Here is a 72,089-nt window from a genome sequence, read left to right on the forward strand (position 1 = left end):
TCTTTGTTGACTGCAACATCCCTACGTCATTCCCAATGAGTAGGATGTCATCAACATAAAGTACTAAGAATGTTACCGCATCCTTAACTACTTTCTTGTACACGCATGGTTCCTCCGGGTTCTTGATGAAACCAAAATCCTTTATTGTTTCATCAAATTTCTGGTTCCAACTTCTTGATGCTTGTTTGAGACCATAGATTGATCTCTGAAGCTTGCATACCTTATGCTCGCTTCCTATGAATGTGTATCCCTCAGGTTGCATCATATAGATCTCTTCCTTAATGTTTCCATTAAGAAATGCAGTCTTTACATCCATTTGCCATATCTCATAGTCATACCAAGCTGCTATGGCAATAAGGATTCTTATGGACTTGAACATTGCGACTAGTGAAAAGGTTTCATCATAGTCAACTCCTTGTCTTTGAGTATAACCTTTTGCCACCAATCGTGCCTTGTAGGTCAATACCTTACCGTCAGGCCCAAGTTTTCTCTTGTAGATCCATTTACACCCAATTGGAACAATTCCATCGGGAGGATCTACTAAAGACCAAACTTGGTTCGAATGCATCGAATCTATTTCCGACCGCATAGCTTCAAGCCATAAATTAGAATCCGCATCAGAAATTGCTTCCTTGAAGTTTTTTGGATCACATCCAATTTCGGGTTCACTTTGATCCCCTTCAAGAAGAAGACCATATCGAATAGGAGGTCTAGAAGTCCTCTCGGATCTCCTAGATATAGGCGTGTCAATTAATGGTTCCTGAGGTGTAGGATCATTATTTTGTATCTCGGGTTCTTCTCGAATTTCTTCGAGTTCCATCATCTTGCCTTTCTTATCTAATAAGAACTCCTTCTCCATGAAGGTGGAATTCCTTGAAACAAACACTTTTGTTTCAGTAGGATGATAGAAATAATATTCGATTGAATTCTTCGGATATCCTACAAAATAATATAAGGTGGATCGACTATCCAACTTATCTCCCACTGTCTGCTTCACGTAAGCAGGACATCCCCAAATCCTTAAGTATGAATACTTAGGAGCTTTGCCATTCCATAACTCGTATGGAGTGTTATCTACTGCTTTAGTGTGGACATTTTTCAACAACAATACCGCCGTTTCAAGCGCATAGTCCCAAAACGAAGGTGGGAGCTCAGTGAAGCTCATCATAGATCGAACCATGTCCAAAAAAGTTCGATTGCGACGCTCCGAGACACCATTCAGCTGAGGTGTCATAGAAGGAGTCCACTGAGAGAGAATCACATTCTCTTTTAGATAGTTCAAAAACTCGGTACTTAAGTATTCTCCACCTCGATCCGATCGAAGTGCTTTAATACTTCTACCTTATTTGTTTTCTACTTCAGGCTTGAATTCTTTGAACTTTTCAAATGATTCAGACTTATATTTCATTAAATATAAATACTCATACCTCGAATAATCATAAGTAAAGGTAATGAAGTAGGTGTGACCAAATTTAGTACTGATACTAAATGGTCCGCAAACATCTGTATGGATCAAATTCAACAGATTTTGACTACGCTCAGGCTTCCATTTGAAAGGAGATTTAGTCATTTTTCCTTTTAGGCAGGACTCACAAGTAGGTAGAGAGTTAATATCAGACATATCAAACATGCCCTCTCCCACTAGCTTGTTCATCCTCCTTGAGGAAATATGACCTAGCCTAGCATGCCAAATGTTTGCCGGGTTTTGACTATCGATTTTCCTTTTGTTTGTTGTTACCGGTTTATCAACATAATCAACTGAAACGTCTTTTAATTTTAAGTTATATAGATCGTTTTTAAATTGTCCATTTCAAATCAAACATTCATTCTTGTAAATATTGCAAATCCCATTCGCAAATTTTCAAGAAATATCTTCTCTATCAAGAATAGAAAAAGAAATAATGTTTTAATGAAATCTTGGTACAAATAAAAACATCTCTCTCAAAATATAGCTTAAAATTGTTTTTGCAAAATTAAACAAATGTTTCCCATAGCTTTTGGATTCAACTCTGGAACCATTCCCGAGCCTTAACTGGGTCTCACCCATCCTAAGCTTACGACTTCTTGTCATCATCTGCAACTCATTGCAAATATGAGATTTACATCTGGTATCCAATACCCAAGAAATAGTATTAAGTGAAACATTTATAAAATATATCCTTTGTAGTTCGTAACTACTCGATATACATTCTTTGCAGTTGCGCTTCTAGTAACCGGGTTTCTTGCAGTGATGGCAAACTTGTTTAGACTTGTCCAATTTTGCATGTAACATTTGGCCTTGAGATCATGGTCCAACCATTTCTCTAGTTCGGCCAACCTTTCGGCAGTTACATCAGCCGGGGCTGTTTTCGGAGAAGCCTTTTCTAACACTTAGAAAATCTTTTTCCGAACTCTGGACAATCTTAACTTATTGAACCATTCCGTATAGTTGCGCCAGAAAGTTTGTTTTGTTCGAGAATTGAAACATGTGGATTACGAAGATTCATCATAATGATATACTGAGATGAAACAGACAATAATCGATGATTGTTTAATTAATTTACTATGACATAAAATATGGCAAATTTTAATTTTATGAATTACACTCCCACTATTTTAACGATTTCACTACCCTCTAGTGAAAACGGAAAACTCCTTTCCTTAGTGGGAACATGGAGTCCAATTGACAAATCATAGTCCCGAATAATATCAGCCAACCATAATTTTCAAAAGGTAGAGCCCAATTACTTCCAAAGTAACCCCCATATTTTTACCTCATGTCCAATAAGGGCCCAATAATATGACGCCGTTTATTGTGACATGTCAAAATAACCCATCAATATTAAGTTGTGATGGACGGTCGCCATGTGGATCCCCCAATAATATGAGCCAATCCCATGGGAGTTTCACCCAACTTACAACATGTGTCGATCCAATGTACAGCTTTCCGACGAACGGGCCCCCCCAATAATATGATTCGGACCGTGCCCGCGGGTAGCATCTCATACATTGATCGTTGATGAAAGGTAGGAACATTTAAACAATATTTAAATTTCTTTTTGTTTATCTTGATATCAATTTTAAATCATATTTAAAATGAGGGATTTTTAATTTTGAAAAATTTGTCTCATCAATCAACATTTGTATGCTTGCGAGATTCATGCAATTTAGTTCTAAACATGCATACAACAATAATATCATATATTATATTTAGGATGATCGACTCCAATACTAATCGACCCGTGGTTGCCAATCACGAGTCTAAGTCCAATCCTAGGTGATATGCAAGTATGCAATGCAATCCTATTACATTGAGCTTCCAATTTACATTTCTTCGGTCTTTATTGTCTGCTAGGCCCACCTTTGTCTTCAAATCTTTATCTCCCACTAAGTCTAATAAATTTACAATAAATTTCGATGACAAGTAGGGGATACATATTTAAGGGTAGGAACGGGCCATAAACCAGGCCCACTTTTTATTACAAATGACAATTCAAATTGGGCCATAAACCAAGCCCATTAATAAAACCCAACAACAATAAAACCAAATGTAAATAACCTAACATACACCTACAAACTTGGTCATGGAAATCGATCATCCTTTTATCCAATAATTAATTAAATAATTGGATAACATGCAATGGCATCATATTTAAAAAGATAAAATCAAATTTTATCTTATCCTTTCATAAGATCATATCTTATCATCATATTTAAAAATATAAAATCAAATTTTATTTTATCCTTTCATAAGATCATATCTTATCATCAATTGTACCAAAATAATTAATTTTATAAAATCTAATTTAACGGATAAAGTTTTTAAATTTTCAAAAAATTCAAATTTATCCAAAATCAATTTTAAAATTTTCGAACTCGAACAATTCGATCTGATGCCTCGTGAACCAATCAAAAATAATTTTCGATCGGACCAAAAACTAAAATTTCAAAATATTAAAATTTTAATTAAAATTAAAAATTAATTTTTCCGGGCTGCCCGGGACAATCCCGGGCAGCCCGCGCCCCAAAAGGGGGCCCAAGCAGGGCAGCCCGTCGCTGCCCAAGATCGCTGCCCTGGGCAGCGATCCAATCGCTGCCCGATTTGCCCATTAAATTTTAATTTTAAAAATTCGTTTTGTTTCAAAAACCGAGGCTTAAAAAATTTTATACAATCGATCAATTTAATCGTTTGATCTGAGCAACCTGGCTCTGATACCAATGTTGGAAAACGTGTTCAGATCAATCAAGAATTGATACCCGGTGCAGCGGAAGTTTAAAAATTTTATTTTATTATATGGAACGATTCCATATCAAGGGTATCAAAACTTTTACGATTAAATATGTGTAAGTAAAACAAATAATCACAATTAAATATTTTACCTTAAAATCTCGAAGCGAGATTATGGACACCAACAGAACTTAATCTGCTCTTCTTGTAAATCCCGGGAACCGATAGCGTCACGATCAATCACCGGAATTAGGTCCACGAACGAAAAACAGAAACCCTCTGATTGACTGCACTAGAAATCAATCAAAAGTTTTACGTAGAGAATAAACAGATTTGATCTGTTAATTCGGATTGCAATTTTTCACAAAAATCACAAGCCGAATTTTCTCAAAAGGGACAGAGAATTCGAAAATCCTCTTGAATAATTATGCAGTGTTTTTCGAAAATTCAAGACTGAATTGTATGGAATTTTCGAACACTGCTGCCTATTTATAGATTATTTCTAGACTAGATTAAGTTATAATTGTATTAGAACTCTAACTCCTTAAAGCCCACAATCCATAACATAAGCCCAACAAGGCAAGCTCGTTGTTCTAGAAATTAATATAAAATTCATCATGACTCCGATTGATAAACTGATTTCACCAATGTGCACAGAAACCATTTTTGCATCTTTTAGAGTCAAGATAATTTTTCTGAATCCGAATTCAGTGATTTCCAAAAATGCCCATCCCTATGTCATTTTAAGAAATCCCACTCCCTTTAGTTAAGAAGTCCAACTTCTCTTTCATTAAATTTAACTCTTTAAATTTAACTATCTCTACGGGATTTTAGTAATCCATTACTTGTGTAACCCTCAATGGTTCAGGGATACAGCTAGCCGTGGGCTCACAACTCCTTGTGACTCGGAACAACAATTTCCGACTTACCCATCGAATCATGGTAAGAGCGTCTAGCAACATCGCCCCATGATTCCCTAGGTATCACTGATAGTGCCTACAAGAACCAGTAGATTTTGGTTAGCGTACAGTACAGTCCCTTCATCCAAATATCCCGATCGAATCAACAACCATTGGTACATCGAGAGTTGTTCGAGATTCGATAACTATGCAATGCATCTTGAAGATCAAATATTGACATCGCATGTGCTACTAAGAAACCAAGTAACCTAAATCACATCGAGTACTCTGGCCAGAGATTTGTCACACTAATATCTCCTCAGATCGCATAGGATATCCACACTCGCAAGTATGTGGTGAATCCTTGACAACAAAGCATCGACTCATATATGTGTCGTAACTGTACCCAATCCCGACACCTGATGACCCCAATAGAGTCGGTAAACGAGTCAAAGTACAGTACTAGCATATAAAGTCTCAATGATGTTTCAAGTAATAAGGACTAATGGTGTACAACCAAAACCGCGGCCTTTATCCACTCGATAAGTGATAACCACTTGGAAAGTCCGAATAGGGTAGTTCGATCATTCATCATATGAATATCCATTTGCATGCTTTGAACATCTCCATGTTCATTACCAATGAAACGTGGTACTTGGCATCACAAATGCTAGTCTCAATCTCGAGCGATCCTTATCCTTATTTGCGGACGGCTCAATTGACTAGGAACTGTTTAGAATATACAGTGACTATAAGATGTGTTTCATAATAGTGATCTCTCTTTATTCACTATCTCATCTTACTTACACTATAGTATATTCAAGGTCTTTATCAAAACAGCAATAGTATATCACAATATAACAATATGAAGAAAGATAAAGAAAATGTCATTAATGAATATAAATTATATTAAACAAAGATTATTTATACATAGAGTCATAAAAGCCCTTTAGCCACAAGTTGGCTAACCGGGCACCCACTCTTTCAGTTGAGAAGTGGAAAGAAGATCGAAATTGAGTCGACCTCACCTAAGCAGACTAGTGAAGGAAAAGACATGGACAAGGAGGTTAAAAACACATCTGAGTAACACACAAAGGTAAAGCCCACATCTCCTTTATCTGGTATATCTAATGTGTTTGTTCCTCCTTTTCCTTCTAGATTGGAAAAATCCAAGAATACTGACTATGAGAATGAAGTGTTGGAGACGTTTCGGAAGGTGGAAATCAATATAACCTTGATATATGCAATCAAGCAAATCCCAAGGTATGTTAAATTTTTGAAGGATTTGTGCACTAATAAGAGGAAACTAAGAGGTGATGAAAAGGTGAGTGTGGGAGAGAATGTATCGACTGTGATAAAAAAAAAAAAAAAAAAAGTCATTACCAAATAAGTGCAAGGATCCAGGTATGTTTACTATGCCTTGTGTTATTGGGAATTTGAAAATTGAGTGTGACATGTTAGATTTAGGTGTATCCATAAATGTCATGCCATATTCTATTTATTGTGCTCTAAATCTGGGTCCTTTGAAAGAAACTAGAGTGGTGATTCAATTGGCTGATCGTTCAAATGCTTATTGAGGATGTTTTGGTGCAGGTTAAGGAATTGATATTTTCCGCAGATTTCTATATCTTGCGAATGGAAGAGGATTTCATGTCGAATTCACCTCCAATTCTGTTGGAGAGGTCATTCATGAAGACAACTAGGACAAAGATTGATGTTGATGATGGTACCCTCTCCGTCGAATTTGACGGAGAGACTGTAAAATTTAATATTTTTGATGCTATGAAGTACTCAAGTGAAAATCATTTTATATGCTCTATTGATGTTGTTGATTCAATTGTGTAGGAAGTTTTTGAGAAAGAATGTGAGACTTGAAATTTTCAAATGTATGCACAATTGGACATGGAAGAAGAATTAGCTGAAGCTTATGAAATTTCAGAAAAAGAAATTGATCAAACAAGGGTAACAAATTCAAGGGTTGAAATTCCATTCTCTCATAAAAAATTATACCTTCTGTTTTGCAGGCACCCAAACTAGAGTTGAAGAGTTTTTCAAATCATTTAAAATATATATCTGGGTGATGAAGAGACTTTACCAGTGATCATCTCAAAGAAATTAACTGAGGACCAGGAAGAGAGATTGACCACAGTACTTAAGGAGCACAAAACTGCAATCGGGTGGACTTTAGCTGATATCAAGGGCATTAGTCCATCGATTTGCATGCATAGAATTCTTTTGGAGGATGATGCCAAACCAGTAAGAGAATTCCAAAGAAAACTGAATGCGGTAATGAAGGAAGTGTTAATGAAAGAAATCATCAAGCTCCTAGATTAAGGCATAATCTATCCTATCTCGGATAGTAAATGGGTGAGCCCGATCCATGTTGTACCAAATAAAACAGGCATTACTGTGATAAGAAATCAAAAAGATGAGTTGGTACCAACATGGGTGCAGAATGGTTGGCGAATGGTTATTAATTTTTGAAGGCTTAACTTAGCTACCAGAAAAGATCACTTTCCCTTACCTTTTATTGATCAAACATTGGAAAGGCTAGCTGGAAAAACTTTTTTTTTTCTCGATGGATTTTCAAGTTACTACCAGATATTCATTGCCCAGGAAGATCTGGAGAAAACAACCTTCAAGTTCCTTTTTGGAACATTTGCTTACAGACGCATGCCATTTGGACTCTGCAATGCTCCAGGTACGTTCCAAAGGTGTATGTTAAGTATTTTTTCTGAATATATTGAGAATCTCATTGAAGTTTTCATGGACAATTTCACTGTTTATGGGAGTTCATTTGAGGATTGCTTGGATCATTTGTCCAAGATTTTGAGAAGATTCATGGAAACCAACTTGGTTTTGAATTATGAAAAATGTCACTTCATGCTGACTAAAGGTATTGTGTAGGGTCATGTTGTTTCTTCCAGGGGCATAGAAGTTGATAAGGTAAAAATTGATCTAATCACAAACTTACCATTCCCCACTAACGTTAAGGAAGTTCGAGATTTTCTTGGGCATGCAGGGTTTTATCGCAGGTTTATTAAGAAATTTTCAAAGATCGCTTTGCCAATGTCCAATTTATTTCAAAAGGACGTGCCCTTCGAATTTGGAGAGAAATGCAAGGAGGCTTTTGACAAACTCAAGAACATGATGACTACTACACCTATAATTAAGCCTCCGGACTGGACCTTTCCTTTTGAACTTATGTGTGATGCAAGTAATTATGTAGTGGGAGCTTTTCTAGGCCAACGGATTGATAAGAAGAGTCATGTCATATATTATGCATCAAAGACATTGGACCCTGCACAGTGCAACTACACAACTATTGAAAAGGAGCTTTTAGCAATTGTTTTTGCTTTAGATAAATTCAGATCATATTTACTTGGTTCTAAAGTGTTGGTGTATTCTGATCATGCAGCTCTGAAGTATCTATTGGCAAAAAAGGAGTCAAAACGGAGATTTATAAGGTGGATACTCCTACTCCAAGAGTTTGACATCGAGATAAAGGATCGAAAGGGGATCGAGAATTCGGTGGCCGATCACCTGAGAAGATTGGTGAAGGAAGAGGAGTCCATACCTATTTCTGAATTTTTTCCTGATGAGTAGTTATTCCAAGTTAAAGGTATGATTCCTTGGTATGCAGATATAGTAAATTATTTGGTCAGTGAAATTTTTCCCTCGTCCCTTAGTAAATCTCGTAAGGATAAGATTCGATGTGAGGCAAAATATTATGTGTGGGATGAACCTGATTTATGGAAATTTTGTGATGATCAAGTGATCAAGAGATGTGTACCTCAAAATGAGTATAAGTCAGTTTTGGTTTTCTGTCATAATTACGCATGTGGTGGTCATTTTGGACCGAAAAAAATTGCTAGAAAAATTCTGGATAGTGGTTTGTACTGGAAAAATTTGTTCAAAGATGTTTATTTGTTTTGTAAAAATTGTGAGAAGTGCCAAAGAATGGTTCTTTGTCTCACAGAAACCAAATGCCCCAAACTCCCATTATTGTTTGTGAAATTTTTGACATTTGGGGTATAGATTTCATGAGCCCATTTCCTTCATCCTATAGTAATGTTTATATACTGTTGGCGGTTGATTATGTATCGAAGTGGGTGGAAGCAAAACCCACCAGGACTAACGATTCGCAAGTTGTTGTAGGTTTCCTCAAGTCTAACATTTTCATTAGGTTTGGAATCCCTAGAGCATTAATCAGCGACCAAGGGACACATTTTTGCAATAGAACTGTTGAAGCTTTACTAAAAAAAATATGGAGTGTATCACAGAGTCGCCACCGCTTATCATCCGTAGACGAATGGTCAAGCAGAAGTTTCCAATAGGGAGATCAAGTCTATTCTTGCAAAAATGGTAAATCCAGGGAGGAAAGATTGGAGTGTTCATCTGGATTATGCGATTTAGGCCTACCGGACCGCATACAAAACACCTATTGGGATGTCCCCTTACAGATTAGTGTTTAGAAAGGCATGTCATCTGCCGGTTGAGATTGAGCAAAAAGCATATTGGGCGGTGAAACACTGTGATATGAATTTGGATGAGGCAGGAGAGACTAGGAAGCTGCACCTGCAAGAGTTAGAGGGACTACGTTTGAAGGCTTATGAGAACTCAAGGATTTATAAAGAGAAAACCAAGTTGTTTCATGATAACTCTATCTTGAGGAAGCAATTTACTGTTGGCCAAAAAGTACTGCTTTTTAATTCTCGGTTGAAATTCATGCTAGGTAAGCTTCGTTCTCAATGGATTGGTCCATTTATCGTTACACACGTGTTTCCTTATGGTGCAGTAGAAATTAAGAGTTTGGATACAGATAAAATTTTCAAAGTGAATGGACATCGACTGAAGGCATTCTGTGAAGATGAAAGTGTGTCATACATGGAGATTGAGTTAACAATTCCTCATTATTCCACGAATTGATGGGATTCGTGACGTCGAGCATAACGACGCTAAAAAATTGCGCTTTTGGGAGGCAACCCAAAAAAAAAATCGTTTCCTTTCCGTTTTCTTCATTTTTTTTCTTTTTTTTTTGTTTTTTTAGTAAACTTGTTTTTCATGAAATTATTTACATTTCCGTTTTCTTTCTTTTGATCTCTTCATTGTTTTTTCAGGTACGCACTATCTCAGATTCATCTGCACACCCACGCGAATTGGCCTGAAAAAAAAATGGATACAACAGTTTGTGCGTGCCCGCCCGCTTCTACTCCGGGGCGCGCCCGCGCATGGATCTTACGATACCAAGAGCAAAATGCCGAGACACGTGCACGCCCGCCCCTCTCTTTAGGGGCGCCCGTGCGTACCTTGTGCGCAAAAATAATCCAACCCTGTCTCATGTGCACGCCCGCACCTGTCCAATGCGCGCCCACCTCGTTCTTCTTTTAAGACCGATCATTTTCTCTCTTTCTTCTTTCTTTCTTACTTTCCAACCCTAAAATCCGTCGTCGTCTTCTTCTTGCTCTTTAAATTGCCTTTTACACTTAAAAAAAATCATCTTCACTACATTACCTAAATTCTCTCTCCTTTCGATATCTTATATCTCATCCCTTTCTCGGTCTCATTCTACAACAATCCTTTGTTTTCTCCCCCTTCCTCAGCCGTACAATCGGGATTCATCATAGACGAATTTTTTGGATTGTGCTGCGTTATGTGGAAGTTGAGTGGTAAGTTTCTTTATTGAAGGGTTTGCACGTTTTTAAGTTTATTGAATTTTGGCTTGTTATTCCGTCCGCCAAGTGTTTGAGTTATGGTACCTAAGAAAACGTTGAAGCATGGTTGATAAGTGTGTTTTATAAGCATATTTAAGTGATACTTTGTTATTGTTTTTCATGCATTTATATGTTATTGTTGTTGTTTTTATTTACTTTTAGCATATTTCATGCATTTGTCTGCATAATACTTCTCCTGGTTTATTTTGTAGGATAATTTCAGAAAAAATGAAGATTGGGCCATATTTACACTCGCTCGAGCGCACGTTCTGCTCGCTCGAGCAAGGCTGAAAGCAAAAGAAAAAATTTTCAGAAGTACTCTCGCTCGAGCGCACATTTTGCTCGCTCAAGCGAGAAAGACGGGTCAGAAAAGTTTCGAGACAGAGCTACGCTCGCTCGAGCGCACGTTGTTCTCGCTCGAGCAAGATGCGTGTGCAGACTTTTTAAATTTGAAAATTCTTGCTCGAGAATGATACTATCTTTTGGGGATCTTTGGACACTTTATTCATCAAATTAAGGGGAGACAGAGGGTTTTGAAGGCAAGAGGCGGCTACGAACATCATCTTCCATTCTGCTCTTCTTATTTATTTTATTTTTGATTTGTGGTTGATGTTTTGGATTAAAAACTTTGTTTGTGAATCATGTTAGACTTTGAGTAGTTCTTTCTTTTCGATCAAGGCCATGTGATTGGGCCGGACAAATTTATGTAGAAAACATGGATGTTTATTTGGGATTTTTCAGACTTGATTTTATTTTATTGATTGTTAGATTTATATTTGTCTTGTGAATAGCCTGATCAAATGTTTGCGTGCAAGTTAATCGGTCCTAAGTCGACAGAGGAGGGATTGATTTTGATCACTTTAATAATCAACACATGGTAAAACCGACTAGAAATAAAATTCGGTTTCAGTGTGCGGTTTGGGTGAAAAACTGAATTCCCACAATTCTTCATGCATTTGAATTTTATTAGAATTACGAAAAATTAATCCGTCAATATTTGAATAGGTTTGATTGTTCTAGAAATAGACCTTTGAACAAGTTAGGAGAATTCTCGTAATTTAAGATTAAATCTGAGTCCTGAATCGACTACATGTTACATGTTTTGTCAAGTACCTACGTGTGTCTTTGATCGAAATTTTCTCATATTTGAAGTTAATCCAAAATTTTTGTTGCATCTTTAATTGAACTTTAGTTGCAATTTAATTTCTTTTAGTTATAAATCTAAAATTTCATCACTTTTATTGGTCAGTCTAGATTAAGTAGGAATAATCATATACTCATACATATACAGTCTCTGTGGGTTCGATATCTGGACCTTTGTCCACTTTACTATTACTTGATCTGGTACGTTTGTCAGTAGATTTTTATCACACCGATTTAAGCGGTCAATGGTGCATCTTCTTCTGTTGCTCCTACCTTTCATGCCCATCGATTTTGGGATGCTAAGGCTGAGGAGAATTATCAAATGTTTTTATCTAAGAGCATTCTGCAAGAGCGTGGATTTGATACGTCTATTGGATTTGATCCAGCTGGAATCATTATGAGCAATGCGGGTCGTGAAGTAATAGCGAGACATTGGCACAGTTTTGTTAAACAGCCGCAAGATACCGTGGTGCCCTTGGTTAGGGAGTTTTATGCGAATTTGAAAGTTAAACACATTGAGTTCAAGGTGTTGGGGAGACTGCATTGTAGTGGGGAAGGCTGTGAATTTAGGATGATATGCCAGGAGACGATTCAGAATTCTATTTTTGGTCGTTCAAGTGGGGGGCTTGCCTTGTCATCCCTTATTACCGATTTGTGTGAAGCAGTGGGAGTTGATTACAACCTTAAAGAAGAATTGTTAAAGCCCACGACTGCCATACCATGAGCTCCTTCCTCCCGGCTACCGTCTGAAACTGAATTGAGAGAACGAGAATCAAGGCGACCATTCAATGCTCGAGCAGCAGCCCGACGCGTCTCCGACCCACAGCCGGTGGCACCTCCCTCTATGGACATTTGTGTATCTTCTATTGAAGAGGACCTTTGCCAGCACCGCCAGGAGTTCAGGACTTTTCAGCAAACGACTAGTGTCTTTATGCATTATATGATGGGCTTTACAGACGCTTTGAGCCACCAGTTTCCCCATGCTTCTAGTTCGGCTAATCTCTTTCCTCCGTATCCACAGTGGCCACCCAATTTTGGTACTTCAGACCATTCCCATGATGCTAATGGTGATGAAGGCGGCGACCACTAAAGGTCGTTGTTTGAGGTACATGTCCTTTATTCTTTATTGTTAATTCATTGAGGACAACGAATGTACCTAGTTTGGGGGTGTCAAATTTGGAAAATTTGTTGCTAAATTGTTTTTGTTTTTTCTTGTTTTACATTAGTTGTTTTGGATTTTTAGGATTTTCGGTGTTGTGTCAGTGGTTGGATGATTTTATTTGAATTGAACATTGTTGTTGTGTTGTGAAGTTGGGAATTGTTATGTGTATATGAGTGGTTATTGCGTATAAGTTCAAGAAATCAAGAAAGAGATGGAAAAATGGCCAATGATGAAAATAGTTATTTTTTTTTGGTATCTGAAATCCATGATCGTTGACCTACATAAAAAAATTTTGTATTGGTGAACCAATTAGATGAATGAATTCCTATATATTCTGTGATTTGTGCTTGAATCTAAATTTTGAAACATACAAACATAAAAATGATTGAGGCATTGTTTGGATCTTTGGGCTTGATTTTTGTTGAATTAAATGTATCCTCAGTTGCCCTTTGAGCTTTCACGAAATAAATGAGTGCATTGGGTACAAATTCTGAAATTTGTTGAAAATCATCGTTTACTGTTGATGACTGCTATTTCTGCACTGATTGAAATTCATGTGATTTAATTGTGAATTGAGATTTGTCTAGAACTAGTTCGCACATCCTTTGAGGCGAAATATGGGTAAACTGTGACTTAGGAATGATTTAGACATTTTTTCTGAAAATCATTTGTGCCTTTCAATCTACCCACTGATTTAATTATCTTTAGTACCTTGTTTGAGCTTAATTGAAAAACGAATGGCATGCGTGCAAACGTGTGATAAAATCCCTATTCGGCATTTTTTTCAAGGTCCCACATTCACTACCTAATGAATAACTTATACACTACTTTCTACCTTGAGGGAGTAAGTAATGAATGAATGTTTTGTAGGATCCTAATTTGAATTTGCGCACATGATGGAATGATGTGTTGAAAAAAATAAGGAAAAGAAGGTAGAAAAGGAAAAGAATGTGAAGCTGAAAAAAAATGATGAAAAGGATGAAAAGAGTGGTGAAGTCAGTGGTATAACGAAGTTGAATTAGATGGAGAATAAAAAGGAGTTGGAATTCATTGATTGATTATTGCTTACTCGCTCTTTTGAATTCTTAATCCTTCGTTTGTAGCCATGAGTTAGACCTTACATTACAAGCCAATTAATTCCTATTGACCGAGTCACAGTCGCCTAATATACTAGTGAAGAAGGGTTGCGAGAATCTAGCATATGGATAGTCGATTGACATTTTTAATGATTATGAATTTTTTATCAAAACATGCACACACTATTTTTCTTTCAATTAGCTTGATTGTGAGTGTTTTTCATTTAAATTTTATCTTGTTGTTGATCCCTGACTACCATGAAAGTCCTCATGATCTATGAATGTTTGAATTGACTTGGATAAGAGTATTTTGAAACGTGAGTTGCGGAATTTGTAAGTTTTTGAGGTTCACTAGCTTTTGTTTAATTTTGAAAAAGAATTAGTAGGTTCGATATGATTGGAGTGAAAATTTTTCTCCGCATTACTGAGGTCATTGATCCATATTAATTATTGATTGTTCTTGGTTGGTTGAGTGATATTCTGTGTTCGGTTTTGGGCTTTAATTGGTTTTTGCTCTGGACTAGCAAACATTTAAGTTTGGGAAAATTTGATAAGTGCATTTTGTGCATTTAATTTGCATTGATATTATTGGTTAATTGCATAGTTTCGAGCAGTTTTGTTGTTGTTTGTGTTGGATGTTAGGAAACACAATAAATAATGAATTGATGTTGGTTGGAGTCAAAGGAATCAAGAAAGAGGCTAAACGATCGAACTGATTCAAGAATTTAAAGAAAAAAATGAAGGGAAGGCCGAGCCATATGCGTGCCCGCGCAGTCTATCACGCGCGCCCGTGCTGTCTGAAGGAATTCAAGGTGAAAAATCCGAGAGGCGTGTGCGCCCACGCATACTCCTGGGCACGCCCGCGCGTGATAGAGAATTTTGAGATGTTAAGTCAGGCACTAATGCGTGCCCGCATGTCGTGTTTTTCCAGCCGAGGAGTTTTGGAATTTATGAAAACTTTGGGATATCTTTGGGCTTATCTTGGACGCTTTTTAGGGCATATAAAAGGGAGTTTTTCAGACCCTGAGAGCGATCTATCAGCCGCCATACACATAATACTTTAAGAGAGAGATTTCTGTTTTTTGCATCTACACGTTCTGCCTTGCCAAAGGCAGAGGATTATTCTTTTTCTTTTCCTCTTCATAATTTCTAGGCTTAATCTTTTATATTTATAGGGAATTATGAAGCCAACTATGCTTGACTAAGTTTTTATTTCTGATTCAAGGATATTTTTTGGTATTTCGATTCATCACTGTGAGGTTTTGAGATTAAATATATGTTCTTGTTTGTTTCTGGTATTTGTTGATTTATGATTTATTTTATGAAAGTTGTAGGTCGATTAATCTGACAAATTAATTGCTTTTACGTCTTTTGAATGCTATCCATGAATTCAGTAATCCGTAATTGTCATGAATGAATGGTATTAGAGTAGCGATAGATTAGGTGTGTTGTGCTATCATAGCATATTTAGTCTAAATAAATCAACGAAACTAGATTTAACAATTGTAGTTTTATCGATTGTTAGATTTTAGGATTAACTATTTTCGCTAATCGAAAAGCTATTTTTAATCAACATGGAATGCTATCGTGCCCAGTTGATTATTGATAAGTTTTGACTGGATTCTGGGTTTGGTCAATTAAAATAGAAAAACACAAGAATTTTAGTGGTTATCTCTGTTATTCTAAAGTTAATTATTAGAAACTGCATTAATAAATTATTTGTTAACCAATGACCAGTGAGAGAATTAGAATACGAAAATTTCTTAAATCAGAGTTTGGTAAAATATTGAATTTCTCATTTAATTATTTTCTCTCCTCATTTATTAAATTCTCACATTAATTTTAATTTGTTATTTTTATTCAAAACCAAAAACCCCCATTTTAGTTACATTCACTTGAAATAAATAAATACTCGTTCCCTGTGGATTCGACTCTGCTCACCGCTATACTCGTTTTGTTAAGGAGTAGAAATTTTAAGTTTGTTGGCTAACGACAAACCTATCAATTAGACTCGTGCGTTTTGCGTGAAGGATATGATCAACCACAGGACTGTAAACAAATGAAGTCAGTTGGCAAACTCTTTTTTCAAGTTAAACTTGAGTCAAAAATATTTTATTAGTGTGATTTGTTCATATAGATTAATATGAATATATATACATTTTGAGAGTTTTTTACGTTTGGATTGCAACCTTCATTATCAAATCTTAACACTCGAGCGATATTTCCTGGATATATAAGTTCATACATTTCGAACGGAACTTGATTAAATTTTTACTTGAATAAATTATTTTACGCCTGAATAGAATGGGAATCCAATTCTCCATCCATAGGCCCAGACGAGTTTGTGTCTCCTTTAGAGGGTAGATATTCAATTAGTAATCTGCAGCACTCGTGTCAACCACAGAAACCCATCCTACGTGTACGACCAGATAAGAATCAGATAAGGCCCAGCCTCCCACAACCCTCAGATGGATTCACTCCCTTAATCCAACGCCCCCCGTTTCTCCATCCCACCCATGTCCTGCTCTATATCCTCCCAAACCACAATTTCCTACACCCATCACAACTCCATTCCCAAAAATGGCCGCCGCCTCCACCACCGCCGCCGCGGCATCCTCCTTCATCGGCGCCCGCCTCCCCGTATCCCGCTCCGGTTCTTTCAGGGTTCAGGCCCGGTTCGGCTTCGGATCAAAGAAGAAAGCGGCCACCAAGAAACCCGCGAAGAAGTTCGCTCCCGACCGGCCGTTGTGGTATCCCGGCGCCACAGCTCCCGATTATCTCGACGGGTCCCTTATCGGAGACTACGGATTCGACCCGTTTGGCCTGGGAAAGCCCGCCGAGTACCTGCAGTTCGAGTTGGACTCGCTCGACCAGAACCTGGCCAAGAACAACGCCGGAGACATTATCGGGACCAGAACTGAGGCCGCCGACGTGAAATCGACGCCGTTCCAGCCTTACAGCGAGGTTTTTGGACTGCAGAGGTTCAGGGAATGCGAGCTTATCCATGGCCGGTGGGCCATGCTCGCTACTCTCGGCGCCATTACTGTTGAGTGGCTCACCGGTGTCACCTGGCAAGATGCCGGAAAGGTACCATTATTATTATTATACTTCTTCAAATCAAGAAATACGTGGTTGTGTATTCATCATAATGAACTGTTGTTTTCGATGACGTATAACTTATGGTATGATGTGATCGATGTTTTAGGATTCTAAAAAATTTGAGACTCAATTGTAACAAATTGATTAAATAAAAATAGCCTTATGATAATTAGTTAATTTATTTGTCAAATGATACAAATTTAAGGGCTAATAATTATGTCGTATATGTATGTGTGTTTCAAGAAAGTGTACCACAAATGTTTGTTACACATTGATATTGAAATTATACATAGAACTATATGAACTCTACTTTAATTTAAAAAAATGCATTTGAGGAAGTATTATTATAATTTCTAAGGCAATAAGTAATTAAGTTTATCATTTGCTTATCAAATAATAATGTATATAAATGATACACTGCAGGTTGAGTTGGTGGATGGATCCTCATATCTTGGGCTATCACTCCCATTCTCCATGACCACATTGATCTGGATCGAGGTGTTGGTGATCGGGTACATCGAGTTCCAGAGGAACGCCGAACTCGACCCGGAGAAGAGGTTGTACCCGGGTGGATCCTACTTCGACCCATTGGGCCTTGCGTCCGACCCGGAGAAGAAGGCCACCCTCCAGCTCGCCGAGATCAAGCACGCCCGCCTTGCCATGGTCGGCTTCTTGGGCTTCGCCGTGCAGGCCGCTGCCACTGGCAAAGGCCCACTCAACAACTGGGCTACCCATTTGAGCGACCCGCTCCACACCACCATTTTCGACACCTTCGGATTTTTCTCTTAAATTAAATTAAATTAAATTAAAGCTCTACTACTACTACTATAATCAATCAATTAATTAGTGCATGCCTCGTGTATTAAATCGCAATTGCGAGGTTATTTGTTGTCTTGTAAAGATTGTAATACTCCTACTCATGTTTTGTATCGATAACTTGATTATAATTCTGTATCTCTCTAGGCAATGTGACATGTCCTTGTAATGTGATGTCCTATTTGGGTTTGCTCCAAGTAAAAGGACTTCCGACTGAGGTGTGTTATTATTGAAAATTCTCGTAACATCATATGAGATAAAAGAGAGATTAGACCAATACCTTTCAATGACATAGGATAAACAATCTTCGGAAACTCGAATGAAATTATTTTTTCACTAATTCTTTTTCTTATTTTTCTTTTTGTTTTAAAAAAAAATGAAATTCAATCATAAATCTTCTTAACAGCCACCCGTGTACAATCCAGATGAAGCTTTCAATTGCTTCAACTCTTAGAATTCCTCAATTGTGTTGTAGAGACTTGATATTTATCATTCAAATCAATCCGATGTTATTATTAATAAAGATAAAATAATGAATTTTTTATTATTTCTATTTTATTATATTTTTAGATTTCATTTGAGAATATCTTGAATTTCCATTGAATTAATGTGGTTTTTGAGCTTCATTGATTTTCGAATTCGTTCGTTAAAATTTATGTTATCTAACACATAAATCACTTTGGGTACCGAGTAAAAAAAAATGTACATGTCATTGTGTTAATCCTATGTGCACCGGAAAAAAATATTGCTAAAAATATGGGGGAGTTGGTGAGATGGAAGCTCGATATTTCCGGTTACTTTCTCAACGTCTACTTAGGTTTATAGCTTAATTAACAAAATATTAAATGAGTTATATATATGAAATTGGAAGAAAGATGAGAGTAAGGAAGCAAATGTTATAACCAACCCTAAATTTACATCACATATTTTTCTCTCTATTTTCTTCGAGTAATTATTATTTTATTTCATATTTTTTCGTTCATCGTGACACACGTTACGCATGCGTTTCATAAGAAGTATTTTTTTTTCAATTTTAAATAAAAATTATTAACTTTTGAGACTTAATTTATAGGAGATAAAAATAAATAAAAATAATAATAATATAGTAAAACTATATAACTAGTTTGATAAGATGATAATGGCATGGGCAATTTGGCAAGAGATTTACTGCAGAAAACATGAGGATTCTGCTTCTACTCATCCGATAAGAGTAAACTGGGTATGTTCTTTTCTTAGGTACCGTTTGGTATATGAGATGAAAGTAGGATGAGACACAAATTTTTACTCATCTCATGTTTTTCTCATTTTTTGTTAACTCAATGATATCTCATGGCCCGGTATGACATTAGATGTAGGCTTGATGACAAATACCTCTCAACTCATAGTATTAGTGGATGATCAGTGTCATATAAGTGAAATTATGTCAAATTGACAATGGTAATTAAGATAATAAACACAATAATCCTACAAAATCAAAAATATACAAAACAACATATTATCCATATTTATGTTTTGTTTATCCATATCTAATCATGTTTTTATTCATCTATCGTACATCCTATCCATGATAACAAATGATATCTTAATGAATTTAGAAGGTCCCAATCCACGTTGTTGATACCTGCTCTGTCAATATTGAAATAGTGGTGAATTCAAAGTGGGAGGCTCAGGCTCCCGATATGAGACAGTATAGAGTGGATGTTGACGTGGGGAATGACGAGGTGAGAGGGAAATTCTCGACTGGAATTTTTATTCGAGATCATTATGGAAATGTGGTGACTGCTTCGGCTAATATAATTCGAAGACCACTGTTGTAAAAAATGTTCGCAAGCGTACGAGTGTTAAGTTTTAATATAGTGATAAAATCAGATATCGATCCCACACGAAGTAAAATAAAAATATTCAGTGTTTGTAATTAAAATAGTCCAAACTTTATCTAAAAAATCAAACTTTCAGAATTTTTGCAAAAAAATAAAATAACAATGAAGTTTTTATAAGCACACACACAATTTTCAGATAAAAATCAATCAGAGAATAATGGTCTAGAGGTATAGATTTCACCTGATTTCAACAACAATCAATCCTAATTAATTAATCTTCATGAATTTCAATCAATTAATAGCCAAGAACACTTAAGTTTATTATTTCCCTCTTTCGAGCAACAAATAATTTTTATCAACTATAATTCAATTTCAATATCCCTATTAAGAATCTACTTGCAGTGATCTATCACAAAACAATGTTCTTTTTTTAAAAGCTCTGTTAAAATTATACACTCTTTCGAGCTATATAAATAATTAACAGTGTATTTTATAATGGTCTTTTTCAAAATCTCCTCTCCCGAGTGCCAGATTTCAAATAAATATTACAAATCAATTATTGATCACATAATTGAAAAGACAATCAATTCTAGAAAAAACAATTAATCTAGAAGAAATTCAATTCAATAAAATCAAAAATTCATGAAAGCGTCTACACCAGGTTCCGTTGGCTCTAGACTCTAAAAAAATTAGTTCATAATAAAATTCTGAATAAAACAATAATTCATAAATCTAAACATATTCAGAAATAAATAAAAGATAGAAAAAAAATCCGTCGATGCGATGCCGTGTCCGGTCTCTCGATCTCCGTCTTCGTTCTTCAAGTTAAGCTCCAGATATTCCATAAATCACCCAGAAAATTCACGATCAATCTATGTTCTCTAATCTGTACGTGTGTTGTGGCGGCTGGCTTTTTTCTTTGACAAAGAATCTCTTTTATATCGTGCACAAAATCCCACTCAAAAGCCCATATAATAATTGTCCGAAATAATAAATTCTAGGATTGCGATCGGGGCGGGCGCTCTATAACTCCACGCGGGCGCGCCTTAGTTTCGTTGAATCTCAAATCTTCACAGCGCGTTAGCACTTCATTTTCTCTTCTTTAGCGCTAATTTTTAGCGCTAACAACAAAGCCCATTAAGAAAGCCCAAAGCCTTTTCTCTTTTTGTCTGATCGTTCTTTCTTTTCTTTCTTTTATTCTTCTTTAATTCCTCTTGTCTCCATTTTATTCTTTTCTATTCTCAACTTCTTATTTTTCTTCACTTTTTCAAATAAATTCAATAATTTCCTACAACCACAAAATAACAAAACCCAGGCATAAATCTGCTCGAAACAAACAATTAACAATAAAAATCATATATAAATTAAGTGTATAAAATACACTTATCAAATACCCCCAAACTTAGACTTTTGCTAGTCCCGAGAAAAACTACCAAACAAATAAATTCTAAAAACTTCATATCACCAAAACCAACAAGAATAGCCAAGAAATATTATGGAGCAATGGCCTCAGCAATGATTTTAAAAAAATTTCAAATCCAATCATATCACACCCAACTAACACTTGAAAGTTTTAATCATAACAAAATAACCGCATAAACTCACAATCTCCGCAACTCACGTTCAAAACACCCTTATCCAAGTTCAATTCACACATTCATAGATCATGAGAACTTTTCATGGTAGAATAGGATCAAATATAGGATATTAATAAAAAACACTCACAAATAGATAAATGCAAAGAATAATAGTGTGTGCGTGTTTCGATCAAAATTCATAATCATTAAAAGTATCAATCAACAGTCCATAGGCTAAATTCTCGCAACTCTTCTCCACTAGTATATTGGGCAACTGAGACTCGGTCAATATGACTTAATCAGCTTATAATATAAGGCCTGGCTCATGGCTACAAATGAAGGATAAGAATTCAAAATAAGGAGTAATTTATATTCATGCTTAAATTCTAAATTCGACTCCTTTTCATTCACAATTTCACACCTATTTTCACTTCAGTTCAATTATTTTTCAATTTTTTCACAACTCTTTCACAACTTTTTATTTTCTACTACCTTTTTCTTTTCACAACTACCTTCTTCATTTCAATTCATCCACCACACCATTCCATTTTCACAAATAAAACTAGGAGCATATAACATTTTAGCATTCAAATTACTCCCTTAAAGGTAGGAATTAGTGTATTGGCTATTCAGGTAGTAAATGTAGGACCTTGAAATAATGACGAATGAGGGTTTAGTCACACATTTACACGCATGCCATTCAATTTTCAATAAGGTTCAAACAAGGTACTAGAGATAACATATATAATTAGGTAGCTTGAAAGGCTCAAACAAATTCAGAAAAATTAACTAAATCATCCCTAATCACAGTTTTGCCCGTATTTCGCCTCGAAGAGTGTTCGAACTAGTTCTAGACAAGTCTCAATCCATAATTAAATCATACAAAAATCAATCAGTGCAAAAAAAAACAATCATCAATAGTAAACGATGATTTTCAACAACAATTTCAGATTATGTACCTCAATGTACTAATATACGTGTAGGCTCAAATGGGAAACTAAGGATAAATTTTTTCAATGAAAATCAGGCCCAAAAATTCAAACAATGCCTCAATCATCTCTATGTCTGTATATCTCAAAAATCAGATTCAAGCATTAATCACAGAGTATATAGGAAATTGTTCATTCACTTTGATGATGTCGATTTTTTTATCTCGGGTTTGGTCTCGTAGAATGGATCCTCAAATTCTCCAATTCAAACAAATAGGGTCGGGTTTCAATAATATCTGCACGAGCAACAACTAGGTCAGGGGGCGCCGAAAGTGTTTTCGGCGTGACCCCTCCGATGCTTAAGTCAGTGTCTTGAAGGCAGAGGTATGACGAGTGCGAAAACTGAGAGATATGAGTGCGTGAATATAAAAGTGAGAGTGAATGTGTGATAAATAATGAATAGTGAGTAATGAATAATGAATAATGAATAATGAATAATGAATCATCACAACCATAACAATACCTGTATTTATAGGGGAAAAATAGTAAGGTACCTAGTCGAATTATAACATGTCCTGGACTAGGACTCTTCATCCATTGGTCCCTTTGTAAGCTTATCTCTATCTCGTGAATATTTGAAAAGATCCAGGCTTATCTCATATATATCAGAGTCCTACTTGAACTCGAAAAGAATACTTGCGGCCCATTAGAAACAGTCTAGATCGGCCCATAATGACCAGCCCCGGTCAAAGTCCAATATAGTCCAAACTGGGCTGGACCTTAACATGTTGGGCCATATCGGGTAGACCAATTATAAACGGGCTCGGGTTGAAATATTTTCTCGGGGTAACACACTTGGTTCCATTTTTTCCAAAATATTTGTCAGATAGGTAAACAATCATGGATTTCAGTTATAGCAAAAAATATTTCATCATTGGCCATGCATCCATTTCTTTCTTGACTTCTTTTAAACTCAACAAACTCACTTAAACAATAAATAAACTCAAAAAAATTTATCTATGAAGCATACAATAAAACTCAACTACTCAACTACTCAACTTTCAAACAAACAACTAAATCAAACATTGATTCACCCCCCCCCCCCCCTCCAAAAAAAAAAACTTATTAAAATCATTGTCCCTAATGATTAAAAACAACAAAATGAACAAGGGACACATACCTTAATACCGAGCATCAGCACTCGGCGTCATCATCATCTCTATATTCATGGAAAATAATTTCGCAGTGGCAATGTCATGGTTAACATGGTTGAGAAGCACCACATGAACATCCAAATTAACCTGAAAATAATACATGCACACTATTAAAACACAAAAATTTAAACTCAAAGCAATCGATCAAGACAATATTGCGGGAAGAAACACAAATCCATGGCATGGCAGGCTTTGGATGTGCGATTGCTCATAGTGTATGCTTGGTTTGATGTCATGCGATGATTGTGGGCTTGAAGTTGCTGGTTTTGGGGCTGCTGGAAGTTCAAGTTGTGCATGGTGTATGGGTGTTGACGCATGGTGAACTGCTTCAGCTGGGATGGTGCGCGTTTGCGCATGGAAGGAGCGCAGATGAGGACTCATTTGCGCAGAGTTGTAGCTAGCTGGGGTCGCGTGTTTGCACTAGAATGTAGCGCAGATGAGGATTCGTTTGCGCAGAGTTGTGGCTAGCTTGAGCGCGATTGCGCAAGGTTAAGCGCAGATGGCATCTTGTTCGCGCAAGGTAAGGCACGATATCGCTAAGGGAAGCGCGGATTGTGTGCACGTTTGCGCTAGTTCTTGCGCTGTTCTTGCATCAGTGTGGCGCAGAGGAAGCGCAGGCGCTCGAGAGAAGTGGCGCGGGCGCGCCGCGTGCTCGCAAATCAAGCCTGTTTTGTCTAGGAGCTGCGCGGGTGCTCAGATGAATGGGGCGGGCGCATCTCTTGCTCGAATTTGAGAATATTAAGCCTGCAAAATTTTGAAAAATTACAAGAATTAGTCTTCAAATATTTATAATAAAAAACTTAACAATAAATAAAAAACAAAAAATAAAAAAAAACTGAAAATAAAAGCAAAAAAAATAAAAGAAAAAGCTTGGGTTGCCTCCCAAGTAGCGCTTGGTTTAAAGTCGTCAGCCCAACGTTCACCAGTATCAAGTCTTCCCCTTCTCTTTTACTCGCCAAATAAATTCCATGAACCGCCTTTTAAATTTTGCTATCTTTGTCGTGGTCTTCTTTGTTGATGAACTTGATGCTTTCTTCTTCACAACCGGCTCAATTAAGCATAATTCTTCGATGGGTGGATTAAGTGTCTTCATGAATAAAGTGAAAATCACTCTCTCGCCTTCCACACCCATCGATAATTCACCCTTTTTTACCTCGATCTTGGTATCCGCAGTGGCCAAGAATGGTCTCCCCAATATCAGTGACATATTTGTATCCTCCTCCATATCTAGCACAACAAAATCCGCAGGAAAAATAAATTTATCTACTTTTACCAAAACATCTTCAATAATTCCAAGAGGATATATAATAGATCTATCAGCCAACTGTAATGCAATCATTGTGGGTTTCACCTCACCAAGTCCTAAGCTCTTGAAAACAGACAAAGGCATTAGATTAATGCTAGCTCCTAAATCGCAAAGTGCATTATTAAAATAAGAAGAACCAATAGTGCAAGGAATATTAAAACTCCCTGGATCCTTTAGCTTTTGTGGAATCTTCTTTTGGAGCATAACACTGCACTCTTCCGTTAAATTCACCACCTCGTTCTCTAGCAGCCTTCTCTTCTTGGACATCACCTCTTTGATGAATTTAGCGTAATTTGGCATTTGCTCAAAAGCATCAGCAAAGGGTATGTTGATGTGAATTTTTTTGAAAATCTCCAAAAATTTGGAGAACTTCTCATCAAGAGCCTTCTTTTTGAACCTCTGCGGGTAGGGGAGTGAAGGCTTGTACATCGGTTTGTGCTCAGGTTCAGGCTCCTTCTTCTCAAATTTCTTCTCTTCAACAGCAAGTTCTTGGACTCCAACTTCTTTCCCACTCCTCAACTCTATGGAATTGCACTGCTCCTTGGGATTTACCTCAGTGTTGCTCGGAAACTGGCCTCTGTTATTATCCTTCAGTGCGTTCGCCAACTGCCCTATGCTAGTTTCCAAGGATTGAAGTACAGCACCCATGTTGGCCATGTACGTCTCCAAACTGTCAAGGCGAGTCTCAGTCCTCGCCATCCTCTTACCTGATTCCTGTACAAAAGTATTAACCACATCTTCCAAAAAAGGCTTATCCTCATCCTTGTTTGTATTGAACCCCGGAGGATTCAACACATTTTTGTTGTTAGCATAAGAAAAATTTTCATGATTTCGCAAGCTAGGATGATAAGTATTAGGGACAGGGTTTCCTCTGTAAGCTCCATAACCTCGGTAGCCATTAGGATTGATATAATTAACTTCTTCTGGGGTATATGATCCTTCAACTCCAGTTGAATCTTCAACATTAATCTTATTCAAAGAAGCTACCTGTGTAGTCAGTGCAGATAATTGAGCAGTGATGGATGTGAGAGGATCCACTGCATACACTCCAGCTGGCTTCTTGACTCCCGTACGATCAGATGGTCATTGAAAACTGTTGATCGTCATCTGTTCTAGCATGTCATAGGCTTGAGCGGGGTCCTTTGCAAAAATAGTACCTCCAGAAGCAGAATCCACGTTCATCCTCGTAGGCGCATCCAGTCCGTTTTAAAACCACTCGATCTGTTCCCAATATGCAAAATTGTGGTTAGGAAAATGTCTTAATAATTCTTTATACCTTTCCCACGCCTCGTATAGCTGTTCAGTGTCTATTTGCCGGAAGCTGCTGATCTCTATCCTCAACTGGGTGGATTTAGCAGGTGGAAAATGTTTAGCAAGAAATCTTTCTGCCATCCCCTCCCAAGTAGTAATGCTCCCTAGCGGCAGTGACTGCAACCAACTCCTTGCTTGATCCCTGAGAGAAAAAAGAAACAAGCGTAAACGAATAATATCCTCAGACAAACCATTAATTTTTATCGTATCGGTTATTTCCAAAAAAGTGCGTAGGTGTAGGTGAGGATCAGCAGTGGCGCTCCCATTAAATTGGTTCTGTTGAACCATGTTGATTAACGCCGGCTTCAATTCAAAATTGTTGGCGTTTATGGTCCCTCGAGCGATTCTAGAATAGTGAGCCTGGATCGTCGGTCTGAAGTGGCCTCTGATTGGAACCAGAGGAGCTTGTTGTGCTTCTTGTTCAGCCATTCTCTCAATTTCTTCTCTTCTAATTCTTCTTAAAGCACGTGCAGTGCGCTCGATCTCAGGATCAAAAAGTAGAGAATTCGCACTTTGAGATCGTCGCATAGACTGCAATTAAAAAAAATAAGAAATTAATTAGTAACTTAAAAATAAAATAAAAAAACTCTAAATTAAAATCTAGACTAATTGGTAACAAGACTAAAAAATAATCAAAATTTACTTCCCGGCAATGGCGTCAAAATCTTGTTGTGAAAAATGCTCGCAAGCGTACGAGTGTCAATTTTTAATATAGTGATAAAATCAGATATCGATCCCACAGGGAGTAAAATAAAAATATTCAGTGCTTGTAATTAAAATAGTCCAAACTTTATCTAGAAAATCAAAATTTCAGAACTTTTGCAGAAAAATAAAATAACAATGAAGTTTTTATAAGCACGCACACAACTTTCAGATAAAAATCAATCAGAGATTAATGGTCTAGAGGTATAGATTTCACCTGGTTTCAACAACAATCAATCCTAATTAATTAATCTTCATGAATTTCAATCAATTAATAGCCAAGAACACTTAAGTTTATTATTTTCCTTCCCGAGCAACAAATAATTTTTATCAACTACAATTCAATTCCAATATCCCTATTAAGAATCTACTTGCAGTGATCTATCACAAAACAATATTTTTTTTAAAGCTCTGTTAAAATTATACACTCTCCCGAGTTATATAAATAATTAACAGTGTATTTTCTAATGGTCCTTTTCAAAATCTCCTCTCCCGAGTGCCAGATTTCAAATAAATATTACAAATCAATTATTGATCACATAATTGAAAAGACAATCAATTCTAGAAAAAATATTAATCTAGAAGAAATTTAATTCAATAAAATCAAAAATTCATGAAAGCGTCTACACCAGGTTCCATCCGATCTCTAGACTCTAAAAAAATTAGTTCATAATAAAATTCTGAATAAAAAAATAATTCATAAATCCAAACATATTCAGAAATAAATAAAAGATAGAAAACAAATCCTTCGATGCGATGCCGTATCCGGTCTCTCGATCTCCGTCTTCGTTCTTCAAGTTAAGCTCCAGATATTCCAGAAATCACCCAGAAAATTCACGATCAATCTATGTTCTCTAATCTGTACGTGTATTGTGGCGGCTGGATTTTTTCTCTGACAAAGAATCCCTTTTATATCGTGCACAAAAGCCAACTCAAAAGCCCATATAATAATTGCCCGAAATAATAAAATTCTAGGATTGCAATCGGGGCGGGCGCTCTATAACTCCACGCGGGCGCGCCTTAGTTTCGTTGAATCTCAAATCTTCACAGCGTGTTAGCACTTCATTTTCTCTTCTTTAGCGCTAACTTTTAGCGCTAACAACAAAGTCCATTAAGAAAGCCCAAAGCCTTTTCTCTTCTTGTCTGATCGTTCTTTCTTTTATTCTTCTTTAGTTCCTCTTGTCTCCATTTTATTCTTTTCTATTCTCAACTTCTTATTTTTTTTCACTTTTCCAAATAAATTCAATAATCTCCTACAACCACAAAAACAACAAAATCCAGACATAAATCTGCTCGAAACAAACAATTAACAATAAAAATCATATATAAATTAAGTGTATAAAATACACTTATCAACCAGTGTCTGTTTTGGCAGGATAACTTACTGCCATTTTACATGGATTATAGATGTGTAAGTGTTTAGTCCATAAAATAGAAAGCTATTTTCTCAGCCCAATGCCCAGTTCCTAAAGTCTTGCAGTCCGACCATTTCGGTCCATCAACATAAAGAAGAGTCCAAGGCCCAACAAAAAATTAATGGCAGCGGAAAATTGAAATGAAAGTTTAATTCAAAAATCAAGACCAGGTCAAAATTAAGTTATAGAGAGATAAAGAAAAAACGTGGCCCATGATAGAAAGAGAAGTTGTGGATAGTTACCCAAACCTTGAAGAAAATTGGACGGAAGCCTTACAGAATAATATTCACAATCAATACACAACAATCTCAAGCTCCAAAAAAGCCCTGATTCTACAGCATATTTCTACAAAATTTTCAAAACATTATAATCTTTCTGCTTATTTCCAGAAATTGTAATGCACATTTTCAGCACTTGTTGTTGGTTCCTCGTACTGTCCAGTAGCATATATTTTATGTTTTGATGGCAAACATTTGTCATTTTGAAGTTTGTATTAACGAAGTCAATATTTCGATTGTTATTATGACTTTTTGTTCATAATTTCTTGAGTTCTTTGGCATATAACCGGTGAAATTGAGATCGAAGATGAAACCAAGGCTCACATTTCACTTGGTTTAGAAGTTAGATTTATTCTCTTTTTGTTCTTATCAATTTTGACATAATCGTGCCTGGCACGCCTGCAACATGCCCACTCGAGCCATTTTTGTGTGCAAACATAATTCTGGAATAATGGGACCACATGTCGTCGAAGAACCGCAAAGATCCAGATAAGAGCGATGGCAAACCGTCGTCACAAGATGACAAACCTGGAGATTTTGTTCCCCAGGATGTTGCTGCTGAAAATATTGTTCATCCGATGGTTGAACATATTGAGAAGAACAAACAAAATGAATGAGGAGGATCTGGTGATATTCCGGAGATGTTGGTGGTTCCTTCTGAACACTTTAATTTCATGGTCTCGAAGAAGTTTGAGGACATGTATCTGATGGTCGCTAGCACCATGGAACGTATGAAGGAAGCACATAGACTAATGATCACAGTCATGAGTTATATGAGAGGTGATATTAATCAAGACCAATGGAGATTCTGTGCCAAAGATCATTGAAAAGTTTCAGGAGCATGCAATTAATCCAATTACAAAAAAAACACTAAAAAACAAGGGTGAAAAAACGTTGTCTATTGCCTTTTAAAACTGATGTTAAAAGGCATGTTGTTAAAAAGTACGGTCAAAGACAACGGTTTTTCACCCTTGTCTTTTGAGCCAACGACAACAGTTTTTCACCGTTGTAAAACCGTTGTCGTTGGCTCAAAAGACAACGGTAAAAAACAGTTGTCTTTGAGTGTATTTTTAACAAAAAGACTTATAACATCGGTTTTAAATCGAAAATAGACAACGTTTTTTCATCCTTGTTTTTTCAGTTATAAAACAAAAAAAAAAATTTAACTTACAATTTTTTAATATTATAAATTATTCATAATCCAAAATTCAAAAATAAAATTTATACACAAATTTTAAATATTATAAATAATTCAAAATTCAAAATAAAAATTATTCCTCTTCCCTCTACTCAAACAAGAACCACTTTTTCAAAGAAACTCAGAGACAGGGGCGGAGCCAGAAATAAATAAAAGTGTGGCTAAGATTTTTGAAAAAAAATCAATGTATCAATAAAATTCATAGGAAGGGGTGGTTAATATTTTTAAAAAATCAATGTATCAATAAAATTCATAGAATATATCAAAAGTAATACATAAAAATGGGCTGGGCTTAATCAATTTGGGCTAGAGATATAAATGATTTTTTTAAAAATAAAGTATATATCCAATATGGGCCAAATTGCCACCCCCTCTATCCGCCCCTGCTGGCTTGTCTGGTTTCAACAGTTGCAGTGGAGCGAGCTTTTAGTATTGGAGAAAATACATTGGACGAGAGAGATTCTAATTTAAGGCCGGAAATTTGGAAGCCTAATATTTACTCAATGATTGGTCAAAATTCGCTAGCCGAACACAACATATTAAAAGTGATGAAGAAGATCAAGATGATACCGAAGAAACATCCGAAACTACGATGGGAGGAAATGCAAGTGAATGTGATTTTTTTTTAAACATGCCCCTCCGCGTGGATGCACAAAAAACATATTTAGGCTACCCATTCAGGGGGCCCTGGGCAATTCATGCGGGGTGTAATGCTCGCGTGCCCTCCCCGCGTGGGTGCTCTTTGCCAAGAATTTTCCTTTTTTTTTTAATTAATTAAGGGTTAGTTCGGAACCGGCGGTTAATCGGACCTGGACTCAGACCCGAACCGCCGGTTCACCAATCTGGTCCGAACCGATCATGGACGGACTGGTTAAGGGTTGGTATTTTACCAACTCGGACCCGACAAATCCGACCGGGCCAGGTCTACAGTCTACTCATAAATTGAAAACAGAATTGGGCTTATATATTTTATCGGCCCCACATCATATGACACTAGTATAAAATGAGAGACCCATCGGTGTGAGGAGTCTGCTTTCTCCCGTTGGCCCTCTCCCCTCGCCGCTGGGTTTGTAGTGACCCTTACCCGGATCACCTACTAAACAGAACTTAGGCATGCAATTAACTTAATAAAACAGATATCAGAATAAACTTGCGAAAACCATAAATAAAATAAAATTCCAAGGAAAGGAATCTGTAATTTATCCAAATAATATACAACCAAAATCGAATAGCTGTATCAACCCAAAACAACAAAAATAAAACCTAGACGAAGCTCCAGCTGGCCAACCACCGCCTAGCCCCTCTTGGATCCACCCGCCTCGTCCAATCGCAAACCTGACCCATGGAATAGGGTGTCCAGAAACACAGAGTACGAGACGTGAGCATAAAACACTTAGTACGAGAGTATGAGTATACATGCATGCAAATTAAACTCCCTATAAACTCGAGGTCAAGGATCAGATAACAGAGACAGACTGGGCCCTGGTATGTAGCACACTGCGCCGTCGCTTCAGGAGGTGGCTCCCATACCATAATACCAGTGGATATGCCGGACCCAAATCAATGGAAGTCCAACCACTAACAGGATAGAGAAAAACCCTACTAACAGATATCTCGAAGGAGATAGCTCAGTATGCAAATGAATGCAGCATAAATCAATTACATATAAATCATGCAGTCACATAATACATGCATACTCAGTCAGGATATCTCGAACAATACTTTCGTACCTCAAATCAGTGCAAGCTCTACCAACTCTAGGTCCACGCCTATAGTCTGCTCTACACTGCCAAATGATACTACTATCATTATAGTGCTCTAAAAGCCTTAACTAAGCTATTGCATATTCCTAAATATTTATAGGAAGCAAAAGCTATACCTTCGTCCGTCGTTAGCCCTTTGCTGTCGAGCGCCTCAAAACTAGGCTACAGCTCCGCTACGATGCCTGGATCGCTATGCCACTATCGGATTCCCGATGGGACGCCTAGAATTCCCTAGATCGGAGTTAGAAGGCTAAGGAATCGAGAGAGAAGAGGTGATTGGTGCGTCTAAATCTGAATCTCGTCCCTCCTATTTATAGACGGAGTTCGGATTGTCCGAACTGGACTTCGGGTCGTCCGAACACGTTCGGGTCGTCCGAGCTGGGCTTCGGGTCGTTCGAACCCGATATTGCGTCATTTCTTATGTCAGCATGATGACATCATCCATGACGACTGTCGGCAGCACGTTCGGAGCGTCCGAACCACTCTTCGGATCGTCTGAACCCTGACTTTGGACCGTCCGAACCTTGACTTCGGAGCCTCCGAACTCGATGACCCTCAAACCATTTTCAAGTGTTCTGAATCCAATTCCGGACTCCGTTAACCCATTAAGAGTTTCCCTTAATCACGTTTACTCTTAATTAGTAGGATTAATGAATTGATTAACACTTAATCACTGATTTCGGGTACGGGCTACTACATTCTTCCCCACTTAAGATGTTTCGTCCTCGAAAACAGATCTTAAGTACTGAATGTAAAACAGAAATCAGAAACATTCTTTATTCAAATCAAACGTTTACAGAGTTTGCAACTGAATAAAACTAAAAGAATGAAATCAAAACAACTCAGGATGGTCTTCACGCATCCTGTCTTCAAGCTCCCAAGTAGCTTCCTCAGTGCGTCGGCGTTGCCACTGAACTAAAACCAAAGGAATGACTTTGTTCCGCAAAACCTTATCCTTATAATCCAGGATACGAATAGGTTTCTCAACATAAGTCAAATCCTTGCTCACCTGAACCTCAGACCGCTACAGAATATGAGATTAATCTGCCAAATATCGTCGCAACAGAGATACGTGGAACACGTCGTGGATACTGGATAGATGCACTGGCAAATCTAGTCGATAAGCCAAATCGCCAATGCTCTCCAAGATCTCAAACGGACCGATAAACCTGGGAGACAACTTGCCCTTAAGGCCAAATCTGAGAATCTTGCGGAAAGATGACACTCTCAGAAACACTTTCTCCCCGACATCGAACTGCAAAGGCCTACGCTTGGTATTAGCGTAGCTGGCCTGACGATCCTGTGCAGTCTTAATCTGTTTCTTGATCTGATCAACAATGTCTATCGCCTGCTGGATAAACTCTGGTTTCTCATCCTTTCTCTCCCCCACTTCTTCTCAAAAGAGTGGAGTACGACAACGTCGCCCGTACAACGCCTCAAAAGGTGTCATCCCAATACTAGTATGACAGCTATTGTTGTACGCAAACTCGATCAACGGCAAATGATCCTGCCAGGCTGAACCAAAATCCATGACGCACGCTCTAAGCATATCCTCCAAAGTACGGATAGTGCGCTCTGACTGACCATCAGTCTCCGGATGATAGGCAGTACTCAAACTGAGAGTAGTACCCATCGCACGCTGAACACTCCCCTAGAATCTAGAAGTGAACCTGGGGTCACGATCGCTGACAATGCTCACAGGCACTCCATGAATTCGAACGATCTCCTGAATGTACAACCGAGCCATACGATCCATATTGTACTCCCGGCTATAGGCAATGAAATGCGCTGACTTGGTGAGTCGGTCCACCTCAACCCAGATAGCATCACAGTTTCTCGGGGATACCGGCAAATGGGTCACAAAGTCCATTGTGATAAACACTCATTTCCATTCAGGAATAGGCAGACTGTGAAGCAATCCTCCAGGTCATCGGTGCTCTGCCTTGACCTGTTGACACACCAAACATCTCGAAACAAACTGAAAAAAACTGCGTTTCATTCCCTTCCAACAAAAACGAGTACGCAGATCCTTGTACATCTTGTTGCTCCCAGGATGAATACTCAACTTAGTGCGATGTGCCTGAGACAAAATCTCCTCTCGCAAATCTTCATCTTGCGGAATCATAAGCCTACCAGACAAACACAGAAAGCCATCTGACTGATAATGAAATCCAGACGAGCTACCCTCGTTAGCTAGACGAGCTAAACGCTGGGTCTTCGAATCAGACATCTGAGCATCTCGAATCCGTGAATACAAAGCTGGCTCAGATAATATTGCAAACATCTGGATACTCTGCACACCTTTCTTATGCTTGAAGGTATAACCTGAAGTACAACAGCCACTGATCGCACTAGACATCGAACAAGTCTGAAGTGCGGATAGTCGCACCTTGCGACTCAAAGAATCAGCAGTAAGATTAGCAGCTTCCGGATGGTACTTAATCTCGCAATCATAGTCCTTAAGCAAGTCCATCCAACGTCTCTGCCTCATGTTCAACTCCGCCTGAGTGAAAAAATATTTGAGATTCTTATGGTCGGTGAAGATCTCAAATTTCTCGTCATACAGATAATGACGCCAGATCTTCAAAGCGAACACAATGGCTGCTAACTCCAAATCATGGACTGGGTAGTTGTCCTCGTGAAGCTTCAGTTTTCTAGAAGCGTATGCGATCACATGCCCATTCTGAGTCAGGACACAACCTAACCCCTGAAGAGAAGCATCAGTGTACACCACATACCCTCCAGATCCTGACGGTAATGCCAACACCGGTGCAGAAGTCAACCGCCGTCGAAGCTCACAAAAATTCTCCTCACACTCGGAGGACCACTCGAAATCCACACCCTTGCGGGTAAGCTGCGTCAAAGGTCGAGCTAACTGAGAGAAGTTCAGAATGAAGCGACGATAATAACCTGCTAGACCCAGAAAACTACGGATCTCAGCAACTGTCGTCGGACGCGACCAATTAAGCACCGCCTCAATCTTTCTTGGATCAACAGAAATCCCCTCCTTGGATATGATATGGCCAAGAAAGACCACTCGATCCATACAGAACTCACACTTTCTCAGCTTGGCGTACAACTGCTCATCTCGAAGAGTCTACAGTACCACCCGCAAGTGAGAAAATGCTCTTCCGTATTACGCGAATACATCAAGATGTCGTCAATGAAGACCACGACAAACTTGTTCAAATACTCCTTGAAGACACGGTTCATCAGATCCATGAACATAGCCGGCGCATTAGTCAAACCAAATGGCATCACTAGGAACTCGTAATGCCCATAGCGAGTACGGAATGCAGTCTTGGCTACGTCCTGATCACGGACTCTCAACTGATGATACCCAGATCTCAAGTCAATCTTGGAGTAAACTGACGTGCCCTGCAGCTCATCAAACAAGTCATCAATATGAGGCAACGGATACTTGTTCTTCACAGTGACTCGATTCAGCTGCCGATAGTCAATGCACAGCCGCATCGACCCATCCTTCTTCTTTACAAAAAGAACAGAAGCTCCCCAAGGAGATAGACTAGGACGAATGTACCCCTTGTCCAAAAGATTCTGTAGCTGATTCTTCAATTCACGCATCTCTGACGGAGCCAAACGATACGGTGCTCGAGAAATAGGTGAAGTACCCGGCATCAACTCTATGCCAAACTCGACTTCCCTAGCAGGAGGAAAACCCGGAATCTCATCAGGAAATACATCTGGGAATTCATCCACAACAGGAATGCTCTCTATCCCAATACTCTCAGCGGATAAATCAACTGCATAGATAAGGTAGCCTTCCCCACTAGACTCTAGAGCTTGACAGGCTCTCAAAGCTGATACCAAAGGCATCGGGGGTCGTGCTCCCTCACCATAGAAAAACCAGCTCTCACTCCCCTCCGGATGAAAGCGTACTAATCTCTGATAGCAGTCCACTGAAGCTCGATAGGTAGTCAACATATCTATTCCCATAATGCAATCAAATTCGTCCATCGCCAGGACCATGAAATTTGCTAATAGAATGTTCCCTTCGAACTCTAAAGGGCAACCCATCACTAGACGCTTAGCCAAAGCAGATTGGCCCGTCGGAGTAGAAACAGACATCACTACGTCTAGTGCAATGCATGGTAACTTATGCCTCTTAACAAAACGTGCAGAAATGAAGGAATGAGATGCACCAGTGTCAATAAGTACAAGAGCAGGTATACCATAAAGCAGAAATGTACCTGCAATGACTTTCTCATTCTCCTCCACTGCCTGATCATGTCTCAGGGCAAACACCTGGACAGAAGCTCGTGGCCTCAAATGAGAACTCCCAACAGGCTGTCCCTGCGACCTCTGCTGAACGGTGGCCTGAGAACCAGATCTTGAACCAGAACCAGAACCTCCTTCCCCAGATAGTGGACAATCCCTCCGGATATGACCAGTCTCTCCACAGCGGAAACAAGCTCCAGAAGCTCTACGGCACTTGTCGGATGGATGGTTCTTCCCACAGTGATCACACTTGTCCTTCTTTTCGAAACGGACAACACCAGCAGAGCCAGAGGAAGAAGAAGTAGATCCAGACTTCTTGAAAGATTGGGCACGTGGACCCAAAGAACTAGCAGGCCTCGACTGAGGAAAAGACCTGTTCTGCCGAATGCTGTCCTCCGCCTGGTGACAACGGCTCACCAAACCCTCGTAGGACATGTCGTCGCCAACCGCCACATGGTCATGGATCTCAGGGTTAAGGCCTTGAAGGAACAGATTATACTTCATCCCAGAGCTGTCAGCAATCTCGGGGCAATAGGATAGCAGATCAAAGAAATTCTGTTGATACTCATCGATAGACATGGCTCCCTGTCGTAGACTCAGTAGCTCGCCTGCCTTCGACTGACGGAGTGCAGGAGAAAAATACAGCTTCTGAAAAGCTGTGCGGAACTCGGCCCAGGTGGCCACTCCTCTCGCCACAACAAAAGGTGCAGAAGTAAACCTCCACCACCTGTGCGCACGTCCATCCAGAAGATAACCCAGGGTCTCCATCTTCTGCTCCTTGGTGCAGTGGAAAGTCTGAAAAGTCATATCCATGCGATCTAACCAGTTCTCCGAATCCTCCGGAGACTCACCTCCAACTAAGGGCTTAGGACCCATAGCTAAGAATCGACGCATAGTGAAACGCTCGTCGTCATGATGACGATGACGCCGTTCTCGACGATGCTCTCGGTCGGCATCGCCCCAACGACCGCCTCCACTACCGTGGCTACTCTCATCATCGTAGTTTGCCATCTACAAAAAATACCTCATGATGAGACTAAATCCCAAGAATACTTTTGCATGCTCTGATACCATAAATGTAGTGACTCTTACCCGAATCACCTACTAAACAGAACTTAGGCATGCAATTAACTTAATAAAACAGATATCAGAATAAACTTGCGGAAACCATAAATAAAATACAATCCCAAGGAAAAAAATCTGTAATTTATCCAAATAGTATACAACCAAAATCGAATAGCTGTATCAACCCAAAACAACAGAAATAAAACCTAGACGAAGCTCCAGCTGGCCAACCACTGCCTAGCTCCTCTTGGATCCACCCGCCTCATCCAATCGCAAACCTGCCCATGGAATAGGGTGTCCAGAAACACAGAGTACGGGACGTGAGCATAAAACGCTCAGTACGAGAGTATGAGTATACATGCATGCAAAGTGAACTTCCTATAAACTCGAGGTCAAGGATCAGATAACAGAGACAGACCGGGCCTTGGTATGTAGCACGATGTGCCGTCGCTTCAGGAGGTGGCTCCCATACCATAATACCAGTGGATATGCCGGACCCAAATTGATGGAAGTCCAACCACTAACAGGATAGGGAAAAACCCTACTAACAGACATCTCGAAGGAGATAGCTCAGTATGCAAATGAATGCAGAATAAATCAATGACATATAAATCATGCAGTCACATAATACATGCATACTCAGTCAGGATATCTCGAACAATATTTTCGTACCTCAAATCAGTGCAAGCTCTACCAACTCTAAGTCCACGCCTATAGTCTGCTCTACACTGCCAAATGATACTACTTTCATTATAGTGCTCTAAAAGCCTTAACTAAGCTATTTCATACTCCTAAATATTTATAGGAAGCAAAAGCTATACCTTCGTTCGTCGTTAGCCCTTTGCTATCGAGTGCCTCAAAACTAGGCCACAGCTCCGCTACGATGCCTGGATTGCTATGCCACTACTGGATTCCCGATGGGACGCCTAGAATCCCTAGATCGGAGTTAGAAGGCTAAGGAATCGAGAGAGAAGAGGTGATTGGTGCGTCTAAATCTGAATCTCGGCCCTCCTATTTATAGACGGAGTTCGGATCGTCCGAACTGGACTTCGGGTCGTCCGAACACGTTCGGGTCGTTCGAACCCGATATTATGTCATTGCTTACGTCAGCATGATGACGTCATCCATGACGACTGTCGGCAGGACGTTCGGAGCGTCCGAACCACTCTTCGGATCGTCCGAACCCTGACTTCGGACCGTCCGAAACTTGACTTTGGAGCCTCCGAACTCGATGACCCTCAAACCATTTGCAAGTGTTCTGAATCCAATTCCGAACTCCGTTAACCCATTAAGAGTTTCCCTTAATCACGTTTACTCTTAATTAGTAAGATTAATGAATTGATTAACACTTAATCACTGATTTCGGATACAGGCTACTACAGGGTTGGAGGTTGATTTTCATCCTATACTCAATCTGCGCTTCTCCACTATCTATTTTTTGCCATACTTCGTAGTTCTGTATCCGTGTTGATTCTTGATGTGTTTTATTACTTTTTTGGACATCTGTCGTAAGTTTTTTTTCCTGGGATTCTTCTCGGGTTCACAAAAATGAAAGCCTTTTTGGGTTTTGATTATATAGTCGAAGAGTGGGGAAGGTATTATGAGGTTGATATACTTGATTTATCTTGAAGGGGAAGCGTACAGTTGCAAGCACTGCCAAACCCATCTCGGTCTATACAATGCCATCATCTCTAAGGTGATCTTTGCGCCACATTTTTTTATTTTATTTTTACTCAGTTTAATATCAAGTAAAAGTTTATAATTTTTTGAGTGCAATAATTGTCTTTTAGAGTAATCGAAACATGACTACCCAAATTTTTCTTAATAAAATATTATTTGACTTACACCGTTAACATCCAATCATGTGTCAAATGCTCGGTCTTAAAATTGGTATGACTTACTCAGTCTTACTATTAATATCACAGTTAAGGTCACTGCTTCGATTCTCCTTGCAACCAATGAGTGAAATCATTGAGAAAAAGATCTTTGAATGATTAGAACAATCAAATGTGACTCTTGAGTTCGTGTACTACTGTACTTTTTTAAAGATTTCAGTTGTACTGTTACCATTAGATATAGTTTTTGGTAAAATGACAAAAAGTTCGGTTCTACACAATTTGTGATCAGTAAGCAATGATAATTGATTAACTAGAAACTTTGTATTGGTCTATTCTCTTGATTTTGGACATAAATTTTTTTTCTCATCCCCTGTTCAACAATCCCATTAAGTTTTTGTAATGTCATTGAGTTCTCCATCTTCTCCCCGGATAAGAGAGTTCATCTTTGATTGAATTCGGTGGCAATGAGATATATTATTTTCTATGTGTCTAGAGGATTTGGATGACTCATCTATTCTGCATACTCTTTTGCCAGAATAGCTTTTGCCTTTTGATTTGGTATGAATTTTGTTTTGTAGTTCAATTCAAAGATACTTTGAAAACATATATAGTTGTTTCTTATTCGATTCAAAGATGATTCATATGCTTAGAATCAAACAATAATATAATGTTGTAGATGGGAACACTAATATGAGTTTAGCTAAAAAAGCCGTGAGATAAATTAAAATGTGGTGCTTTAAGCTGTTAGAACTTTGATATGAGAGTGTGCCTCTTTGGCATGAACTCTTACACGTTTTTATTACACATGTTTTCAGGCTTTCCTCTGCAAACATGGGAAGGCTTATCTCTTCGACAAACTATAAGTGTTCTTCTTTTACATTGTAAATCTTTGGCTGAATTCTCGGAGCTCATTGCTGAGAAATTCAACTCATGATTCGTCTTCTGATTATCTACTATGTGTTCTTAATTGGAATAATTCTAAAAAATTATTATTCTTTGGTAAAAACTGTTGCTTTGAAGAGTAAAAAGTTAGAACAGGTTTAAGAGCAAAAAATGATTAGGCCATGAAAAAGTTACATGTTTCCATCAGCAGTAATTCTTGCCGAAGTTTTGCCTATTTAGAAGTGCTATATATGTGTGTTACTTGATGTCAGTGTGAATATCACTGTTGGAGAGAAAGAACAGCGAATGATGATCACTGGATTACATACAGTTGTTGACATTTTTTGCGTGGGGTGTGGCTCCACTGTTGGATGGAAATACGTGAGTTCTTGTCGTGAAAAATTGAATCATGCTGCTTGTTTCTTATCATGTTTCTATCTCCTTTGCTTGGGACACCTTAATTCGTCGTCCATTTGCTATTTTCTCCATTGCAGGAAGTCGCTCGCGAGAGGAATCAGAAGTACAAGGAAGGAAAATTTATTCTCGAGAGGTATACGAAGTAGTGTTTGCTTTTATCTGTGACAGACCCGGAAATCTTCAATAGAAGCTGAGATCAGTACGTGGGGGGAGAGACAACATATTTGGGCTGAAACCTATATTGTTCAAGAAATTACATAAAATTTAAAAAAAAATTCCCCTTCTCGTCCTCCCTGTTCGCCTCTGTCTGTGATGTTGTATACTGTCACTTCATCATTCAAAACTCATTATTTTCCCCCGTTTGAGCAGGTTTCAAGTATTGGGTCCTGATGGAACCGATATGGCTGGAAGCGATGCGGAAGACGTTTGAATAAATGTCGAAAGTACTCGCTCTAAATCCAAGGTCTTTGGACTGTATATCCTCCTACTCTATTTTCTTTTAGTTGAATCTATAATCTTTTACCCGTTACAAGTGCACATGTAGAAGTAGATTCCAGTTTCTTGGGATGAACCTTTTTTTCTTTTCTTTTTTCATCATTTTTCGAATTTAATTTGCATTGTGCTCGTGAAAATAGCCATGTTGCTTGCTTGCTGGATGTTTGGCTCAAGAAGTTCGTTTAACCAAATTTATTTCTCGACTTTAGTTTGGATTTTGCTATATATTAATGATTATACATCTATTTGCCGAGATGGGCTTGGCCCGCCTTAATTTGGGCCCAAGATGGCAACTTCAATGAGTCCCCACGGTTGATGGGCCCTGATCCAACTCTGTATCGTTCAATGTCTGACTCATGTGACCGTATCTGGACGACTCAAGCTGGCCGAAGGGTATTCATTAATTGCTAATTACCCTTAATATTTCCACCAACTTTTAACATGTTTTAATCGAATGTGATATTTTAATTTTTATATCAATTATAAGCTCGAGCATTTGTCGCTATATCAAAAATTTGAATCCTAAGGGTCCGCCAAACTTTCGAATCCATATAATCTTAGAAGTTTTGAATTACCAACGCAATATAGAATCTCATCCTTTTAATAATTCAAGTGCTTTAAAGTGTATTTTCTGTTATTTAGGTGGCATTTTTTTATTCGTTTAAATCTTCATTTAATATGGGCAGAATGAGAAATTATTGTATAAAATTTACATTTCCAAACACTTTTTTAATTAGTATGAAAACACCAGTAAATCTAAATAACTAGAATGAGTGGAGTATTTAGTTATCAGGTTTGAATTAGTTGAAGTGAAGCCCACACAAATCAAACCTTGGAATTCTTTATTATATTAGTTAAGCAGATAAATTTGAACTTAATTATTTTTGACACGAGGAGCTAGTGGTCAAACCTGAAATCAAATGAAAGGAACCTGCAAAGTACAAAAGGCTCAAATTATATCGGAAATAGAAAAGGGCCCACAACGATTTTGAACTACACGACTCTCGAGACCCACGAAAGCCCAACCCATCTCAGATGTTTACTTTTTTTTTTCTTCTTTTGGTGATTAACCATTTTTTGGGGTTCATATATATATATATATATATATATATATATATATATATATATATAAAATTTATTTTTCAAAATCAATGTTCAACTATTTATATTAAAAGAATATCCCTTTTCATACAAATATAATTTGACGCCTATCTTTTTATTAAAGAAAATTATTTACAAGTTTATCATAACACTTCATTTTTTATTTGTTCCAAATATATAGACTTGTACAATATATCTAACAACATTTTGTTTAACCTTTTACTAATATACTCTTAATAGCTATTTTTTTAAAAAAAGTGTAATCATTTTTTAAATGTATTAAATAGAACTTTGAATATAATTTATTTATTCAGTAGTTTTCTTGATTTATATGAAAAACATAGGCATATATATTGTTATACCTCTATCTAACATAACATAAAAATAGTTTTTTTTTCAAATTTTAACAAATAACAATTAATTTCTAAAACATATGTTGAAGTGTGTTTCTATCAACTCGATTGGGAAAGATCGGATCGAAGAGTACAGTCAGATGAACTTAGTGATCAGATAAGTTCATGGTCAGATCGAAAACTGGGATCAGATCAAAATTTATGGGCAGATGAGTTCTTCGAATGAGTTCAGGTAGATCGGTTGCTCGAGTACTGGGACTTGGTTTGAAGTTAGATGAATTGTCCGTAAAGCTGGAGTGAAACTTGAATGCAGATCAATGTACAAGAGCAGATCAAACTGATTTAGGAGGACTTATCGGGTTGTACCATGTTGACTTTAAGATTGGGCCGTAATAATTTGTTGACCTAAAGTCCAAGAATAAAGTCGGTGTATTTTCTCTATATAAGAAGATGAAAGTCAGTCGTATCGAAAAAACGAACATAACATATTTTCAATCTCCAGAATAATATTTTCAGAGAGAAGAGAAGAGAGAATTCATAGAGAGAGAGAACTGGGGCGCAGATTTTGACAGGAAGATTCAAGGATTTAAAGCTTGAATTGAGTCTGTATCTAGCGTTAGAGTTTTCTGGTCTGAATTGTAATAAGCTCTGGTTTGAGCTTGGATTTGTTCTCTTGTTCGTGATTAATAAAGTGGTTGTGTTGCTTTCCCGTGGACGTAGGAAAATTCTTTGCCGAACCACGTAAATACTTGTGTTGTTTAATCGATTTCGTATGAGTTGGTGTTTGATCTGCGTTGTGTGTTCTTATTCATCGTTGGGATTGTGTTCTTGAGTTGCTGTGTGTGTGTTTGTTTGATAAAGTTCTTGGAATATCAACTTTGTTCTGATAGATTCCTAACAAGTGGCGCCGTCTATGGGAAACTAAGCAAAGACGGTGGGATCAATGAAATTTGATATTGAGAAGTTTACTGGCAAGAATGATTTATCGCTCTGGAGAATCAAGAAGCGAGCGATCCTGATAAAACAAGGTTTGGTGGAAGCCCTCAAGAAGAAGGAGGAGATGTTCGACGATATCAAGAACAAGGATGAATTACTCGAGAAAGCACACAGTGCGATAATTCTCTGTATGGGTGATAGACTCTTCGAGAAGTGGCGAGAGAGGAATCTGTAGCGGCTGTGTGGCTTAAACTCAAGAATTTATATATGACAAAATTCATGGCTTACCATCTGAAACAGAGGTTGTATTCTTTTGTGATAAAGAATGATAAGAATCTCGAAGACCATATCGAATAATTCACCAAGATATTGAATGATTTAGAGAATATTGAAGTAAAGCTTGAGGATGAAGATTGGGTTTTGATACTTCTGAATGCACTCCCTAAAACCTATGAAAACTTTAGGGATGCATTGCTCTATGAAAGAGAACAGATGATAATTGTGAGGGCCCGTGCTCCTGATTAATGTTTAATGACCAAACAACCAGGATTAATTAGTGTAAATAGCAAAAACGAGTAAAAAATTTCCTTTTTGGGCCTACAGAAATTTCGACATGATCTTCCCGTAAATACGACATCCCAAAAAATCAAAACAACACAACATTACATTATATACTCGAAAATAGAGTCACATTCAACAAACATAAATCCTACAGCCGCACTGGCCAGGACTAAACCACAAGCAGAGCCGGCAAGGCTCGATCACTCCAAATTCAAATCAAACCAACAGCAAAGTATATAATACAACTACTCGGGGCATCTCCCCGGCAGAATACCAAACCAAATACAATACATATAAGTATATCTGGGAACACAACAACTACTAGCCGTCACTGGGCACCGCTACCTGACGCTCCAACAGAAGCGTCAGAAGTCCCTGGAAATCCTGTCATGGCATCAAAAACAACCACGACATAAAAGAAAAACAGGGGTCGGACCCCAGTACGACAAACCAGTAAATTGCGATGTAAATAAATGACATGTAATAATACCAAGTAAATGCAATGCAATGCTATGCAATGCGTGAACGGTAACAAATGGAATAACGGATATCAACTGGAGTACTAACGAATAACGTCAACAACAGTGGCCACCCGTGCCAGGAATGCAGCATCAAATCGCCGCTCGTCCATGCATGTAGCTCTAGGAATGCAGGTTTGCAAGGCCTCTCGTCCCGAGCTGTCATCTAGGAATGTGGCTAAACATATCCCACTCGTCCCTCTGTGACTCAACATACATCTCAAGAGTCCAACAAAATAGCCGTCAAAGAAGTCAAGGCTCAACATGCTATGTCATTCGATTAATGTGACTAGTTGACGAATATCCCTTTTTAATTTATTTAAAAATAAAAAATATTATTTATTTAAAAATAAAAACTAGGGATAATCACTCAACTCAACACATAATCTCAATTTATGCATGAATGCACATATAGTCATCCAAGGCACATAATAGCAATTAACAAAGCACTTAATACAATTACATGACTTCATAAACATCGTAAGATACCGTTTTGAGCGTACCTCACTGAACACTCACAATTCTTAAGGACTTTCTGAAGACTCCAAACCTGTGGCAAATATTTATTTCCAAAATTAACTTATATAAAATTCCAACAATTCAATGATTTTGCCTAAAATTCCAAAATAATTTCCAAGGCTAATACACAACAATCCTAAGGCATAATATGATCGAATAACCAATTTCTATAACCTTAGAAGTTTAAAAACCCAATTTAATAACATTCTGAATTTTTCAGAAATTCCATAAAATTCCAAAAATTCATATTTACACTTTCTAACACTTCTAAACATTCAAACATAAATTATCAAGCATTAAAACTCGAAATCCTTAATCCACTAAATCTGAAATTTCGAAATAATGCTTAAATAAAATCTGAAAATAACCAGTACCTCAATTCGGCTCAAATATAGCACCTTCAACCAACAATTAAACATATATCAATTATTGGAATTCAATTGGACCAAAATACCCAAATTTTCAAAACCCTAGCCATGAAATTACCTCAAAGCTTCAAACTAAAGGTCCAAACACCCGACACAAACCTCCTCTAGACTCTGGCGACGGTCGGCGGCAATAGGGGCGGCGAACGGCGCTAGCTGCCCAAAATGGGTTCCGAAAAACAAGCTCAAAATTTGGGGAAATCGGTACCAAAAGGAAGATCTTGTTGCGAGGATTCCAGAACTATTTTTGGATTTGAAATCTGGCGAACAACGACGGAGATATTGGCAAAAGAAGAAACAAAAATGGAAGGGGAAGAAGAGAACAGAGACGGGGCGTGAATGGTGAAGGAGAGAGGAAAGGAATAATATTATCTTGTATGTATATGTATGTGTCTATTTATTTAATTGAGTCCAAACTTGAGCTGGTCAGTTTTATTCCAACTCCTATGTGCCATAAAAATTAAATATGTACTTTTATATCGTTTATATTCCGATATTTACTAATACATATATTTTTTTAACACAATTTATTATTTGGCTTAATTATTCTAATTTAGCACTTTAAAATAATTATTAACAAATCTGGCCAAATTACAGAGTAATTAACATCGGGTCCTTACAATTCTCCCCCACTAAAAAGAGGATTTCGTCCTCGAAATCAAACACACACAAGACAACATACAAAGTGTTTTAAGCATCTACCACTGATAATACACGGGAAATTCAGAGTACAAGGAGTAATTCATCACACTTTCAAATAAATGAGGTCATTCTTGATGCATTCTAGCCTCTAACTCCCAAGTAGCCTCTTCTTTCCCATGTCTGCTCCACTGAACCAAAACTAAATGAATCGTCTTGTTCCTGAGTTGTTTCTCCTTGCGATCCAAAATCTGCATTGGTTGCTCCACATAACTAAGGGAACTGTCCAACTCCACATCTTTGGTCCTCAAAACATGAGATGGATCTGGCTCATAATTCCGCAACATAGACACGTGAAATACATCATGTATCAGGGACAAACTCTACGGCAAATCCAAACGATAAGCCAAAATACCAATCCTCTCAACAATCGCTTAAGGTCCGATATAACGAGGAGCTAACTTTCATTTACGCCCAAATCTCATGGTACCACGAAACGGTGATACTTTCAAGAAAACAAAATTGCCAACTTGAAATTATAAAGGTCTGCGCCTTTTATTAGCATACATGGCTTGACGATCTTGAGCTGCTTTTATCCTTTTTCTTATTAACTCAAATTTGTCTTTCATCTCTTGAAGAAATTCTGGTCCCGACATCAGCCGTTCTCCTATCTCTTCCCAACATATCGGAGACCTAAAATTTCTACCCTACAAAGCTTCAAATGGTGTCATTCCAATTGACACTTGGTAACTATTATTATAAGAGAATTCTATCAGAGATAAAGATTCTTGCCAACCACCACTGAAATCCATTACAACAGCTTGCAACAAATCTTCGAGTGTCTGAATGGTTCTCTCAGACTGACCATCTGTTTGTGGGTGATAAGCAGTACTCATTGCCAACTTTGAACCCAAAGCTGATTACAGACTACCCCAAAACTTTGAAGTAAACCGAGGATCATAATATGATACTATAGTCACTGGCACACCATGCAATCTCACTATATGATCAATGTACAACCTTGCCATTTTCTTATAGGTACTAGTACGATCATAAGGAATGAAATGGGCTGATTTCGATAATCTATCAACAATCACCCAAATTGCATCACAACCACGAGTAGAACGAGGCAGGTGTGTCACAAAATCCATAGCAATGTGTTACCAATTCCATTGTGGAACTTCCAAACTATGTAACATACCAACAGGTCTCAGTATTTCAGCCTTAACTTGTTGGCACGTCAAACACTTAGCCACAAATCAGATATCTCTTTCTTCATACTTTCCCACCAATAGTGAGATCTCAAGATATGATACATTTTTTTGATTTCTGGGTGAACGCTATGACGACTACAATGTGCTTCATGCAGCAAAGCTTATTTCAAATCTATCAAATTTGGAACCACAAGTATTCCATTATAGCGCAAAAATCCATCCGAAGAAACATTGAACTTGTTTGACTGTTCTGTTTGAGCTAATTCTTTCAATCTGTGGATGTGAGGATCATCAGTCCACTGAGCTTCTTTGATGTTAGAAATTAACTGTGGTTCGACTTGGATAGATGAAACTATAAAGTAGTCACCACTCGATTGATACGTCCATCCCGAAGTACCCAAATGTTCGTGAACCTTGTAGATGGTAAGAGATGTCAGCATAGCATTCTGAACTTTTCTGCTGAGAGCATCTGCAACTTGATTCATTCGACCTGGCTGATATTGGATCTCACAATCAAAGTCTTTAAGCAATTCCATCCATCTACGTTGTCTCATATTCAAATCATACTGTGTGAAAAGATATTTCAGACTTTTGTGATCAGAATAAATCACAAACTGTTCACCGTACAGATAATGACGCTATATTTTCAGTGCAAAAACAATGACTGCCAACTCTAAGTCATGAACTAGATATCTGGTCTCATGTGGCTTCAATTTATGGGATGCATATGCAATCACTCGCTCGTTCTGCATTAATACACAATCCAGTCCATTAAGAGAAGCATCTGTACACACAACAAATCCACCTGAGCCTGAAGGTAAGGCTAACACTGGAGTTGTGGTCAATTTTTCTTTCAAGGTCTGGAAACAAGACTCACACTCCTTAGTCCACACAAAACGACGATCATTTTGTGTCAGCTGGGTCATAGGCTTGGCTATACTAGAGAATCCTTCAATAAAACGTCTATAATAACCAACCAAACCCAAGAAACTGCGAATTTCAGAAACATTGCTCGGTCTTGGCCAACTGATAAATGCCTCATTTTTACTAGGATCAATGGAGAATCCTTGAGCTGATATAACATGACCTAAGAACACCACTTTTTCCAACCAGAATTCACACTTCGAAAACTTTGCATACAACTGAGCTGCCCTAAGCATCTGCAGAACAATTTTCAAGTGTTCTTTGTGTTCCTTTTTCGACTTTTAATAAATCAGAATGTCATCAATAAAGACGATTACAAATTTGTCGATGAATTCTCGAAACACATGGTTCATTAAGTCCATAAAAATAGCTAGCGCATTAGTCAATCTAAAAGGCATGACTAAAAACTAAAAATGTCCATAACGAGCCCTAAAAGCTGTCTTAGGAACATCTTCTTCTCTAACTCGGAGCTGATGAAAACCATAACGAAGATCAATTTTGGAATACACCGATGTACCCTGTAACTGATCGAACAGATCATCGATACGTGGCAGAGGATATTTATTTTTCACTGTAGCACGGTTCAACTGCCTGTAATCGATACACATTCGCATTGTTCCATCTTTTTTCTTTACAAACAGGATTGGAGCTCCCCAAGGCGACATACTTGGTCTGATATAGCCCTTCTCTAGTTCTCCATAAGATCCTGCAATTGTTCCTTAAGTTCTTTCAACTCAGCTGGGGCTAAACGGTATGGTGCTATAGAAATAGGATTCGTTCCTGGCATTAAATCAATGCTGAAATCTATTTCTCTTTGAGGCAAAAAGCCTGGAATATCATCTGGAAACACATCAGGAAAATCTCTAACAACAGGAATGTCTGACACTGTCAATCCTATTTCCTGGGTTGCGTCAAGAGCATAAATCATAAACCCTTCATTCTCAGCTAATAACAATCGGAACATTTCCATTGCTGATACCAATGGTTTACGATACTGCGAATCACTACCATAAAAATTCCATTTACTACCATAGAACGGCCTGAATCTCACAACTCCGTGAAAACAATCAACAGTAGCTCGATAATTAGTCAATGTATCCATACCCAGAATAATCAAAATCGGACACAGATAATTTGATTAGATTAGTTATCATAATATTTTCATCGAATCTAATCATGCAATTCAAGACTATATCATGAGACCTCAAATAGACGCCAGCAGGAGTAGAAACAGACAAGGTATCCATCAAAGAAGTAGTAGCAATCTCATACTCATCGATGAACTTATCAGATAAAAATGAATGAGATGCCCCAGTGTCTACTAAAATACGTGCAGGGTGATCAAAGATATAACAAAAACCTGCAATAACACCTCCTGCAGCATCTCTAGATTGGTCTTGCGTCAGTGCATGCACCTGAGCCTGCTGTGGCCCTGGAAATTGCTGCTGATAGGGACCTCTAGGTGGTGGATGGCTGGACTGATGTGATGACTGGGCAGGAGCATATGGTCTGACTGTTGGTCCTCTAGGACCCTGACTATACTGTGGAGGCCGGAATTGTTGTTTCCCACCATTAGGGCAAACTCTAGCATAGTGCCCTGTCTGACCACAAACATGACAAGTTTCTTGGACTCCAACACACTGAGCAGTGGAGTGCTTACCACCACAACGGTCACAAAACACATCATTAGCTCTACCAGTTGATCACCCAAATGAACCTCCTCCATGACCACTAGAGCTTGAGGAACTGCTTTGAGATTTCTTCTTAAATTGTTTCCCCTTGGCTTTGAATTTCTGCTGCCTCGGCTGATGAGATGGTTGTGAAGGTGAATATGCCAATAAAGGTCGGTATAGATGTGCACCTGATGACATTGGAGCATTGCTCCCAAAGTTCTGAGGATACACAGGATTATGCTGGGAATCTTCCAATAGTAAACCTTCCTCTATTTCCTTTGCACTTTCAACAGCAGCAGCATAACTAGTAGGCTTACTAGTCTTCACCAAGGTGTAAATGGTTTGGTTCAGCCCTTGCATAAATCGTGACAACTTGTTCTTGTCATTTGATGCAACATGTGGTACATAAGCAAGAAGAGATGAGAACTTCGAGTGATACTCCCCCACTGTGGAGTTCCCCTAAACTAGTCTGTTAAACTCAGTTTCTTTGGAAGAGAAGTAAGACGGTGGTGCAAATTCTTGAAGGAACTGAGCACAAAACGATTTCCAATTTATTTTCTGACCTGCACCAATCAAGGCAGCTTCTGTAGCTTCCCACCATAGCTGGGCTCTGTCCTTGAGCTGACAAATAGCCAAATTCAGCTTCTCCTCAGAGGTATATCCCATCACTCTAAACAGATTTTACATGCCTTTCAGCCAACCAGCAGCTTTCTCACCATCTTCAGTACCAAAGAATCGAGCAGGACGCATACTATGAAATCGTGCCATCATCAACTCCATTCCCCCAATTCTTCTAGTTAAAAGCTCTACATTGTGATCAAGTTCAACATTTCTGACTTTTTGTCTTGCTCTAGGGATATGTGGTACTTACTCAACTTTAGCCTCTTCAATCACAATATGAGTTGTCCCACCAGCTGGGCGACCACGCTTTCCCTTGACGATATCATCCAATGCCCTGAAGTTATGAGCTCCAGATTCTTGCACCACTTTCTTGCCTTTACCACCTCTCATTCTAGGCGTCATCTAAAAAGATACAATGGTTAATCCTAAAACATAAACGACTAAAAGCAGATCTTATTCTAATAAGGCAAAATACTAAACTAAGAATTAAAACTTATGTCAAATACTAGCTCTGACTATGCTGGGTCAATATTAACATAGCTAATAAGCAGTCATTAGCAAGTTATTCAGTCACATGCGCAATAATTTTTACATGTCTAGACTCGAGTGTCTTAGACTCTAATTAGAGCATATCGCAGTTACGCTTTGATACCAAATGTGAGGGCCTGTGCTCCTGAGTAATGTTTAATGAACAAACAACCAGAATTAATTAGTGTAAACAACGAAAACGAGTAAAAATTTTCCTTTTTGGGCCTACAGAAATTTCGGCATGACCTCCCCGTAAATAGGACATCCCGAAAAATTCAAACAATACAACACAACATTATATACTCGAAAATAGAGTCACATTAAAAAAACATAAATCCTACAGCCGCACTGGCCAGGACTGAACCACAAGCAGAGCCGACAAGGCTCGATCACTCCAAATTCAAATCAAACCAACAGCAAAGTATATAATACAACTACTCGGGGCATCTCCCCGGCAGAATACCAAACCAGACACAATACATATAAGTATATCTGGGAACAAAAAAACTACTAGCCGTCACTGGGAACCGCTACCTGATGCTCCAACAGAAGCGTCAAAAGTCCCTGGAAATCCTGTCATGGCATAAAAAACAACCACAACATAAAAGAAAAACAGGGGTCGGACCCCAGTACGACAAACTAGTAAATTGCGATGTAAATAAATGACATATAATAATACCAAGTAAATGCAATGCAATGCTATGCAATGCGTGAACGGTAACAAATGGAATAACGGATACCAACTGGAGTACCAACAAATAACGTCAACAACAGTGGCCACCCGTGCCAGGAATGCAGCATCAAATCGTCGCTCGTCCATGCACGTAGCTCTAGCAATGCAGTTTGCAAGGCCGCTCATCCCGAGAAGTCATCTGGGAATGTGGCTAAACCTATCCCACTCGTCCCTTTGATGAATCAACATACATCTCAAGAGTCCAACAAAATAGCCGTCAAAGGAGTCAAGGCTCAACATTCTATGTCATTCGATTAATGTGACTAGTTGACGAATATCTCTTTTTTAATTTATTTAAAAAGAAAATATATTATTTATTTAAAAATAAAAACTATTGATAATTACTCAACTCAGCACATAATCTCAATTTATGCATGAATGCACATATAGTCATCCAAGGCACATAATAGCAATTACAAAGCATTTAATACAATTACATGACTTCATAAACATCGTAAGCGTACCTCACTGAACACTTAAATTTATCACAATTCTTAAGGACTTTATGAAGACTCCAAATATGTGGAAAATATTTATTTCCAAAATTAAATTATATAAAATTCCAACAATTCAACGATTTAGCCTAAAATTTCAAAATAATTTCCAAGGCTAATACACAACAATCCTAAGGCATAATATGATCGAATAACCAATTTCTATAACCTTAGAACTTCAAAAACCCAATTTAATAACATTCTGAATTTTTCAAAAATTTCATAAAATTCCAAAAATTCATATCTACACTTTCTAACACTTATAAACATCCAAACATAATTTATCAAGCATTAAAACTCGAAATACTTAATCCACTAAATCTGAAATTTCGAAATAATGCTTAAATAAAATCTAAAAAATAACCAGTACCTCAATTTGGCTCAAATATAGCACCTACAACCAACAATTAAACATAGATCAATTATTGGAATTCAATTGCACCAAAATACCCAAATTTTCGAAACCCTAGCCACGAAATTACCTCAAAGCTTCAAACTAAAGGTCCAAACACCAGACACAGCCCTCCTCTAGACTCCGGCGGTGGTCGGCGGCAATAGGGGCGGCGAACGGCGCTAGCTGCCCAAAATGGGTTCCGAAAAACGAGCTCAAAATTTGGGGAAATTGGTACCAAAAGGAAGATCTCTTCGCGTGGATTCCAGAACTATTTTTGGATTTTAAATTTGTCAAACGACGGCGGAGATATTGGCAAAAGCAGAAACAAAAATGGAAGTGGAAGAAGAGAACAGAGACGGGGCGTGAATGCTGGAGGAGAGAGGAAAGGAATAATATTATCTTGTATGTATATGTGTGTGTCTATTTATTTAATTGAGCCCAAACTTGACCCGATCAGTTTTATTCCAACTCATGTGTGCCATAAAAATTAAATATGTACTTTTATATCGTCTATATTCCGATATTTACTAATACATATATTTTTTTAACACACAATTTATTATTTGGCTTAATTATTCTAATTTAGCACTTTGAAATATTTATTAACAAATCTGGCCAAATAAGAGAGTAATTATCATCGAGTCCTTACAATAACGTTGGAAGAAGTTATGTTTGCCATACAATCCAAGAAACTTCAGAGAAAGTCAAACACAAAAACTGAATCACATGAAGAGGGTCTTATGGTAAGGAGAAGAAGTGATAAGAGGACATCCAATGAGAAATATAGGCCAAAATCCAGATCGAAGAGCCAAGGAAGATACCAGAACAGAAATTTGGAGAATCTGAAGTGGTTTGCATGTCATAAGGTTGGGCATCTTAGGAGAGATTGTCCAGAAAGGAAAGAGAAGCAGCAAGAAAAACCCAAAGATGATGGTACTCTGGCCATAGCTTCAAATGGATATGATTCAGTAGAAGTATTGGTGGTTTGTAAAGGTGATGTAAACCATGAATGGATACTGGATTCAGGGTGCTTCTTTCACATGTGTCCTATAAGATCTTGGTTTTAAAAGGTGAAAGAATCTGATCAGGGCATGGTACTGTTGAGGAATAATCAATCATGAAAGATAAAAGACTATGGGAATATCATAATAAGGATGCATGATGAGATTTACAAAGTACTCACTAATGTGAGGTATATGCCCGAGTTGAAGAGAAACTTGATATTATTGGGAACGCTTGATGCTCAGGGTTACTCATTCAAATCAGGAGCAGGAAGCCTCTCAGGTCTAAAGGGTCTCTGGTTATAATGAAGGCTGTCAAAAGGAACCTCCTATATGTACTACAAGGTGAGATAGTCACAGAAAGTACAGCAAGTATTCAGGAACAGCAAGACCGAACCAAACTATGGCATCTGAGACTTGGACATGTAAGTGAGAAGAGATTACATGAGCTGTCTAAACAGGGTCTGTTGGGTGGAGACAAAATCGAATCACTGGAGTTGTGTGATAGCTGTGCTCTTAGGAAATCAAAAAGAGCATCATTTGGTCAAGGAAGTCACACAACTAAGCAACCATTGGCCTACATTCATTCAGATCTATGGGGTCTTTCTCGGACAGAAACTCATGGTAGAGGCAGATACTTCATGTCTTTGATAGATGATTACTCAAGGAGAGTATGAATATTCATCTTAAAGACTAAGGATGAAGCTTATGACAAATTCAGAGAATGACTGTTGTCAATTGAGAACAAGAGTGATCGAAGAGTTAAACACTTGAGAACATATAATGGGCTGGAATACTTATCAGATACGTTTGTTAAGCTATGTAAGGAGAAATACATTACCAAACATAGAACGGTGACAGGAACACCATAGCAGAATGGCCTAGCAAAGAGAATGAACAGAACTCTTCTGGAAATGGTAAGATGTATATTGATCAATGCTTTTCTTCCTAAGTCCTTCTGAGGAGAAGCATTATCTACTGCGTCTTATCTGGTCAATAGGTGCCCATCCAGTGCAATTGGTTTCAAGATTCCAATGGAAAATTGGAGTGGGACACTTGCAGACTATTCAAACTTGAGAGTATTTAGATGTCTTGCATATTCTCATCTTAAACAAGACAAGTTGGAAGCAAGGGTAGTGAGATGTATATTCATTGGGTATCTGGATAGTGTGAAAGGGTATAAAGTTTGGAACCTAGAGTCAAGAGGTCCTAAGTGTTTCAACACCAGAGATTTAAAGTTTGATGAAACCAAACTAGGATATAAAATGAATACAGATGGAAAGGACAGTCAGATCAGTGAGAATCTTAAATTATCGTTTGAGGTGGAGTATTCTGATACACTGAGTCAGAAGAGATACAAGACGAGAATGTGACATCAAGTGATCCAAAAGAGGATTTGAGTACTTAAAATCTTGCAAAAGACAGAACTAGAAGGGAGATCAGAGCTTTAAAGAGGTTTGGTGAACCTGATCTGGCTTGGTATGCAATTACAGTAGCTGAGGAGGTGGAGTATTCATAGCCAAATACATATGATGAAGTTATGGCAAGTAAACACAAAGATAAGTGGATAGAAGCTATGAATGAAGAGATGAACTCACTTGAGAAGAATCAAACCTGGACATTGGTAGACAGACCAAAGTATCAGAAGATATTGGGATGCAAGTGGATCTATAAACAGAAGGAAGGAACTCCTGGTATAGATCAGATCAAGTATAAAGCCAGATTGGTTGCAAAGGGTTTTGGTCAGGTAGAAGGGATAGATTTTAATGAAGTCTATAACATTGTTCCATCCGGATAATGTTAGAACTGGTGAACCAGCTCAATTTGGATCTTGAGCAGCTCAATGTGAAAACTGCATTCCTACATGGTGACCTTGAAGAAAACATCTATATAGAACAACCGAAGGGCTACATACATCAAAAAACATAGAATAAGGTCTGCTTACTGAGAAAGACATTGTATGGGCTGAAGCAGAGTCCGAGGCAATGAAACAGTAGGTTTGATGAGTTCATGATTGATATTGGTTTTGTAAGAAGCCAATATGACAGATGTGTCTATCTGAATAAGGATGATGAGCAGGTTATCTTGTACCTACTGATTTACGTTGATGATATTCTAATTGCAAGTAAAAATAGAGCAGAGATATTATCCTTGAAACAACATCTCAACTCAGAGTTTGAGATGAAATATTTGGGAGAAGTAAAGAGAATTTTGGGGATAGACATAATGAGAAATAGAAAAAAGCAAAAGATTCATCTGAGTCAGAAGAACTATTTGAGGAAAGTAGTTATGAAGTTTAACATGAATCAAGCAAAATTGTCTTGACCCCTCTGGGACAGCATTTGAAGCTATCTGCAAGTCAGTCACCTGAAATTGAGGAAGACAAAATAAATATGGCTTGTATTCCATATGCTAGTGGAGTTTGGAGTCTCATATATGGAATGGTGTGTAGTAAATCTGATCTAGCATATGCAATCAGTGTTGTGTCAAGGTTTATGGCTAATCCAGGTACATATCATTGGGAAGCTCTTAAATGGATTCTCAGATATCTCATAAACACAACTGGACTGGGGTTGAAGTTTGAAAAACAGCAAGATGAAATTGATCCGCTGGTTGGATATGTGGATTCAGATTTTTCTGGGAACGTAGACACGAGGAAGTCATTGATAGGATATGTGTTTACCTAATCTACAGTCAGTGGTTTTCCTTTCTACCACTGAAGCAGAATTCATAGTTGTTACCGAGGCCATAAAAGAAATATTGTGGCTAAAAGGGATGATAGCGGAGCTTGGTGTGAAACAAGATCAAGTTGTAGTATACTATGAAAACCAAAGTGCGATACACTTGACAAAACACCAAGTCTATCATGAACATTCGAAACACATAGATGTGAAGATGCATTTCGTAAGATATGTGATTGAAAAAGGAGATGTGATCCTTGAGAAGATAGCATCAGAAGAAAACACTGCAGATGTTATGACGAAGTCCCTGCCGTATGCTAAGTTCAAAAAGTGTTTGGACTTAGTTAATGCGGTGATTAGAAATTTTCCAAAGGAGGCTACATTGGAGAGCAGCAGTCAACCTGAAAGAATCAAGGTGGAGATTGTTGAAGTGTGATTCTATCAGCTCGACTGGAAAAGATCGGATCGAAGAGTACATATTAGATAAACTTAGTGATCAGATAAGTTCATGGTCAGATCTAAAACTGGGATCAGATCAAAGTCTATAGGCAGATGAGTCTTCGGATGAGTTCAGGTAGATCGGTTGCTCGAGTACTGGAACTTGGTTAGAAGTCAGACGAATTGTATGTAAAGCTGGAGTGAAGCCTGAATGCAGATCAATGTATGAGAGCAGATCAGATTGATTTAGAAGGACTTATCGGGTTGGACCATGTTGACTTTAATATTGGGCCGTAATAAGTTGTTGACCTAAAGCCCAAGAAGAAAGTCGGTGTATTTTTTCTATATAAGGATATGAAAGCCAGCCGTATCGAAATAACGAACATAACAGATTTTCAATCTCCAGAATAATATTTCCAGAGAGAAGAAAAGAGAGAATTCAGATAGAGAGAACTGGAACGCAGATTGTGACGAGAAGATTCAAGGATTTAAAGCTTGAATTGAGTCTGTATCTAGTGTTAGAGTTTTCTGATCTGAATTGTAATAAGCTTTGGTTTGAGCTTGGATTTTTTCTCTTGTTCGTGATTAATAAAGTGGTTGTGTTGCTCTCCCATGGACGTAGGCAAATTATTTGCTGAACCACGTAAATACTTGTGTTGTTTAATCGCTTTCGCGTGAGTTGTTGTTTGATCTTCGTTGTGTGTTCTTATTCATCGTTTGGATTATGTTCTTGAGTTGCTGTGTGTGTGTTTGTCTGTTAAAATTCTTGGAATATCAACTTTGTTCTGATTGATTTCTAACAACATAGATTAACAATTCTCATAGAGTAAGGACGATTATCGTGTAGTCTCTCCATATATCTTACGTTTTCATGCTCTTGTGTGGGGGTTTAGGTAGACATAACTCGCTCAATTATTTATACACATGAAATGGGTCAATTTTTAACGATGCAAATTTATTTATCATAAACGAATATACAAATGGTGAGATTCGAATTCATAATCATGATCCTAATATAATTATAGATTGAACATTCGTCGTAACAGAAACTGATTTGCGGGAACGTGCAATATATTTTTAGAATAGTGGTTGAAAAACGAAATGCAATCCATTTATAGTCACGAATTCTTGAACCTAACACATTCATGTTTGATACACCTCCCCAACATCTCCTACTTCCCCTCACATGTATTTATTTTATTTTTTTTCAATTTCGAAGAATTATTATTTTCTCTCTCTCAAATAATTGCCCCCATGTGGGATTCCAATTTGCAGCATTGATGATGAGTACGTGTTGTCCAAAATAAAAAAATATTGTGAATAGGAATGCACGGAGAAATTTTCATATCAATTTCTTTCTTTTTTTTCCATTCATAATATACATATATTATGATTTTTAAAAAACAAATATTTAAAAGAAAGATTTTTTTTGAAAATAAGAAATTTTAATATAGGAACAAAAGAGCATGCTTTTCAACCTTTTGCTTTAGGTTTTTTTTTTTTGGAAATAAAGTCTATTTTACTATTATAGACAAATAGTTGATAAAGACCAACTTTATAATGGAATATTTGAAACTATGAATTCTTTGTCCAAAGTCGGGCCATGATGAGGAGAATTTGGCACATGACATATGACTTTGCACAAATTTCAAATTCTAGAATAATAAACTTCTTCTAATTTATTTATTTTTGTAATTAGTATTGTCCTATTTTTTTAAAAAAAATTATATGTTTAAATTGATGTATTCAGATTTAAATATTGCCCTATTTTGCGACTACGTGTTTTTGTTAAAAAACATTGAACATAAGAAAGGGTGCATCTAAAAAAATGTGTAAAGTTGGATAAAATATTTAACATTTTAACTTAACCCCCTATTGTAGTATCTGATTCAAGTCAATATACATATAGAACGACTAACTTTTGGTATGCTTGTGAATGCTTTTTTAGATTTAAAAACAAATTTTAACCAATTAATTAACTTTCCACTCTACGTTTTCTTTATATCCTATTTTTATTCTAACATTTCAGTTTCAAAAATTGAAAAAAAAAAAAAAAACTTCTTTCAGAAAAAATCGATTACTTTCATTTTATTATTTATTAAAGTATTATTTCTTTCGCTGATGACGTGTAACTCATCTCGCACCAAAATCTCAAGTACGAGATGCAGTGGCGGAGCCACACTTATTGCTACCCGGGCTGACACAAATTTTTTTAAAAAATTTATATATATTAATTTTGAATGATTTTGGAATAATTTGATGGTAACCCATATAGTTAATTTCAAAATATTGAAAAATTTAGGGGTAAATATTGTAGTCTAAGTAGATTGAAATTCCTAAGTCTTGAGACGAGAACTATAGTTGGAGCTAGATCCAATTGGTACAATGCCCCGACTAAAAAAAATACTATTCCTTTTCTCTATTTGTGCCAAGGACCACACATTCGCAGGTGTCAAGACCCACTAATCTTAATTATAGTATATATTGGCATAAATAAAAAGTCTAATGGACCAAAGATGGCAAGTGAGTAAATATTATTACCTTTCACTAAAGACTCTCATTTCAAATATTACTCGTCCCATGACTCCCATCTTCCTATGTATTCAAATTTAATGTCAAATTTAAACGTTGTAGTTACAGTGCCCAAATTAAATGTGCATTGTGAAATTCATGTAAGCTTATAACAATATTGTTCAATTCTTTTACTAATATAACCTTACCGACAAAATCATAAAAAAAACATATAACTATTTTTGAATGAATTAATAAGGTTAAAATAAAAAGTTAATATATAATTTTATTTTTTAATAACTTTTCTTAATCTATATATAGGACATAAAAAGCTGGCTACACAATCGAGATGTAGAGAATACTACTATTTTGAAAATGAAAATACTACGATGACCTAGCAACCTTTTTACTTTTAAACATGGATCGACAATGATTTAACATTAATTCAAACCATAATTTCTGCATTATGTAGACTTTCAAAACCTTAAACATGAAATAAAATAATGTAAAGCATGGTCCTCAAAAAAAATTTTATGAATATAATCTCAGAAAAACATATATAATATAGGAACTATATTATATTAATGAAATTCAAGATTTTTTAAACTCCACCAGCCACATGGAAGTGAGCGTGAACTGATTTTCAAATCTTCACTTGAATGGTCTTTTTAATTCTAAAAAGATATGTTTAAAACAGAGTGTCCCATTTCACAGAAGAATCAAGCAAGAGGCCCCTGATTCATCAACTTCCTTTTCTTTCTTTTCCTCACATTTCTCTCGTTCCTGTCAAGAGAAAAAAAAAATCTAAATCATCTGAAAATATATGTATAAAAAAAATCCAGTCTTTGAGCCAATTTCCAGCATAAAACTACAAACTGAATAGCAATCTCTCTGCATTTTTTTTTCAATCCATAATCTGTCTGTTTCGATAAATGGCTGTAAGTGCTTAACATTGTCTGTTTTTGTTTTCCGGCTTTGTTCTTCTCTGTCTTGATGACTGTGATGGGTGTTTCTTGGTCTGTGGGAGCTTTTCTGAGGTGATAAAGTTGGAATCTTTGGATAGTTTAGATCGAAATGCCAGATGGGTTTGCAGCACTCGAGTGTTTGGTTTGAATGGTGTTGGTAAATATTTGTGTTTCTTGTGAGAAAGGTCAGAAAATCTTGATTTTTTTTTTGTGTTGGACTTTAGCCTGTGGGACTTTGGCAAGTTTTTTGTTCTTGGATTTTGCTTCATTTATGCATAGCAATAGATAGATTTGCAAGTGATCTGACACTGTGTTACGAAATGGAGAGCAGATCATTTTATTACACTCATATTTGCAAGTGAAAATTCGGGCACGGGCTCGAATGGAATGATTCATGCTAGCGCTCCTCATGGAATTACACTCATATTTACTCATTTGTGATCGTATTTGTAATTTTGTGTGTGTTAAATGAATAACTTTTGAACCTTTTTTCTGTTGCTGTATGTACTTAGTGAATGAATTTGATCAAAAAGATTGGATATTTGGGATGATTTGCATTTATTTTGATTTAATTTCTTTGGAAAATGTAGGCCTCCGTACAGTTTAGGCCACAAAACAGAAATCTTGGAATGGTCATGAGGGAAGTAGATGAAGATCTGGCTATTTTTTTGGGAATGAGGAACGTTGAAAAGGAGAGGGGTGAATATCTTGTTAAGGACTCTGATGAACTTGATGAGTCAGCCGGTAGTCTGATCTTGGTTTAATCCTATGTTTCTATCATAATTTGTCGATTTTTTTTCTGTGTTTGTCTCATCATTATGAGTTAATCACATATATTGTGTGTTGATTACTATGATTTGAGATCAAGACTGTGTGCTTAGATTTTTGTTCATGTGGTTTGAACTAACTTGTGTGCAGAGCAAAAGTCGGATCGAACCGTTTTGGAACCAAATGGTTTAGAGCTCGAGATTGTTCAGAGTGCAGCTGATGAAAATTCCCTCAATTTGGAGATTGATGAGAATGATTATGATTGGTAAAACATTTACTTTCTCATCAAATTTTGGCTGTTTTACTTGGTGAGTGTATATGCGATATGATTCTTTGCTTTCTCATTATGGTATGTCTTCATGCAACCCTCTGGCTTTAGTTTCATTTCTTTGGATGCTTGTCTTATTGAATCTTCTTTCAATATCAAATCATGTTTCCAAGTTGTCAATTTGCATCTTACATAATGATGTCTTTGCATTTTTTCGAAGATGAATCCGAGTTATTTATCGATATATTGTAATCCTCATCTTAGCCTTATGATGTCCTCTTTCTCGTGTCTGATGCTTACACTGAACCTCTCTCAGGCTTTATGCACAACCCGATTCCACTATACATCCTTCGGAAGCGTTGGCAGTAAAAGATTCGGAGTTGAGTTTAACCGAAATTACAAATGGTGGAGGTATTGCACTGAAATCTGAGGTAAGTGTTTAAGGTGAACTCTTTTTTAACGTTTCCATATTGTAAATAGAGTTGTTTTGACATGATTCTAACTTCTAAGATTTCGTATCGATATTTTTCGTTCTTTATGGTGCTATAACGCCTTCTATTCGACGCAGTGGTCTACAACCAACAGTACCGACTGTGTTGCTTCTGCGAACAATAAGCCTTTATCATCAGGTGATCGAAGAAAGACCCCTAGAGCAGCAACACCCACTAGAGGAAAATCAGCTCTGCCTGAAAAATCGAAGTCCTCTCGTGCTCCCACGCCTACATCCAAGCCGACACTACTTCCTTCCAAGCCAACGTCTGCTAATTCGAGATCCTCTACCCCTGTGAGAACCACGCCACTCTCGTCAACTCCGGTTGGCAGGCTATCTATGCCGGCCAGTTCAAAGCCTGCACCAAGGTCTACTACACCTACATGTAAACCAGCCACTGCATTGTCCACTTCTGTTGTATCTGGTTCTGTGAGAAAAATGGGCTCTGCTACTGTGAAAAATCTAGTATTTAGGACGTCGAACCCCTCAGAGATTCTGTCTTTGTCACACGATGCCTCTGAGAATCCGAAAATTCTGATGCCTAAAAGGACAGTTTCGGCTTCCAGGGGAAGGCCGAATGGACATGCTCCTAATTCGTCTTGTAACGTAAAAAGAAGGCAAAAGTCATGCTCTCCTGCTAAAATACGGACTCCAATTACTAACACTGCTCATAAAAATAGGAGCCTTATACAATCAAGAAGTCGAGGACATAGCAACGGGGACGATGATGTGAATCCTATATTGATAGGTTCGAAAATGGTTGAAAGAGTAGTAAACATGAGGAAACTAGCTCCACCCAAACAAGATGAACACTCATCTCATGATACCTCCAAGAAATCCTTCCATGACAATTCGGGCTTCGGAAGATCACTCTCGAAGAAGTCTCTAGACATGGCTATAAGGCATATGGTATGTTTATCATTTAGCATAACAAGTTCTCAATGAAATCCGAATCATGCGAAACCGTCCCAAACAGTGTTTTTCTGCATAATTCGTTCTGTTGTTTCACTGATGACCGGTTTCCTTGGACAGGATATTCGACGAACCATTCCTGACGACTTGCGCACCATAGCAACTCGTGTTTTATCTTCTGTCTCTGCTAAATATGCATCAGCTGGCAATACAGAATCACCTCTAACATCGAGCAGCGACAGTTCCAAGTCCAGCATCTATAACAGTTCGCACTTTCTTGATGGGAGTGAGACAGAGGACAGTGTTTCCATTGATAGCAAACACTCGACTGCCTCAAGCCATTAAATTTGGGAACTGCTGAAATATGAAATGCTGAATATATGATTTTCTAAAGAGTGAAAATATTGCATTTGGACATGTATTTTTTGGTGATGATCCTTTGCAGTATCATAAGACTTATTATATTATGATGATAAAGCCTTTGTGTATTTTATATCATAGAACTTGAAGCTCTCCAGCTTCTTTAGATTGTAGCAATATTTTATCTAAACTCAATTGCGTTGAATTTAAATATTCCCCATTGATTTTTGCTGCTGCTTTTTTTTTTCCTCTTTGTTTTTGTTTTGGGAGAAAATTGTATTCCCCTTTGTAGGATGATGCTACCAAAAATTGTTCAAATTGTTCTTTCCCACATAGTATAGCTATAACACGATGTATCACTTAAAAAAGCTGACATACAAATATTACATTAAGATTTTCGAAATATATATGTTAACTGTCCGACGAGTAGGGATGTAAATGAAACGAACAGTTCGCGAACTGTTCGGGTCTCGGCTCGTTAAAAGCTCGTTCGGACTCGTTTAATGAGGCTCGTTAAGGCAAACGAACCAAGCTCGAGCTTTACAATATTCGCCTCGTTAATTTATAAGTTTACACTTTACTTATGAAAAATCTATAAAAATTAATTTAATAGAATAAAATTACAAATTTTAGTAATAATATTATATTTTTTCAAATATATAATTTAGTTTTTAATTAATTTAATGAATATTTAAATTTATAATTTAAATATATTAAGCTCGTTTAGGCTCGATAAAAGCTCGAATAAGCTCGCGATCCATGAATATATTCGTTAAATAAGTTCGGGCTCGGCTCGTTTATAAATGAACCGAGCTTACCGACGAGTTTTTTTGCACTATATACTATCGGTTGATATGACAGGATAGAGCAGCTTGTTCTCCACCACATTGCCCAGTCCATGATCCTAAAAAGGACAGCAAATCAAGGTCTAAGCATACATCTCACCCGACAGCCCTTAAAATCGAGCTACCGGACTTTTACTGCTCAGTTGAAGATTATGGAACTTGGAATTTCAGGATGTAAGCACCGACTCCTCGATCCGAGATGGATCGATGATGTACACATTTGAGTTATCAGCACTCATCATGTCATAGGTATCAATGGTCCCCCTCCCCCTCGACAGACGAGATAAACGATATGGGGAAGCAAGCGAGCGGCTCCAGAACAAAGCACATATGCAGTTGTACTCGACGCATGCAATTAATTACTTCACGTTTAAAGCAACATAGAATGAGATGCATGTATCTTTGCTAATCAATATGGCTCCTATTGGCTATTACCATTTCTCAAGTAGCCAGAGTTAGAGATGTCAAAAATTCCCAAAATCCCGACCCTTCCCAAATCTCATTTCATTCTCGTCCCGAAAAAATCCCAATCCAAAATTTTTCCGACCCAAACTTTCGGATTTTTCTCATCCCGATTAATATCGAGAGAAGGATCGGGAATAAAATCTTATCCCTACGGAATTTCCTACCCGTCCCGAAATAATATAACAATATATTTTATTAATAACTTTGTTAATATAATAAGCTAAATATTCTTAGGTTTCATCTCATATAACACTTAATTGTTGACGTAATTCGCATAATTTTTATTCTTGGAACGATCAACATGTAAAATCACAAAATGACATTTTATTTTTTTGTATTTTTTTTTAAAAATAAATTAATATTTTAATTAATTCATATTTATAATTAGAACAAATATGTAGAACAAGACTCAAGAGATTAATTTGACAATCTATTTAACTAAATTTATTTAGTAATTGTATACGAACATTTTATTATAATTATCCGATACATTTTTTTTCTTAACAAAACCTTGAAATATTATCCAAAATATTTTAATATTATATGTTTTAAGTTGAATATTTATTTTTATTTATGAATATAAGTTTATATACATAATCACATTTTTTAATTTGTTTGAACGAAATTTTGAATATGAAAAAAAATTCGGGATTTTCTCTCCCTACCCGAAGGGATCCAGAATGTTCGGGATCCCGAATAGTCGGGTCCCGAAATGTTTTGGGTACGGGATCGGGAGAAAAAAAAGTTTCTTAATTCTTTTCGGGGTGGGAGTTGGGTAGGGGGTTTACGGGAAGGGTCTCGACCCTATTCCACCCCTAGCTAGAGTGACCTTTCTCATTGATCCTTTATCACATCATGCTAGATGTATGTTTGTGGTTTTAGTAAACCGGGAGCCCGGGTCAATAAGATGGCTAAAATGGACTGATCGACAGGCCGGGCTTTGTGGGTTAAAAGATGAATAATATGTTGGACTAAACACTTTCCTTCCGTGGCGATCTCTGCACACAAGGAAAAGCACAAGAAGCTCGTTAGTGGGGCGTCGGAAGATTTTTCGGTGGGGCCACTCCGATGCTTAAGTCAGACTCAGATATGAAGTGAGCTTATAAAGAGTATTTAGAGCAAATATAGTGATTTTAGGCTTAAATGAACATACCTCTATTAATATATGTTGGAAGGTATTTATAAGCCTTAAAATGAGATGGTTATTCCGCAATTTCCGAGTAGTGGCCACGATCTGCGTCATGGATGATTAAGTTGGCCACGTTCCCATGTTGTGGGTGACCAGGCCTGGATGTCCAGGGTCATGACAACGTGGGGAATATGCTCCTGAAAAATAAATGTTGGCTGGGTTTTGACTTGGTCTTCCCACTTCCCCTCTTCTCCAAGTTTCTGCCCGGGCTGATCTACCGTTCCAGTCCCGAGCTTGTGGCTTGACATCTCGGCTCTTGTCCCTTCTCCAGACCGTATTTTATGCTCCTAGCCCGATGATGGTCCAACCTACCTTATCCGGGATATTACCACTTCTTCCTAAAATAGTCGGGCTAGAGCCCTGATCACTATCCCGAGTAAGCCACTTGATACACGAATGTTACCTTTGCCCAATTAGAGAGATACCTTGGACTCTTCTAGGGGTATCACCACTCCTTCCCAAAATAGTCGGGCTAGAGCTCTGCTCGTTGTCCCGAGTAAGCCACTTGATACACGAATGTTACCTTTTCCCAATTAGGGAGATACCCTGGACTCTTCCCGGGGTATCACCACTCCTTCCCAAAATAGTCGATCTAGAGCCCTGCTCGTTGTACTGAGTAAGCCACTTGATACACGAATGTTACCTTTGCCTGATTAGGGAGATACCCTGGACTCTTCCCGAGGTATCACCACTCTTTCGCAAAATAGTCGGGCTAGAGCCTTGCTCGCTGTCCCGAGTACTATCTTCGCATATTGGGCGGTAAATCACTATTTTTCAAAATTTAGGCCGGCTAGGGCTGACATAATCCGGACATCGGCCCTAGCAGTTGAAAAGATGGGCAAGTGTCAGATTCTGTTACCTATTCTTTCAGTTGCCCAACTTATCATTACCCTGCCCGAACTGCCCGGTTCAAGTTCCAAAGTCCCTATACACCGCACAATCCCTCCAAGATGAACGACCCAGATCACTTTTGATTTTCTATAAATACGTACTCGCCGCCTTCATTTCTCACTTTTTCATTCTCGACTCTCTAGCTTTCTCTGAGCACGCACAACTTACTCAGGCATCCTCCTTTGCTTCCCGTCAGTTTCCTTCAACCTTCTGTAATTTTTCCTTTCCTCTTCGTCTTTAAAAATGTCAGAATATGCTTCTTCTAATTTTGGTGCCAATGCGCGTGGCTCCTTTAGCGTGGAGTCTGGCGCTTTGCGCTCCAATTCCCCTATCCATATTTCTTCCTCCGCCCATGTTGTTGCCCCGGCCACTTCTTCCAAACCAAAAAATCAAACCGTCAGGCTGGGCCCTCTACTACCCTTCGCGGGAACAAGGGCAAAGAGAAAATTCCTCATACCCCTGCCAATCTCCCTCCCAAGAAAACCCTATCCCTGGATGGCCCTTGGTTTTCTTCCCTTCAGAGTACCCTTCGCCCGGAGTCTATAGAAGAACTCCGAGCTATAGGTAACATTCCCCCTTCCTACTCCATTATCATCTCGGGTCCTCTAGGCTGGGTTGACCATCCTCTTGAGGGTTTTTATACCTTCTTCAAAGATCAACTCAAGAGTGGACTCCGTTTCCCTGTCCTTTTTTTTACTATTGTGAGACCTCGGTTCTAAACATCTAATATCGGATTAAACAACGATTAAGCATACAAGATCCAAGGTTAAAAGAATAATATTTTTTTTAAAAAAAAGGGTGCCGCGCTTGGGCGGTAGAAAACTACCGCTCGGGCGCGGCCAAAACAGCAGCCCTACTGCTTTGCTCAAAAGGGGGTGCGCTTGGTTTGCTAAAAACTGCAGATCGGGCGCCCCCTGCACCAGAATAGAAAAACAGAAATCAACTTTCCAACTCAAACCAATAGTCATTCCAAACATAACAAGATTCATAATACATGCAACGACAACATTCAATCCACAATATTCGAATATTAGAAACTACAAACAGTAACCAAGTTCGAGTTCTAAACATGCTTCAAAATATAAACTAGATTGACATGCTGAAACGACTTCTAAACCGAGTCTCACTTCTATCTCTTCCTCTTGATGCTAACCAGGTCTTCGCTGACTTGATCCTGCCCCACCTGTTTTCAAGTACAAATACAAAACAAAGCAGCAGCCGGATAACTCCGGTGAGAAAGATATTCCCAGTAAAAGCAACATGACATGCAATAACAAGAATTAATTCAAAACATTTAATACAGAAAACATATTCAAAGCTAATACGAATAAAATTCATGTCTTTAAAATTGGGATATTAACTCTGATGAACAAGGGATTGCTGCTAAGCTTTTGGGATCCTGAGGATGAGATCATGTAACGACTCACCGACTCTTCCAATCGAGTTGGTGCCACGTATCCCAATCCCCTAGACTTTGGTGCGACTATGAGGAGTATGCTGACACTAGGTGAACTTCTACAACCCAGGCCACTCGCAACATAGCCCCCAAAACATCTAAATAAAAAGGATCGTTCTGCCCACTGAAATCAAAGGTTTGACTCAAGATGAATGGATAAGAAAACATAAAGCATTTAAGTCATATAACAAAGCTCAAACAACAAAATACATGTCCCACATTCTAACAAGTATTGATGCAAGTATGTGATTTAATGGAAAACTCAAGAACCAACTGTCTCGATTATGCTATCCCGCTAAAATGATGACTGCTTGTACCTTTCGATACGAATAGCTCCAACTCTGGATAAGCTACAATAAAAGGTTATATAAAAAACTATACAACCTAAACAACAACAACCGCTCAAGGTAAATCTCTTTACCGTTCTTCGTCCAACTTTTCGACAATCGACTTATGCTAACTCTGGGCTCGACAAACTCCAAACGAATCTGTACATAGGCAAAAGATGATCAACAATGATGAACAAACCCAATTTCCAAAGTTCTACGATTCAAACGGTTTGAAATCCAAAAACTCAAACCGATGGCATAACGGTTATAAACTGAAGTGTAGTGACCCGTATCTGGGATTAATGATTAATGAGCAATTAATCATGTAATCATGTTTAGATTAAGTAAAATATGGTTAATGAAATTCCAAATGGATTAAAGGATTCTGGAAATGGATCCAGAATACTCGAAAATGGTCGGGAATATTTTGAGTCTTAGACGGGATCAGAGGCTCCGAACCTGAGTTCGGGTGATCCGAAGTGTCCAAGTTCGGAGGGCCTGAGGTTGTTCGGGAGGGAGAAGTTCGGATTATCCAAAGAGGGATCGGACGGCCCGATCTCCATCAGATAAGATAAGATAAGATAAGATAAGATAAGATAAGGAAATTATGTGATTGGCCAAAACCAGAATTCGGACGATCCGAAGTGATGGATCGGACGGTCCGAACAGTGCCTCGACAAGGTGTTCGAAGGAGTGACATCATGAATGATGTAATATCGAGATCGGACGATCCAAAGTCCCGATCGGACGGTCCTAAGTGCTATCAGGTGACACTTGTCATGCATGTAGAGTTCGGACGGTCCGAACGTGTTCTATAAATATGAGGTCCGAGCTCCTCATTTGGTGCGAATTTCGAATTCCTCTCCTTCGCCCATGTGGCTCTATTTAGGGCTTTGGGTACTCTTATTTTAGAGTTGGAGTATGGAATATATATATTTTAGCATAGTCAGACAGTGTCTGACATAGTAGCAGAGCAGTGCTCGTGTAGTGGAGTCGTGCTCAAGGCTGTGGAGCTGCAGCAGAGGGTGCCCCTAGTTGCGGGATAGTCGCCATCAGCGGGCTAACGACGGACGCAGGTATAGCTATGGTCTTCTTAAATTATTTAGGATTATGCAATAGCTTAGTCAAGGCTTTTAGAGCATAATGAATGATGCATGGGTATTTGCATTGTAGAGCTGATGATAGGCTTGGAACCTAGAGTGGGACTACTAGGACTGCATGTAGTAAGGTACGTAAGTACTGACTGAGATGTCCAGTATGATATATATTGTATGTGTTGCATGAGTATGTGCTACTTGTTTTATATGTTTTACGGCTTTAGCACATGCATGTTTTTACGGTAGACTGCATTTGGTATGATGTGAGTCATGACAGTTTCCATCAGTGAGGCATTACTTCCTGTGGACTCGTGTATGGGGACGCTCAGCCCCTAGTTTTGCTATCACTAAGAGCGGCCACGACGGTGGGTTTTGATGCTATAGTTGATAGGTGTATATAGGAGCGGCACCACGGACTTGCTATCTGATATTGCCCTGTATATTCATGAAGCCTCTGAGTACTGTTTTGCACTCGTTTTAAATACACTTATGTGTTGCATATATTTTATATATCATTACTTCCGTATTGAGCTTAGAGCTCACGTCCAGTATTTTTTGTATGTCTGGACACCCCATTCGACGGGGCAGGCGTAGGTGTAGGATTGAGCATCAAGAGTTTGGAGTAGCCAGTGACTAGTGAAGACAGTAGGATTTGCTGTAGGTCTTAACCCTTAGGATTATTTGTAATTCGATTGGGTTGTATACTGTCTTATTTAACCGGTTGTATTCTACCAGTCTGCTTTTATTTAAGTCTTCCGCAGCGATTTATTTTAAATGCATGCTTAATTATGCTCTAACTCTGATTAGGTAGTGGATCCGGGTTGGGTCGCTACATTTATTGGTATCAGAGCGGCATGCAAAGAGACTTGGGAGATACTAATGAGACTTTTTGAGTTATCCTTGTAGGATTGATGAGACCTTTAAAGAGATGATGATGCGGCAATTAGGTTGCTCGAAGACTATCATCATCGGCAGGAATTTTAAGATTTGGCTTATAGGATTCGAGCAAATGTGGAAGGGAGCGATGGATCGTGTCGGAGCATTCGAGATTTCTACTCATGTGGATCCTAGCTTTGGATCGAGTACCGGATGCCAGAGGCAGTGGCAGAGGATTGGTGGGGACTTACTTGATGTTGCATCTGTACAGTCTGTACCATGATGAAACTATTCTGAAGATTCTCCAGTCGTAGTTGGAGAGATTGTCATAAAGACCTTCACCAGGGAATGCCTCAAGTGGGTAAGGCATGACTGGTTTCGAGCGTAAGGTCATTAAACTCATGTAGAACATGGTTTTGTCGGTATGCTTGTATCGATGCGTTCGGTAGGCACACGGGAAACTTCATGTTCAAAAGCATGATATGAATACAAGAAGAAATCTGACGGTAGATCATGAGCAAAAAAGGTCAACTGACAGGCATTGATGCAGAGCATAGCTGGTTACCGAGCGCGGGTCATATCTCCGGATGTCTTTGCAGGAGGACGGGTAGAGAGATTGGGTCAAGAGTACGCTATCATTGATGCGTGTGTTGATTAGAAGCTTCATGCTCAAGGAACGAAGACTAGTACGATGAATTAAATACTGTATTATTGTAGTTGTAAATAATATTTCAGTTGTAATGAATCATCATACTTTGGTTGTATCATTTCAAGTTTGGTTGTACATTTCATTGTATTTTGAATACTGTATGTATTACATGGGATTAAAATAAATAAATTGTACATAAATTCAAGTAATAATACATGTATTATTTATCCAGCAATTATGAATGATTTCAAGTGATTTTTCTAAGTTTTGGCATGACGTTAGTTGATTAGTGTTCAACTGTGGTAACTCATGGATCTTGAGTAAGCCAACTGTAACTGTTTGACTTGTGGTTAGTCTAGGTGTTTTCCTAGGATTGACCTAGTTAGTCAGCAGGCTGAGTTAGTGCCAGTAATGAGATGATTCATCTGGAGGCATGAGAATATTGTTCGGGTTAGAACATTGGGCTTGTTTGTTGTGAAAAATACTCGCAAGCGTACGAGTGTCAAGTTTTAATATAGTGATAAAATCAAGTATCCATCCCACAGAGAATAAAATAAAAATATCTAGTACTTGTAATTAAAATAGTCTAAACTTTATCTAAAAAATTAAAATCTCAGAATTTTGCAGAAAAATAAATAATCAAACGAGTTCTTGATAGCACGCACACAACTTTCAGATAAATATCAATCAGAGAAAAATGGTCTAGAGGTTTAGATTTTACCTGGTTTGAACAACAGTCAATCCTAATTAATTAATCTTCATGAATTTCAATCAATTAATAGCCAAAAACACTTAAGTGTATTATTCCCTCTCCCGAGTGCCGAATAAAATATATCAACTACAATTCAATTCCAATATCCCTATTCAGAATCTAATTGCAGTGATCAATTCAAAACAATGTTCTTTTTAAAACCTCTATTAAAATTATACTCTCTCCCGAGTAATATAAATAATTAACAGTGTATGTTCTAATGGTCCTATTCAAAATCTCCTCTCCCGAGTGTCAGATTTCAAATAAATATTACAAATCAATTATTGATCAGATAATTGAAAAGACAATCAATTCTAGAAAAACAATTAATCTAGAAGAAACTCAATTCAATAAAATCAAAATTCATGAAAGTGTCTACACCAGGTTCCATCAACCTCTAGACTTAAAAAGTTTAGTTCATAATCAAAATATTGCAAAAACAATTCATGTTCATGAAACTATACATCAAATCAAAGTTTAATGACAAAAGATAAAGAAAACAAATCAAAAGATGTGATGTCGTGTCTGGATAACTCGATCTTCTTCCTTGCTCCAGATTTTCTCTTCAAGTTTGCGCAGATTTTTCCTTCAAATTTCTCTCTCGATCGTGCATGTGATTCTCCTCTGATGTGCGGCGGCTTCCCCTTCTATTATGTGCAAAATAATCCCTTTTATATGTGCTTCAAATCTAATAAATAAAATCCCAAGAAGATCCACAAGTTTCCTTCCCGAAAAACTAAAAAAATCGACATTCGCGATGGCGCGTCCGCGCGTGAAGAGATGGGCGCCCTCGCATGACTCTCTGTCTTTCGGATGCTCAAATTTTCCCTGACGCGCGCCCGCGCAGGAATGAGGCCCGCCCATGCATGCCTCTCTGGTTAGAAAAAAATCTGCATCGCGCGACAATTTTCAAAAAATTATATCTCACAATCTAACCGTCGGAGTGAGC

The 72,089-nt window shown here is 37.9% G+C and overlaps 4 protein-coding genes, 1 long non-coding RNA gene and 1 pseudogene across 6 annotated transcripts; 3 read left to right on the forward strand and 3 right to left on the reverse strand.

Annotated features, from left to right (window-relative positions):
- Positions 1–16,743: 16,743 nt before the first annotated feature.
- LOC140890723 (chlorophyll a-b binding protein CP29.2, chloroplastic-like) lies at positions 16,744–18,256 on the forward strand. The gene is made up of 2 exons (XM_073298736.1): positions 16,744–17,288; positions 17,724–18,256. The coding sequence occupies exons 1-2, from the start codon at positions 16,782–16,784 to the stop codon at positions 18,087–18,089; spliced, it is 873 nt and encodes a 290-aa protein (XP_073154837.1). The 5' UTR covers positions 16,744–16,781; the 3' UTR covers positions 18,090–18,256.
- A 20,277-nt stretch (positions 18,257–38,533) lies between these two features.
- On the forward strand, positions 38,534–40,500 carry LOC140889505 (protein yippee-like; annotated as a pseudogene).
- A 3,156-nt stretch (positions 40,501–43,656) lies between these two features.
- LOC140893159 (uncharacterized) lies at positions 43,657–45,313 on the reverse strand. Of its 2 annotated transcripts, none has more exons than XR_012153045.1 (4): positions 45,040–45,313; positions 44,928–44,951; positions 44,084–44,584; positions 43,657–43,900 (listed from the first exon to the last, which is right to left on the reverse strand). It is a non-coding gene; the product is annotated as an uncharacterized lncRNA (long non-coding RNA). The 2 variants fall into 2 exon arrangements; XR_012153046.1 differs by having other exon boundaries at positions 44,007–44,584.
- Positions 45,314–45,745: 432 nt separating this feature from the next.
- Positions 45,746–46,513, reverse strand: LOC140889506 (uncharacterized). The gene is made up of 2 exons (XM_073297221.1): positions 46,361–46,513; positions 45,746–46,000 (listed from the first exon to the last, which is right to left on the reverse strand). The coding sequence occupies exons 1-2, from the start codon at positions 46,511–46,513 to the stop codon at positions 45,746–45,748; spliced, it is 408 nt and encodes a 135-aa protein (XP_073153322.1).
- A 1,930-nt stretch (positions 46,514–48,443) lies between these two features.
- Positions 48,444–50,094, reverse strand: LOC140889507 (uncharacterized). Its single transcript, XM_073297222.1, has 4 exons — positions 49,992–50,094; positions 49,473–49,874; positions 48,959–49,352; positions 48,444–48,795 (listed from the first exon to the last, which is right to left on the reverse strand). Exons 1-4 carry the CDS (start codon positions 50,092–50,094, stop codon positions 48,444–48,446), a joined length of 1,251 nt encoding a protein of 416 aa, XP_073153323.1.
- A 9,412-nt stretch (positions 50,095–59,506) lies between these two features.
- On the forward strand, positions 59,507–62,744 carry LOC140892355 (uncharacterized). Its single transcript, XM_073301206.1, has 6 exons — positions 59,507–59,767; positions 60,385–60,538; positions 60,713–60,827; positions 61,147–61,261; positions 61,399–62,229; positions 62,353–62,744. Exons 1-6 carry the CDS (start codon positions 59,762–59,764, stop codon positions 62,575–62,577), a joined length of 1,446 nt encoding a protein of 481 aa, XP_073157307.1. The 5' UTR covers positions 59,507–59,761; the 3' UTR covers positions 62,578–62,744.
- The last annotated feature ends 9,345 nt before the right edge of the window (positions 62,745–72,089 follow it).

The sequence above is a fragment of the Henckelia pumila genome, chromosome 3 (genome assembly GCF_033568475.1).
Source record: "Henckelia pumila isolate YLH828 chromosome 3, ASM3356847v2, whole genome shotgun sequence".
Lineage (NCBI taxonomy): Eukaryota > Viridiplantae > Streptophyta > Magnoliopsida > Lamiales > Gesneriaceae > Henckelia > Henckelia pumila.

Bases quoted from the DNA above. Each gene is read 5' to 3' on its own strand.
- LOC140889507 (XM_073297222.1), bottom strand. From the start codon at position 50,094: ATGGGATATACCTCTGAGGAGAAGCTGAATTTGGCTATTTGTCAGCTC. The intron at 49,353-49,472 runs GTTCATTTGGGT...GTGGTCAGACAG, and splicing joins CTCTAGTGGTCATGGAGGAG to GGCACTATGCTAGAGTTTGC. The intron at 48,796-48,958 runs GTCTCATGATAT...TGTGAGATTCAG, and splicing joins CCTGCTGGCGTCTATTTGAG to GCCGTTCTATGGTAGTAAAT.
- LOC140889506 (XM_073297221.1), bottom strand. From the start codon at position 46,513: ATGAGTACTGCTTATCACCCACAAACAGATGGTCAGTCTGAGAGAACC. The intron at 46,001-46,360 runs GTGTCAATTGGA...GATTTGCCGTAG, and splicing joins CTTATAATAATAGTTACCAA to AGTTTGTCCCTGATACATGA.
- LOC140890723 (XM_073298736.1), top strand. From the start codon at position 16,782: ATGGCCGCCGCCTCCACCACCGCCGCCGCGGCATCCTCCTTCATCGGC. The intron at 17,289-17,723 runs GTACCATTATTA...GATACACTGCAG, and splicing joins CCTGGCAAGATGCCGGAAAG to GTTGAGTTGGTGGATGGATC.
- LOC140892355 (XM_073301206.1), top strand. The intron at 60,539-60,712 runs GTAGTCTGATCT...ACTTGTGTGCAG, and splicing joins TGAACTTGATGAGTCAGCCG to AGCAAAAGTCGGATCGAACC. The intron at 60,828-61,146 runs GTAAAACATTTA...AACCTCTCTCAG, and splicing joins GATGAGAATGATTATGATTG to GCTTTATGCACAACCCGATT.